This window comes from Sorghum bicolor, chromosome 1 (assembly GCF_000003195.3).
Source record: "Sorghum bicolor cultivar BTx623 chromosome 1, Sorghum_bicolor_NCBIv3, whole genome shotgun sequence".
NCBI classification, from domain to species: Eukaryota; Viridiplantae; Streptophyta; class Magnoliopsida; order Poales; family Poaceae; genus Sorghum; species Sorghum bicolor.
This window is the reverse complement of record NC_012870.2, coordinates 13,678,683-13,745,755: the sequence shown is the minus strand read 5'-3', so window position 1 is coordinate 13,745,755 and position 67,073 is coordinate 13,678,683. Positions and strand designations below refer to the sequence as shown.

The window sequence follows — 67,073 nt, the reverse complement described above, 5'->3', positions numbered from 1 at the left end:
CATTAAATTAATCTTGTGAAGGTCTATCTCAGTAGAAAACAGTTACAAAAAAAGTTTCATGATCATAGGATATATATATATTATCCTACAAAAATCATAGAACATGTATTTATTAATTAAAATAGCTAATTTTTTAGCATCTAAAAAATACTTACTTTCATAGTTTCACATTTTTTCTATATAGAGAACATCATGACAAGGCTACCAAAAAATTTGATGAATTTACCATGCTCAAACAATTCACTATGAAATTCACAGGTTTAACCATAGAAAAAAAAGGAAAAACCGCTCAAAGTGGCTCAAAACCGCCCTGTCCTCTCTCCGAGTGCTAAAAGTGACCGGTTTTAATAGTTGAGGGTGAAAAACAGACGGTTTTGTAGTTGAGGGCTAAAATTAAACTCGGCCAATAGTTGAGGGGCTAAAAGTGGACTTAATCTTATATATTATCCTAAAAAATCATAGAACATGTATTTATTAATTAAAAGAGCTAATTTTTTAGCATCTAAAAATATTTACTTTCATAGTTTCACGTTTTTTTTCTGCATAGAAAACATCATGACAAGGCTACCCAAAAAATTTGATGAATTTATCATGCTCAAACAATTCACTATGAAATTCACAGGTTTAACCATAGAAAAGAAAAAGGAAAAACCGCTCAAAGTGGCTCAAAACCGCCCTGTTCTCACTCCGGGTGCTAAAAGTGATTTGAGGGTGAAAACAGACGGTTTTGTTGTTGAGGGCTAAAATTAAACTCGGCCAATAGTTGAGGGGTTAAAAGTGGACTTAATCCAATAATATATATTAGATATGATAAATGCTAGTGTATCTTTATATATATTTGATCAAACTTAGGCCTTGTTTAGTTTCTAAAAATTTTCAAGATTCCTCATCACATTGAATCTTTGCGGCACATGCATAGTGCATTAAATATATATGAAAACAAAAACTAATTGCACAGTTCATATGTAAATCGCGAGATGAATCTTTTAAGCCTAGTTAGATTGGACGATGTTTGTCATATAAAAATGAAAGTGCTACGGTATCAAAATCCAGAAAATTTTGCGAAAGTTCCAATTTTTTTTTGGAAAATGGACACTGGCACTTTCGTTTGTATGTGATAAATATTGTCCAATTATAAACTAACTAGGCTTAAAAGATTCGCCTCGCAAATTTCGGGCAAACTGTGTAATTAGTTTTATTTTTTATTTATATTTAAAGCTCCATACATATGTCCAAAAATTCGATATGACAGGAAGTCTTGAAAAATTTTAGGTTTTGAATAAGAACTAAACAAGCCTTAAACAAGTTTGACTCGTTAGAAAACGAGACGTGCATTTAAAAAAGTTTGACTCTTTGGGAACGAGATGTGCATCTAGGGCCTTGTTTAGTTCCGAAAACTTTTTGGTTTTCGGAACTGTAGCACTTTCGTTTTTATTTGACAAACATTGTCCAATCATAGAGTGGCTAGGCTCAAAAGATTCATCTCGCGATTTTACAGATAAACTGTGTAATTAGTTTTTATTTTTATCTACATTTAGTGTTTATGCATGCGTCGCAAGATTCGATATGATAGGGAATCTTGAAAAGTTTTTGGATTTTGGGGTGAACTAAACAAGACCTAGGGAATAGCCATTGGTGAACGCATTGCCTGTTCGCTCCATTTGCCTGTTCCTTGGTCACCAGGCAGAGACGGGACAGAGCGCGCGGTTGCTTGCTTCAGACGGGACAGAGCGCGCGGCCGCCGCCTCCTCTCTTCGCTGTCGTCAGTTGGGGTCTCTCGCGCGAGCGGGGCCGCGGAGGCGGAGCGCTCAGTCACAGCCCTACAGGTGAGATTGTTCGCGCGACTTTTGCGGTTCTATTACTAGCCTTTGTACTGCTATGATCATCTTGTTTTAGGCCTGTTTTGATGTGGTGGAAAAAGTTTTGAGGATTCATAGGATCTGAAATCAGTTGGAAAAAAAATTTCCTAGGCAGTCCCTTGCAGGAAAGGATCGAGGTCTAGAAATCCCTCGAAAATTAGTATCAAGTGGCTTCTTTCATACTGTAGAAATTTTCAGTGTATTTCTAACAAGAAGTTGGATCTCTGAGGAAAATTACACTGTGGTTTTCTCTCCCTTTGTTTTCTTTTGACCTATAAAGATCATTCTTTTATATGTTACAATATTTCATAGTATGATGCGAGTTGCTAGGACACTCTGCTCCTGAGTTTTGTCTGTCCCTCTATTTTAGGAATCATAGGCCCTTACCGTACCAAAAACATACCTGTGCTATTGTATTTTTATAATCACATTTCAGTATTTCATCCACTGCTAGGTGAATCTGGACCATATATATACATGAGCAGAGAGTGGGACTTCTGTGATATGGATGATGGACGTAACTATTTCTTCAAGGTTATGTCGGGTGATTTTCAGAGTCGAATGGTAAGCCACTCTCAAATTTAACTGCCACGTTGTAATAAAAAGATTACATGAAGTGATTTTTATTTATTCCTCTAGCCAGTTGCGTTGCTCCCAATTTGGCATGCCTGAGATTAAGATTCAGCGTTTATGCTTTGTTCAGCATCTCCAAAGGCTTTGGCAAATTGACTTGGCATTTGTTGCTATTTGCAAACTCCCATAACAAAATGCAAAGGATAAAAATAGATCATCTCCAAGAGAATTGGCATTTAGACTTGGCAAAGGATAAAAATAGAAGGTCTCCAAACGCGCGCGCTTTTCTCGTGCGTGACTTTGCTCGCGCGATCGGATTTGCAAAGTCGTCCACAACTTGGCATTTTTGCCAAGTTTACTTCCTCATTTGCCAAGTTACCCAAATTGCAAACTCCAAATGCAAAACCGTTGGATACCTCTTTTAGAGCTTTTTAGCAAATTACTCAGATGCAAACCTCAAATGCAAAACCCTTGGAGATGCTCTGCTCCTTTACTTGTAGGTGCAGCAGTCAATTCTGACAAAACGTTCTTAAAAGCTGCAAAGCAATAATCCACGTTCTTAAAAGCTGCAAAGCAATAATCCTTTGCATGGTAGTTGCACTTTACAATTTCCTGACACTATGAGTTTACCCCCCCCCCCCCCCCCCCCTATTTTTGCAGACCATACCAAACAAATTTGCACGGCGTTTTGGGGACAAGATCCCAGGAAAGATAAAACTGAAAGCATGTAATGGATGCTCTTGCACGGTTGTGGTTACCAGATATCCGGATAAGTTAGTCCTCGAAGCAGGTTGGGAGGCATTTGTCAGCACTCATGATATACGGCTGTGTGACTTCCTCGTATTCAGATACAATGGAAACTTTCAGTTTGAGGTTTTAATCTTCGATCCAAGTTGCTGCGTAAAAGAATCCTCAAATGTTTCTGAGAACATTTGCGATCATGTCCCGCGAAGGCACAAAGATCTTATTGACAATTCAAGCGACTTTGATACTGACCACAAGCCAATGCAATCACCAGGAAGTGAAGAGCCAACTGTAAACAAAATGAAGGACTCAAACCAATGCACCAAGATCAATATAAGTTCATCAACCTGTGACCTCAATGCATCTGGTAATAACATATAAACTAATACTATTATGTGTAACTTTGTATAACTCATGTGCAGTTATGGTTAATTCCTACATCCTGCTTACTCTTTTTATATGTGCACAGAAACAGGGTGTGCAGATATTTCTTCCTCAGAGGACGATCAAGAAATATCATCTGCCACTAAGTACATCTTTTCACCTAGTACACATCTCACACAAATGCAAAGGATGAAGGTAGAAAACAGAGTCCAAGGTGTATGTTCTAGCATCCCCATCTTTGGGTCTGTCATGACCAAATGCAACATTACTCGAAGCCCTTGCTATCTGGTGAGTTTGACTTTTTCCATTCTTGAATGTGTTGTGATTATTAGTAGTGTAAGATATTACGTTCATGACCATCATGAACCTTACCATTATCATATGGAAGCAGAGGCCATCTTAATTTTCTGCCATATTTTCCATAGGCAGAATCTGCTATAACATTGTTTTGCTGTAGCTTTGCCTATACAGGGTATCCTTATATCTGATTGATCCGAAAAACTTTGTAATGAAATCATGGTTTCATCTGGAAGACCACTGTAGGGGAAAGGACCATTAGGCTCTCAGCTCAGTTCTGCAAAATTTGGAAAAAAAATCGCACCTTTAAGGAATGCAGCATTGTATCATTTGCAAGAAATTAGGATAAATTGCTACCGATGTCTTCAAAAGAATGTAACTCTAGCACAGTGCTAATTAAGTCAAACTATTTCAAATTTAACCAAATGTATATAAAACTTAAAATATTTATCATACCGAATAAGTATTATTAGATTAGTCATGAAATATGTTTTTCATAGTACATCTATTTCGAGGCATAAATGTTGATAATGTTTTATATAAACTTAGTCAATCTTAAGATGGTTTCACTTAGACTAAACATAAAGTTGCGTCCTTTTTGGGTCTGAGTTAGTATATACAATCTATGCATGGAGGGAAAGTTTTAAGATAAGTGAAGATGAGGGCACAAAGGTCTTTCCCCCTTCTCCTCTGTCCTATGAACAAAACCATAACTTTGCAGTGCCTTGAGACCACTGTTGAGCATTAGGGTGGTCCATGAGCAAATCCTCATTAAATTTTTTTCTTGAAGACAACATTCCTTTTTGTTAACTATTGGCTTAACATTTCTCAAACTCTGTTACCAGAGCTTCTATCGAAAATATGCCCATCAGTATCTTCCAAGTGAGAACCAAATTCTAAGGCTTCAGCGACATGGCAAGGTGTGGAAAGTGCTGCTTCGTATTACCAAGAGAAATTCAATGTGGCTTTCTCATGGATGGAAACAATTTGTAGGTGACAACAAGTTAGAGATAGGTGATATATGCCTCTTTGAACTCCTGAAGAACCAAAAGATTCTCACGATAAACATCCATATTATTCGGAAATAGAACTTTCCCTTTTAGGCGTATTTGTTCTGTTACTGGGAGGTTTTTGCAATAGCAGTGTGTTCGTGCTTACTTGGCAGTCCTGTTTTACTCTATGGAATGTACCAATCTTTATGTGTAAGTAAAATACAGGTTAGAACCAATCTTTGCTATTATGGTATTTTTTTCATCTATGTGATGCAGAGTTTGGTCGCAATATTTTGGAATATCGAATATTTTGGAAGATAGCTTTTCTTTCCAGGCATCGTGAATTTAGTCATTCCAGACATGTTTGTGGCACTTGCGTATTTTACTTGAGTTGTGCAAAAAGGTGACGATGCAGATAACAAAAAATTTAATGACTCGAGTAGTTTGAAAGCACTCAAACAACAAGTCGTGGTCCTGATGAACACTTACTTTGGATTAGAAATCAATTACCAGAGATGTTAGGCTCGAGCAGAACCTAAATCCGCCAAGGTACAAGTCAAAGAGAGAACCGACGAACCTGATACTTTCTCCAAACTCTTCCCTCATTCTCAACTCTTCCCTCATTCTCTATCTCTCTATTTTCTATGTAAAATAAAAAGAATAAATCCTACTATAGAGGACTATTCTTCTCTTCAATTGTGATCCCTTCTGAATGGGGGTCTGGGAGTCCTTTTATAGGGGCACCGTCACCTATGGGCCTATGACAAATCTATGGCAAAACTCCATCTTGACTCTCCATTTTGAACGGACTTGAATTATGATGGAGATTGATCCTTAAGGTCGGTGGAGGATCTTTGTCTCACGAGAGGCTGAGTGATGGACATAGGGGTCAGGCAACCCCCCTGGCCTCCTCTGTTGTCCATGTTCATCAGTGACTCTTGGACAGTGGATTCAAGTTTAGTGGAGTCAGTTTCGTTGCGGATAAACTTGATTTGTGGAGATATAGCATGGCCCACTTGATTTGTTTTTGGATATATAAATCCTCCTACATTCACAAAATCACCAAAACTTATAGAAATACTTAGCTTAAACCAACACCTATGTTGGTGAATGATTTTAAGGATAAATGCAGGTCATATTGACAGTTTATGATTGACGTTAATGACCATCAAGGATAGATAGACCATACAATACGTCTGTGTTGAAGTCAATATCAGATACGGGTGTAAACTATGGCTGTCGTTGATATATCATAGACAACTACTTTGTCGACATGTGTGGTGTAGTAGTACACCACAGGTGGCTCTTGTTCACAACCGCCTGTGCTACCATCATAAACGGGTTGTAGTTACAACCCATCTTTGATTACTGGTGACCATGACCCCGAACCTGTGGAGCAAATATCATGGATGAGTACTGTTGACACGCATATGTGATGTCACATTTGATACGCGCATTGTTGGTCCATCTCTAATATAGAGTCTTCTTTGTGCCAACAGACGGGTCATGCAGAGGTCCTCAGAGTCACTACTCACAAGATGTAGGATTTCACTCCACGAACCAACCATCAAGATTCACGTAGCTCAACAATGATACATCATAATTAATTAAAGAGCATTGACATTACCATTGTAGTGACATGAGATAAAATTAGTATTTCAGATTACAAGGTAGGTATGCAACCAAGTATGTCTATTATCCCATCGTTCTAATTTCATTCTTACGCATAATCACTTAATCATCAGAGTAGCCACAACTTGGGGGGACACCCATCCTATCGTTTGCTCAACCATTGACTTCACCCAAGCTTGGCTCAGGTGGTCACCGAGTTTGAGGTACCTATAAAGCTTAACGACAACACCATGAGTACGATGTACTGGACATATTCCAACATAAACATTTGGTAGATGCAAGGGGATCTTAATAGGAATTTGTAATGTTTGTAAAAAGCATGGCGTTTATTAAGATGACATGTTATGAACTTTTAGTTAGTTTAACAATTCTTAAGCCACTAAATTATACATGAAAATCCTGTGATAAACATATATGTTTATCTCTTGAATAAGTACATCACACTCTCACTACTCTAAATCTAGAAGAGAGAACAACAAAAAAATCCATCCAAAAACTTTTGGCATTCGAAAAACTCTACAGGTGTATAATTGCACCCACACAAAGGCCAAGGATGAACCTCCATACTCGTGCCTGAGTAAGTGTTCCCTCAAGGTTCCAATATTTCCTTAATGTGGCTCTCTAGCTTGTGAACAGTACAACAATGAGCTAAGGTACTTTTTTGTGAACTACCCCGCACTACATGCCGTGCCAAATCTATAGGGGTTACTCAAAGTTATTATCTTAGAGGATAGTCCTTAACTAATGCATGAGCTACATCACTCGAGACCCAACACTCGTAGTGACCTCACCATCATTGAGTTGAAGCTCACATCAAGTTCACAATTAAGTCAAGGGTTGATCCTTAAGGAAGTTACTAGACTGAACCAAGTTAAACCCTTTTTTATGTTTTAGTGTTGGTTTTGCACAGTGATCTAGCTACACACACGAGAATGAGTTCCCACTCACACTCCATTTCTACTACTTCTAGCCATCTATGCATATTAAACATCTCTCGAACCCAATTGGTAGAAAAGGCCAACTTTACTTAAATGATTTGGACTACCTTTAGTTAAGTCATACTTAGTTGGGTAAGCAACATTGAAATGAAATGTAGTGCTTGATAAACATATATCACATGAGTATCCAAAGTAGGGGCTATTAGTAGTGGTGTATCATGACAACTCATACTCGTACCTCACATCAGTGCCTAACCTACATGGGATCATTGGAAGAATTGGGGTTGAGATTGCTCATGAAAATCGATGGACTTGAGAGATAGGATATATAAACTTGTGATCTATTTAAGGATCTCATTGGATGAATCAATGGGTGAATTTGTGTTATGCTAGGAGGTACATAAACATGTGCTAGGGTGGTTGAGTTCATGGGTCAAGGGTTTGTAGAAATAAATATTCAAAAATATTTCTTGAACAGTCCAGTGTGCTCTTGTAGTGTCTCCTCCTTTCTCTCTCTTGTTCTAGCTTTCTTAACTATGATGAGAGAGGGAGAGGGGATGGGAGTGAGTGAGTGGAGATGGGGAGGGATCTGAAGTTCTGAACCAGACAGTTGGAGACTCCACTTTGAACTGATAGGTGGGGCCAAAGGGATGGAGGGGATGATAGCTCACCTAAACTGGTTCTGCTGTATACGTGATCTAGCGGACAGTCCATCTAATCACCGGACGGTCTAGCAAAACATTGAAATAAGGAATTTCTTTATTTGGAGATGAGTTATTGGAATTAAGGCCTTTAATACATCTCATATGGATTGCAGAAATCATTTGAGGTCTAGAGATCACTTCTTGGGTGATAACCTTGGGAATATTAGATAAGTCAAACATTAGGTTGACTAAGGTTGACCAGAGTTGACTTTGTTTCACTAGAGACAATTATGATGTTTAGGAGTTGAATTTGGGTCGTTGTCCTTCAAGAGCTAGATTCAAAGTTTTATTTTGAGTTGATAATGGTGTTCTTTTCCAAAAAGGAGTTAAAAGGAGATAATCTCGTGCCACGATTGATGAAGACTCGTGATCCAAGCACATTGTGAAGTGTAGCAGGGTTTCAGGTCAAGGTCCAATGAGAAGTTGGTTAGGTTCTCGAGCTTCTAAGGGTATTTTTTGAAAATAAGTTGGAATGGCCTTTGGGTTGAGACATTATTTGCAAACAGCACTATGAAACTCTCCATTAATGTAACATCCCCGATGTTACGATTACTAAAAGTGGATCATGTCATCATAAGCATTGCATAGTATATTTGTTAAGCACACACTGATGCACTAACTTAAAATAAGTTTAAATTTGGTTGAATGTGCTTAGGAATTTAAGTGTGTTTATATTGTGTATGGATGTTTGTGTTGGTGATTAAATCCCTTGGGTGAAAGTTTTCCGAGAGCTAAAAAGGGAAAAACCCTAATTTTAAACCCTGGATTTGCCCCCTTTTGTGCAATTCAAAAACCAAGCAAAATTTGAAGTTGAGTTCAAAAGAAAAGTTGTAGATCTTGTCAAGATGTACAACTTTGGTGTTTTGAGTTTTTGAAGTTTCAATGCAAAATTCAAAGTAATTTTGAAAATACAGATTTCCGGAAAGTGTCCCCTTTTCCAATTTGTATCTCCAATTCAAAATCTATTTGGAATTTTGAAAAATGACCAACATGAAAGTTGTAGAGCTCAAAAAGTTGAACAACTTTCATGTTGAGAGTTTTTCAGGTTGTTATGTAAAATCAAAAGTAATTTTGGAAACCCTGTCTTGTCCCCAATTCAAAAATTTGAATTTCTTTGAATTAAGTTTGAACTTCAAAACTGTTTTGGCAAATTCACTAGTTTCTACTCAAAATTGGCTTTGGTCGCCAAAACATGTTTTGTAGCTCACAAATTTTTGCTCAACTTTTGTTTTGGTGAAAATTTGGCTTTAGTTCAAACTTTGGCCGATTTTTTTGCAAAGGGACAGAATGGGGAGGATATGGACGTCTACAGTAGCCCGGTGTGCATCTCGGCGCCCTGTCCAGCGCGGCCGCCGCCCGCGCAGCGCCGCCTGCGTGCGTGAGGGCACGCAGCTGCTTGGCTGCCAGAGTCGCCAGGCGACGTGGACGCCCTGGGCTCGCTCCTCCCTCCACTTGAGCACCAACGTGGACGACGCCGCTCGTTTTCACCGTCCACGGCCGAAGGAACCCGACGCCTTTCTCCTTGAAATTCATCGTGCTCATTTCCTCTCAAACCATATTGAGCTGTCCACGATGTTCGTCACCTCTTTGCGAACCCAGCACACCCCCAAGCTCACTCCATAACCCACTCAAGCGCCGGAACTTCCCTGTTCTTCTCCAACTCCGACCGAGACCGCCGCCGTGAGCCCTCTCCGTGGCCAAGCCGTTCTCGAAGGTTTCACGCCATTCTAGCTGGTGTTCCTACCTCTCCTTGTCACTCTGATGCTCATGCGCTTGCTACTTTTCCTTGGACACGAGCAGGTTCACCGGAATAACGCCGCCGAGCCAGAGCGCCCGCCCAACGACACCGCCTCCGTCGCCAACAACCTCGGTTACCTCCTCGGGCCTTGCAACGTGAGCACCGTACTTATCAACCTTCCCCGAACCTCCCTGTCCCACTTGTTCACGCTCTACCGAGCCCTAGTGGCCGGTCCGTGGCTGGTCATGGCGGCCGTCCGCCATTGATTCGGTTGAGGTAGAAAGAAGGAGGTAGAGCGCGATTGAGTGGTAGGAATCGGTTCGCGAAGGTGAGGCGGTACTGGTGCGCATGCGCGCGTGGGCCAAGACCCTTGCCAACGGTGGCCGGAGTCATGGCCGAGCCGCCGTGCGCGGCAGAGAAGGAGCTGACGGGTAGGGTCGCCCCGTCAGCGTCCTGCAGAGAGGAGGCCTGACGAGCGGGACCCGCTCGTCAGTGACCACGCTGAGAGGAGGGGAGGCGCGCGCAGTGCCCGTGTGGGCCGAACACGGACGGGCCGGCCTGCGGGCCGAGTTACTGGGCCGCTCGCGGCACAGTGTTTATTTTCTTTTTCTTTTATGCAAAAGTGTGGTATATGTTTGATTTTGTATAATAAATTATGTACTAATTCAAAAATGATGAAAATTTTTGTGTAGGTTACATAAATTTATTAGAACACCAAAAAAATATTAGATTTTATTTCCTGATAGTTTGTAGGTATATATAATTTGCCTCTGTTTAATAATAAATAAATCTTCCATGATTTTTAATAATTTATGGGTATATCCAAAAATCATGAAATTTGACATGTGAACTTATGTTACTGTTATCTAGCTTCAGGAATATTTTCAGCTCTTTTTGATAAAATATGCTCTGTTTCTTAATAAAGCTATTTAAAATAATTATAAAAGAAATAGAAATAATTAATCCTTTTAGGATTTGAATGGTATTTTGGATTGGTTGACAACCAGTGGTCACTTAGCATGATATGCTCCCTGGTTATGAATTATTTTATATAAATGATCTTTGTTGTTTGATAGCTACACAACATTGCTTAATAAAGATGATAAAATTTGTTTAGTAGTAATCTATGCTTTGATAGCTAGATTAGTTTGTTTCTTTACCATGAAGGTAAATTGTACTCGAGGTAGTCATGTTTGTTGTTATCATCCAAGAACATGTACCCTGTCTTTATCCTGTCATGAACATCTCATTGATCATGCATATGCACCTCTACGTGTAGACTACGCTCCGGAGGAATCTAATCCTCAGTGGGTTGCTTCCGAGTTTGTGGATCCATCTGGAGTTGCTGAGTTGTCGGACTTCCCTTCCGACCAAGGCAAGCCCCGGACATTAAACCCTATCCTTGTATTTTCATAAAGTTATTTATATCACTTGAGTTAATATGATGCATTAGGTGAATAGGAGTTGAGTGAATCCTATTTGCTGCATTACCTACCTTGGTGATTCTTATATTAACCTTGATACCTGTTTATGAAAATGCTTAGTCTGCTTAGTCCTGCTTATTAGATAGGTTTTCAAATGAGAAAGTTTGAAGGGTTGTTGTGGAATACTTTTATGGTCAATAATGTTTCAACTTGAGACCGGTCGGTGGACTTGCTTTAAGAATGGAGTCTTAAAGTAGTGTCTCCAACTGTGTCGATTAAGGACCGTTCCGTTGATGGCCTGCTGTGTTTGAGACCTTTGAGTACAGCCCACATGCGATGGTAAGCCTTACCTATAGCTATTCCGATACTTGAGAACGGCTAACCGCGTACTGGGAGTGGAGAGATGGCGAGAGTAGCGTGTACCCACCTTACGGATCTAAGATGACCGGGAAACATCTAGATTGGCTGTAGGATGGTGGTGTACTGTACTCTCGGGTGACGCTGGACCCGTTCTTGTATGGGAGGATCTATAGAAAAGGTTGACATATGCAAGATTAAGTTCTACATATGTCGTGTGGTACTGAATCCCCAGCTGGGTTTAATCGATTCGAATCGCCGTGTTTCCTCGGATATGGAGCCTCAATCCTCACACCATCATCGTAGTAATAAGTGAATCTTTGGTATAAGAAAGAGGTGATATGTTTATGAAAGTTTGATAATAATTTGGTTAGTCATAATTGTTAACCTTGAGTTAAAACTTGAAAGTAGGTTTTAATCTTAGTAAGCTTCTATGCAAAAGAAATGCTTTGATCTTGCTAAAGCTTTACCTTGAATCCCTATAGCCTGCATACCTGAGTCTTCACCTCTTTTATAGTCGGTTAAGTCTTGTTGAGTACTTTTGTACTCAGGGTTTATTGACCCATGTTGCAGGTGAACCTTTTGATAATCCTTTTGATGGTCGTTGTTACTTCACTCTTGTGGAGGAAAGTGATGATGCTGAGTCTGATGTGTGACCTTGGGCAAGTAAAACTTGTTGTGTGGCTTATGGTTTATGTAATATAAAGTTCCGAACCTTTTATGTACTAAATACTTATGGTTTGTAACCGTTGAACTTAAGTTTCAATCTATGTTATGTAAACTTTCCGTTTTTACTCTGATTTATCTTATCTATGAAATGTTGTAATACTGTAATGCTTAATGAGGGAATTCCTGGAAAGAATGTAACGTGGATGATTCGGGTTTCCCGAGGACACCCGACAGACTTCTTGAGTCATTTGGAACTCGTGCACGCCGATCAGAAGTCTTTGTGACAATGATGGGTGCATGTGGGCCACTTAATTCAGGAGGTTCTGCCACAATTAAGAATGACTTTAGGTGCTCCTATTCCAGAAACCCGTCAAAAAGTGATTGAAAAATTCAACCAGAAATAAAGGATAGATGAAAAAGAATCCATCTCCATGCAAAGTTTGAGGAGGAACAAAAAATCTACAAGAAGAAACAAAAAAGAGATGTCATGTATGTGTAAAGTCACAAACTCCTATGTGGAGTTGAAAAATTTAGGTTACATTGCATAACCTAATATTCTTAAGTATACATTAAACTCACACAACAATATACACGTATGGAGATCGATCTAAAATTCACTTGAGTATTATCAATTTTAACGCGCTAATATTCATAATTAATGGTTAGTAGGTGTATAAGATAACACAAGAACGTGTAGTTGTCGCACGTATATTCGTATATATTGAAACTCAGAATAAATTCAAATTATGAATGAAAATAGGATCCTATGAAAATAGAAGGAAAGCCCTCTCTTATGAAAACAGATCAAACAAAAGTAGAAAATAAAACTGGCGAAACAAAAGTAGAAAATGGGACAGATTTTTGTCCGTTCATTTTCATCCGTAGTTGAGGCCTCATATAGCTGGGTTGTAGTAGCAGTACTCCCTCTGTCTTAGAAACAATGCAATTCTAGCACAATCATGTTTTACTATCTTGTAAATTTGACTAACTATATAAATAAAGACTATAAATATTTATGGTATCAAATAAATACCCCCTCAATCCCTAAATAAACCAATTTCTTATAATCCGTGCCAGTTAATCTTTTTTAAGTTTGACTAATTTCATAAAAAAGAGTAACAACATCTATATCATAAAATATACACCTTATGAAAAATATATTCTATGCTAAATCTAATGATACTAATTTGATACCGTAAGTTATTTTTTTAAATAAATTTGGTTAAAGTTTAAAAATTTTATTTTAAAGACAACTCTAGAAGTCTATTTATTCAGAGTATGAGGAAGTAGCATTATATTAATTATGAAATGTATTTTTATTATAAATTGATTTGAATCCACAAATGTGAATACCATTTTTATTTACTAGCTAGAAACTTGTTCACCAAAAACTTGGTCAATCGACAATCACTTTAGGCCTTGTTTAGTTGGCAAAAAATTTTGTTTTTGGCTACTGTAGCATTTCGTTTTTATTTGACAAACATTGTCCAATCACGGAGTAACTAGAATCAAAAGATTCATCTCACAAATTACATGTAAACTGTGCTGTTAGTTTTTATTTTCGTCTGTATTTAATGCTCCATGCATGCGACCAAAGATTCGATGTGACGGAAAATCTTGAAAATTTTTGCGAACTAAACAAGGCCTTAAATGGGCACGCACAACACATCTGGTTCCGTTCGGCTGGCATTCTGCCAGCGACTGTTGATGCGTTTTTTCACTGTGTATAAACAGTACAGTATTTTGTGTCATACGGCTGGCATACGGCCAGTGGCTGTTCAGCTGATATAGTAACTGCAGACGTGCCCGGCTTTGGTAACTGGTAGTAATAAGTCTCATCTGACATATATAATCCACCAAAAAAAAGCTCTTGGCGTCTTCCATTCTTCCGCCTCTGTCTCCTAAGAGGCGCAAGGTCATTGCATCCTGTTCTCCTCTCCCGTAGAAAACATTTCTGCGGCAAATCAATGTAAGCTCTCCTGTCCTTTGGTGACTTCTATCGATTTCTTTTATTTAGATGAGGATCATTAGAGTTTCGTACTCTCTGTTTCTTCCGTACCCTAGCTGTCCCCTTTGTTATTAGTTCCATTTTTTTTTCCTAATCTCTCTCTCCCTCTCAGTGAGATGATCGTTCATGTAGTTTGTTTCTTCCTCTATAATACACTTAAATTTTTAAGAATAGAACGTCGAGTTGTTAAAAGGGAGAGGATTGGAGGAAATTTGACAGGCCATAGCTAACAAAGTTGTTTTTTTTTATATATATATGCAGGTATGGTACCAAGATGAGAAAACCTTCCAAGGGATGCAATAAGGGGAATGCGAACTGCCAATGGAGTGATCGCACAGATGACCATGGCAAGCATTTCTTCAAGATTCTGATTGGTGATTTCCATAAAAGATTGGTGAGCTATTTTCTAGCACACTGTTTACGGGTATTCAGCTTGTGGAATACTGGAATGTGGTCATTACCTTCTCAGAAGTGGAGTAACTTTTGCTACTAATTCAATACCGTGGACTGTGGTAGTGTTTCCGATTTATATTAGCATGGGCTAGTCTCAGTGGGAGTTTTATGGCTCAATTTCTAAAACACTTGTATTTTGAAAACAGTGTACAAGAATTTTATTCTCATAAAACTATCTCTACTCTCACGAAACTCTCATCATCTCTCTCTTCATCAATATAGTGCCACATCAGCATATTTAATGCGCATGAAACTTCCATGAAACCTCCATTGAGACTGGCCTAAGACTATTGATCAAAGATCTATTTTGTTAGCCATGAATGGAATAGCATCATTTACAAGACTATTTTGGCAATGTTATTTTACAGCAACCCTGCACCATGGGATAGGGACAAAGTATTTACTGATTTTACAAGATATTGGCAGCATTAATATCAAACAGCTTCAAGTAATGAAATTGAATTAATCAAGCTATAGCAACTCTTTGATTCTTTGGTTGCTATTTATATTGCATCTGCATCAATTTAGTGTTTGATTATATGATCGTGCGCATCACTTGTTTAAAGATAATTAGCTGTGATTATATCAACCAAACTTGCAATATAGTGATGTACATTTTATACAGCTCCATTACCTCATCTGAACTTTCTTCTGCGTTAATGTTGCTGCCGCAGGTCATACCGGGTAAATTTGCTGAACATTTCAGAGACAAAATAGAAGGAAGTATTACGCTTGAATCACTTGGTGGTTATACTTTTGAGGTTCAAGTTGCAAAGAATTTTGGCAGAATAGTGCTTCAGTCTGGCTGGAAGTCATTTGTTAGTGCCCATGACCTGAAAAAGATGGACTTCCTGGTATTCAAGTACAATGGGATGTCTCGAATGAAGGTTCTGATATTTGATCCTAGTGGTTGCGAGAAAGTACCACCCTGTTTTGTCACGAAAAATGCTATTAATGGTGGAAAGAAGAGAGAAGAAGCCATTGTAATTGCAAGTGGCGATGCTAATAATCATCCCATGAGAGCACCAGAAACTAAAAAGAAAGCATTGAAGCAAAGGGACAGGAGTAGGATCATTATCAGTTCATCAAGATCCCTATCCAAGTCATCAGGTTGAGTTACAATGTCACCACACCTAGGAGCATCTATGTATATATACAAGATCATGACATCATTGTTTTGTTTGGTAATAGGAGGAATGACATCTTCAGAGGACGACGAAGCATGTTCTGCTCCGAGTTACATGCTCCCACAAGGTGCCAGCCTTGATAATATCCAACAGAAGAAAGTGAAAGAGAGAGGCCGAGCTATTTGTTCTGAAATCCCCATCTATGTGTGTGTCGTGAAGAAGTCAAACATTTCTGGAAGATCTCAAGCTATGGTGAGTTAGTTTTTTCTCTTTTTTTTGGTTCCAGGATTGATACTAATATTGCATTTCAATTGCACATTCTTCAGCGAGCAGGTTGTTTAGCTTCCTACATTTCTTGAAGAAATTTACAAGCTAAGTTCGATGGAAAACTTCAACTGTTTTGACTTTCGAACACTGAAAACCCTTTCCTCCTATAACCAGGACTTCTCCAGAAAATATTCTGATGTATGTCTTCCATTCAAGAGCAAAAGGTGGATTCTTCAGTGTCATGGCAAGAGCTGGGAAGTGACATGCCGCATTAAGGCTGGGAAATGTCAAGGCAAGTTCAAAATGCTTTGCAACGGGTGGGCACAGTTTGCAGGTGACAACTATTTGCAGCTGGGAGATATACTCCTCTTTGAACAACTGAAGACCAAGAAGTACAGGATGAATGTGCATATCATTCGCAATGAGTGAGATTTGGAATGCTTTCTGCTTTCGTTTTCGACTTTCACAGCGGTGGGAGTAGTGTTTTTGGGTTTGATAAGAGTCGATCTTATGGTCATATCAGCCATTGGTGCCAACTTTTGTAGTACTGATATTAATGCTTTTTATGCTTGCCTTGGAAATGCTTACTCTGTTTGAGTGCTGAACAATATAATCTATAATATGTCCATTCCCTGTTCGAGTGCTGTAGTTGAGGATGCTTCGCTTGTAATCCATCTGTGTTTTTGCTTCTGCTATAATGGAATTAGCAACAGCAACTATGATATATTGGTTGGATGCCTATGCTCCGTGATGTCAACTGATGCAGCCATGAACTGATGAACTTGCTTGTGTAAATGATCTGCAGCTAATCGCTGTAAGGTTCACTTGAGCCATCAGGCGTTCCCATAGTCCCATATTCCCATGATATTTTCTTGATACGCAGAGTCTGTTCCTTAAAAGCTTAAAACTTAATACTACCTCAGTCTCGCAAGGGTGTCCTTTTACTTTTGTTTTAAGTATAATAATTGTTAGTTTGATTAAATTTGTAAAACAATATTGATATTTATGATACAAAATAAATATCATTACAGATTTGTCATAAAATACATTTAATAGTAAATCTATTTAGTGTCATAAATATGAATGATCTTTTCTATAAATAAACTTTATCAAATATAAGATATTTTTATTTAAGATAAAGCCATAAACGTTTAGGTAGAGCCATAGAGGTACTAGTGTTGTTGAAAGACTGATATGTGAGAAAGGTCTTATAAGATGCAGAGTTAATCGGATGTGTGCCCATCGGCTCAACAAATCTGCCTACACCACCTGTGGCCGCTATCGCTAGGCATATCCACACATGACCTAGTAAGAGCAACTCCACCAAATTGATAAAAAATAGTCTCATTTCCCTATAATCGGACTGAAGAGCAAAAATCAAGCTCCAACAGATCTTTTTTTTGTTTTTTTTTCTCAACTAAGAAATCACCTCCTCAATCCCTCAAGAAAGAGGAAGAACCAAATATTTTTCCCAATCTCCTTTTCTTCTTCCCCTCTCCCTGACATCTAGGCCCCATGCCAAGAGAATAACCACACTTCCTGCGAAGAAGTACTTAGCTCTCATTTCTATATGGCTAGAGCAATTCAGCTCATCTTCTTCCTCTCTTTTTATGTCTCTTAATTTTCCTCTGTTCTATTTGTTAGCTGTTTGTTTTTTCTCTGAACTTCTCCTGTACTCTTTTCTTTTCTTTTTAATAAATTTCAGTAGGGGTGCAAGCCCCTCCTATTTTCTCAAAAGAAAAAAGTGAGAGCTGGCAGGCTGCCGTGCCGCCACATGGATGAGCATGTAGTCGCCGAGCATCAAGGAGGATAACTTTGGGATAAAATTATAAATTTTATGTTCAGTAGTTCACAAGTGTTGGGGTTATAACCCCGGAGAATTTCAAGGCACCGATTAATTAGCTGGTCACGCAGCCTGCAACATATCAGCCGTTTGGGATTGATAACGAGATCCTTAACTCAGAGGCCATCTAGACCGGTGGGAGCCACGACCCCAACCATTGGGATCGTGGACCCTGGATCCTCAAGCCAACAAGGTGAACGACGATCCAAGGACGGCTACACCTCAGCACATCGCACAAGACGCCCAGCGAACCACCACCAATGCCTACAGTACAGCCACAGTTAGCACATGTTGAAGACAATAACATTCTACTTGGGTCATGGTTTTTTTTTTGTTCAATGCTACTGTACTGCAGTAGAGGTAATAACTCACATAAATTCGTGCCATTATTTGTTTAACTTTTTAAAATAAATATAATTTGAGAAAAGACAAAATATATCCCCAATCATGTAATCATCGAAGTGGACGGCTTTCCTTCTTGGTTGGTACACACGAAATTTTTTACGCATGTGGAAAAAGAAATTCTAACGGCGTGCAAGAGGTGCTGATGTGCATCACACATGCATATAATTTTTTTTTCCATTGGTACATACAAACTGGGGCACGGGATAGGAATCGTGGTCGAGTGCACTAAGAAAAACCATTAACAATCATAGAAACAAAAATGTTACATGCATGCACGATTTAGAGAATTGTGTAACATGCATAAGTGCTCTAAAGTTTAGTCGGCTAAAATCAAGGACTAAACTTTAGGCTACTTTAATTCACTTGTGTGATCTTAAAATATTTTTAAAATTAGCTAAACCTTAGATAATACTATGATCTTTTGTTTAGACTCTTAAGGTTAAAGTGATCTACTCCCTCTATCTAGAATAGAGTGTATTTTGGCATTTGAGATGTGTCCTTAAATATAGCGCACTTAGAGAACAAGAAGATAATATTTACTTAAATAAAAATACGGAAGATAAAAGTAATTGAGTGTTTACCATATTTTCTATAAGTAAACTTAGATCGCACCTTCTAATTAATCATGTGGAATAGAGTCAAATTTCAATAAATCAGGAAGTTAAGTGAGGAGTACATGAGTCTATTGTTCTCTCTCTTATTTTTCTGTGAAATAACCATAATGCATTGTATTCTAGAACGGAGGGAGTACGGTTCAATAGCAAAATTTTTAATAGTAGGTAACCTGAAAATTATAGGTTGCAAAACAGTCACCTTTAACGTCAGGGGTAAAAGAGCCTTTTCACGTATAACTCAATGTTGTTGACTCATCATACTAATGGAAGGGCCAGTAAACCAAAGAAAATTCCTTTTAGGATCAAATAAGTAAGTTTGAGAGAAAAAGTGCCAAGAAACTAAGGGCCTGTTTATCCTAAATCTTTACATCTCAAAACTTTTGGCTATAAACTTTACATTCCAAATAGGTGTTTAGATGCTTCCCAAATTTTTTGATCTACAACACACAAGACACGGGCCCCTAAGCAAGTTTACACAGTTTTGGGGCTCCAAGGTCCCAAATTCCAAATCTTTACAGCCCAAGTTTTACAGACTCCTGTTTAGATCCATTCTTCCAAAAAGTGCTCATTTCTCCAAAAGTTTTGGCTGTTTGGCTGCATCTAAACAAAGCCTAAGGGCCTATTTGATCTGTAACACTTTTTTTAGGCTAAGGGCACTCACGATGCAAGTCTCTATCACAGAGTCCAAGACAATTAATTATATATAATTTATGGTATTTTGCTGATGTGGCAGCATATTTATTGAAGAAAGAGGTAGAAAAAATAAGACTCTATATTGTTTGAGGTAATAAATAACTTTAGACTCTACGATAGAGGTGAGTGCCCGGAAGCCCATTGTCATCCATCGTGTTCATAAAAAGTTAGAAGCGTGAGTTGTCGAGCAATATTTGAGCCTGAAATTAGAGGCTTGGTTAGTTGGCTTTAGTAAGGCCTTGTTTAGTTCCAAAATTTTTGGCAAAATGAATACTGTAGCAATTTCGTTTGTATTTGACAAATATTATCCAATCATAGACTAACTAGGCTCAAAAGATTCGTCTCGTCAATTCTGACCAAACTGTGCAATTAGTTTTTATTTTTATCTATATTTAATACTCCATGCATACGTCTAAAGATTCGATGTGACGGGGAATCTGAAAAATTTTGCAAAATTTTTGGGAACTAAACAAGGCCTAAGAGCAAGTTTAATAATACATGACATTTGTTGGCTGTAAGGTTTCTTGCAGCCTTCTCTCAGCTCATCCATACAATAGTTAGCTATTCACTATTAATACATGACCCACTTATCTCTTCCACAAGGTTTTTTTGGTTCTTGTGCCTAAGCTGGCTGTAAGCTTACAGCCTGCTTCTCCTTTCTCTTCTCTCTTCTCTACTCCATCTCAGCATTTAGCCAGCTTAGCCCACTATAATACTTGTCTAATGGCACTGAAAGTCAGAATGAGCAGCTCCCGGCCCACACGGTGCACCTCGACCGGAGTGAGGAGGCACACGGGACGGGAACCTAGGCGGCGCCGGTGCATCGTGGTAATTTCCAATGAACGTAACTGCAGCGAGCAGTAATAAATGGCAATGCATGCAGGGGCAGTGGATGATCGCAGCTCACATCATCTCATCACCTGCCTGCTGACTCTCTACTCTCTTGGCCACCACACCACCCCTGCTCTGCTCTCTTGGCCTGCCACAGCACAGCACAGCACCAAACAGACAGAAACATCGAGGTGTCGATGGAGGCCATGGCGCAGGGCTGTCTCTGAAGAGGAACGAGGGGCGCACAAGGTGATCCTGTTGTTCTTCTCCCCCGGTAGAAAAACGTTTCTGCACTGCGCTTGGAGCCTTGGACTTGGAAAAAATCACTGTAAGCTCTCTTCCAGCGATTTCCTTTGGTGATGTCTAGCGATTTCCTTCAGATAGTCTTGACTCATGAGCAAATTCCTTTGACCTATACTTCATTAGAGTTTCGTCTTTTCTGTTTTTTTCCGTTGCCTAATCTCTCTATTAAAGACACTTGAGCAAACTAGACCATGTGCATTAGTCTCCACCTATACTTCCTTGTTAATTCAATGTTTTCCTAATCTCTCTCAGATTGATCGTTCGCCTAGTTTGTGGGTTGGAGTGGATTAGGTACAAATTAGTTATTTTTTCATCTTAATCCACGCCAATATACATGAATTAAGGTGGATACAAATGTATTTAAATTTCTTAACGAATGGAACGTCATGTTATTAGACCCATAAAAATGAAATGATTTCCATGAAATTTTGGTAATTCTTTTTTTTTTATGTAAACTGGAGGGGTTTACACCTGATCTGGGCTAGAAGGGTATGGCATACAGAATTACCCTGATCTGGGCTAGAAAAAACTTTGTTTTTTTTTTTACCCTTTCTTTGTTAGCTATGACCTGTCCAATTTCCTCCTTTTTTCTGTCTCAAAAAGTTACTTCTCCATCTCTAATGTTTACTACTGTAAACTTTTATGCAGGTACGCTACCATGATGAGAAAACCTTCAAAGGGATGCAAGGAGACGGATGCAAATTACCACCGGAATTATCACACATATGACCATGGCAAACATTTTTTCAAGGTTTTGATTGGTGATTTCCATAAAAGATTGGTGAGCAATTTTCTTTCACACTGTGTTTCTGGGTATTCAGCTTGTGGAATACTTTTTGAAAGAATAATTTTTTTTGAAAGATAGCTTGTGGAATACTGGAATGTGTTCATTACATTCTTAGAAGTCGAGTAACTTTTGTTACTAATTCAATACTGTGGTAGTGTTTCCAATTTATATTAGCATGCTGTCCCTAGGAATACTGATCAAAGATGTAGCCATAAATGTAATAACATCACGTAAAAGACTATTTTGGCAATGTTATTCTAAGGCAATGCTTCTGCTCCTTGGGACAGGGACAAAATATTTACTGATTTTACAAGCTATTGGCAGCATTAATATCAAACAGCTTCAAGTACTGAAATTGAATTAATCAAGCTATACCAACTCTTTGCTTCTTAAGTTGCTACCTTTTTTGCATTTGGAATCAATTTAGTGTTTCAGACTTTCAGTATATGCTGGTGTGCATCACTTGTTTAATTATAATTAGTTGTGATATATCCAACAAACTTGCAATACAGCGATGTAGATTTTATAGAGTTCCCTTACCAAATCTGAACTTTCTTCTGCGTTAATCTTGCTGCTTCAGGTCATACCGGGTAAATTTGCCAAACATTTCAGAGACAAAATAGAAAGAAATATTACTCTTGAATCATTTGGAGGTTTAACCTTTGATGTTCAAGTTGCAAAGAATTTGGGCAGAATAGTGCTTCAGTCTGGCTGGAAGTCATTTGTTAGTGCCCATGACCTGAAAAAGATGGACTTCCTGGTATTCAAGTACAATGGGATGTCTCGGATGAAGGTTCTGATATTTGATCCTAGTGGTTGCGAGAAAGTACCACCATGTTTTGTCGCAAAAAATGCTATTAGTGGTGAGTTAGTGAAAACACCAGTAACTAAAAAGAAAGCATGGAAGCAAAGGGACAGGAGTAGGATCAGTATCACTTCATCAAGATCCCTATTCAACTCATCAGGTAGAGTCTCAATGTCGTCAAACCTAGTGGCATCTATGTATATCTACAAGATCATGACATCATTGTTTTGTTTGGTTATAGGAGGAATGACATCTTCAGAAGATGATGAAGCACATTCTGTTCCGAGTTACATGCTCCCACAAGGCACCAGCCTTGATAGTATGCAAAAGAAGAAACTGAAAGAGAGACTCCGATCTATGTGTTCTGAAATCCCCATCTATGTGTGTGTCATGAAGAAGTATAACATTTCTGGAAGTTCTAAATCTATGGTGAGTTGGTTTTTTGTCTTCTTCTTTTTTTGTTCCAGAATTGATATAAATATTGCATTTCAATTGCACGTCCTTCAGCAAGCAGGTTGTTTAGCTTCCTAGACTCAATTTACAAGCTAAGTTCGATGGAAATCTTCAACTATTTTGACTTTCGAACACTGAAAACCCTTTCCCTCTATAACCAGGTCTTCTCCAAAAAATATTCTGATGTATGTCTTCCAATCAAGAGCACAAGGTGGATTCTTCAGTGTCATGGCAAGAGCTGGGAAATGACGTGCCGCATTCTGGTTCGGAAGGATCAAGGCGAAATGAAAAGGCTTCGAAATGGGTGGGCGCGGTTTGCAGGTGACAACAATTTGCAGCTGGGAGATATCTGCGTCTTTGAGCAACTGAAGACCAAGAAGTACATGATGAATGTCCATATCATTCGCAAAGATTGAGATTTGGGAAATGTTTTCTGCTTTTGTTCTCAACTTTTGCAGCGGTGGCAGTAAGGTAGTGTTTTTGGGTTTGATAAGAGTTGCTTAGGGCACTCACAATACAGACTCTATCATGGAGTCTAAAGTTATTTATTACCTCGAACAATGTGGACTTAGAGTCTAAATAAGACTTGGAGTCTTATTTTTTCTACTTCTTTCTTCAATAAATATGCTGCCATATCAGCAAAATATCATAAATAATATGTAATTAATTGTCTTGGACTCTATGATAGAGTCTTACATTGGGAGTGCTCTTATGGTCATGTCAGCCATAGTACTGATATTAATGCTTTTACGCATGCCTTAGAAATGCTTACTCTGTTTGAGTGCTGAACAATATAATTTATGGTCTATCCATCTGCTGTTTGACAGTTTGAGTGCTTTGAGGATGCTTCGCTTATAACCCATCTGTGTTTTTGCTTCTGCTATAATGGAATTAGCAACAGCATCCGTGATACATTGGTTGGATACCAATGCTCGATGTCAATTGGTGCAGCCACGAACTGATGAACTTGCTTGCCTAAATGTTCTGTTGCAAATAATCGCTGTAAGGTTCAATTGAGCCATCAGCAGTTCCCACAGTCCCATATTCCCATCATATTTTGTCGATATGCTCAAGAGTCAGTTCCTTAAAAGCTTAAAACTTAATACTACCTCAGTCTCGCAAGGGTGTCATTTTATTTTAATCCTAAGTTTTACTAAATTTATAAAAAAAAATGTTACTCATGATACAAAATAAATATCATTAGATTCATCATAAAATATATTTTATAGTAAATCTATCTAGTGTTGCAAATATGGATGATCTTTTCTATAAATAAACTTTATCGAACATAAGATATTTTTTTGAAGAGTAAATATAAGATATTTTGATTTAAGACGATAAAGCCAAAAATGTTTAGGATAGACCCAAAAAGGGATTCCCTCCATACCTATAAAGAAAGTCATTTTAGATAAGGTTTATGTCAAATATTGGGAATATAAGTCATGAATAACTTTTAAGTTGTTTGAGTTTAAAAATATTAAAACCATATGAATAGATTTATCTCGAAAAATACTTTCATAAATATATATATATACCATTTTTTGATAAATATTTTTATAAAAACAAGGAGTCAAAGTTAAATTTTGAAGACTGTGTCGCTGTTGTTAACGACTTTCTTTATAGGTATAGGAGAGTAATAGTTTTGTTAAAAGGTTTGTTACGTGATATGTGAGAAAGGGCTTACAAGATGCAGAATTAATTGAATGTTTGGCCAGCCCATCGGCTCAACAAGTTGGCCTACACTACTTGTAGCTGCTATGTACATCCACACATGAGCGAGAAAGAGCAACTCCACTAGGTTAAACAAAAAGTGATCTCATTTTTCTATAATGAAATCAAAGGAGATTGAAAGCAAAAAATTAAGCTCCAGCACATTTTTTTCCTAATTTTTTTCTCTTAAGAAAACTAACTCCTCGGTCCCTCAAAGAAAGGAAGAACCAAAGATTTTTCTCAATCCCCTTTTCTTCTTCTCCTCTCACTGACATCTAGGCCCTGTGCCAAGAGGATGACCGCAACAAGTGAGAGCAGGTGGACCGGCCATGCCGCCACACGCGGATGACCATGTAGTCAGACAGTGTCACCGAGCATCAAGGAGGATGACTTGGAGATAGCCTGTTCGCTTACCTTATAAATCGTATTTTTTTATCAGTCAATAGTGTTTTTTTCTCATAATAAATCGACGAACAATATTTTCAACCATAATTTTTTAGACCAGCGATCAGAAAGCTACGAATTTCATGTTCAAATAATAATGTGCACACGAGTTATCAGATAAAAAAAGTCTGCATCAAGGAGGGAGATTTTTTTTAGGAATTACTTGGAGATGGATCACGCTTAATACGGATGGATGCACTTTTTTTGAACTTTGAACAGCGGAGGATGACGATTTTTTTAATAGATCTTAGAGACAAAGAATAAAAGAAAAATCTACATAGAGATAGTACGAATTAAACTTAAATTTAATTAATCTGACAAAATAAATTTCCTAAGTATACTATCAAGTTCAGACTAAGTTGATAATATGGTTATAAATGGTGCTCACAGATTTAGCCCTGTAAAAGCAACTCCAGAAATTTGGTATAATTTACTTGGTAAACTAATAAATCTAACAAGTTAATAAAAGGGTAGGTAATCTTTATATCTTGTCTTCTCCAACAGTTTTATATAATAGCTTGGTAAAATGTAAAGTAAGGCCTTGTTTAGAGCAACTCCAACCATTATGCAAATGGACTTGGCATTTACCAAAATGCATAAAACTCTAAAAAAAACCCTTCCAATCGTTATGCATTTGGACTTTGCATTTTACATAGCTATGCATTTGGAGGGGGAAACTTGGCATATATGCCAAAGGAGTCCGGCTATGCAAATAGAGATCACGGGATTCTCGGTTCCACCTCGCGGGCTTTTTTCTTCCCTTCGCGCGGTTTCCCTTCGCGCCGCCACCACTTCGCGCGATTGGAGAAGCATCGCGCGTCCTCCTTCGCCAGCTTCGCGCGCGCGTTTGGACGAAGCAGCGCACAATAGGACGACGTAGCGCGCGATAGGACGAATCTACAACGCCTTCCTCATCAACGCCGGCCAGGTACGCCTTCTTCATCAATGCGATATCTAGGGTTCTGCTGCTCGCGAGCTGCAACGACTTGACTGATGGCGGCGACCTGCCTTGACGACGAACTGATGGCGGCGACCGGAAACTGATGGGGAACAGGACCTGATGGAGATCGGTACTTGAGCCAAGGGGCGGGAATTGGTGAACGGGAGACGACGGCGGGCTGTTTGGCGCAGGATCGATTGGCTGCGCGGGAAGGAGTGCCGCGAAACAAAATTTCTAGGAAAAAAAAGATGATGGACTTGGCATTTTGCATAACGGTTGGAGATTATCCGATTTTAGCCTTGCCATTTTCATTTGAGGGTTTACAATTTGCGTAAAATGCATAACTTCAAATGCATAATGGTTGGAGATGCTCTTAGATACACCTAAAAACCCAAAACTTTACAAGATTTTCCATCACATCGAATCTTTCGACACATGCATGGAACATTAAATGTAGATAAAAAAGATAACTAATTACACAGTTTACTTATAAATCACGAGACGGATCTTTTAAGCCTAGTTGCTTCATAATTGAATAATGCTTGTCAAATAAAAACAAAAGTACTACAGTGTCAAAATCCAAAAAAAAAAATTTGAATCTAAACAAGGCCTAAGCCTCACATCTGATTTATTTTTGGCCCATCCGTAGGCACCGCCGCCGTATTTTCGTCCGGCGTGGGGGTGCTCCACCTCCACTACCGCCGGGCACCGGAGAGCAGCCCGCAGGGCGTGCAGGGCAGCGTGCAGGCGCCAGGTGCAGGGCCGCATGCCAGGGGAAGTCGCTGCGCTGGTGCACCTGGCATGTAGGGCCTTGTTTAGTTCACCCCGAAATTTAAAAAGTTTTCAAGATTTTCCGTCATATCAAATCTTGCGGCACATGCATGAAGCATTAAATATAGACGAAAGCAAAAACTAATTACACAACTTGTCTATAAATCGCGAGACGAATCTTTTGATCCTAGTTAGTTCATGATTGGACAATATTTGTCAAATAAAAACGAAAGTGCTACAGTAGCGAAATCCGAAATTTTTTCGGAACTAAACAAGGCCTAGGGCGCCTTGTTTAGATGCATCCAAAAACTCAAAACTTTACAAGATTCCCCATCACATCGAATCTTACGGCACATGCATGAAACATGAAATATAGATAAAAAAGATAACTAATTGCACAGTTTACCTGTAAATCATGAGACGAATCTTTTAATCCTAGTTATTTTATGATTGGACAATGTTTGTCAAATAAATACGAAAGTGCTACAGTGTCAAAGTCTAAAAAGTTTTTGGATCTAAACAAGGCCTTAGCTCACCCAAAAACCAAAAAAATTTCAAGATTTCTCGTCATATTGAATCTTTCGGCACATACATGAAGCATTAAATATAGACGAAAATAAAAACTAATTGCACAGTTTAACTGTAAATCGCGAGACAAATCTTTTGATCCTAGTTAGTCCATAATTGGATAATATTTGCCACAAACAAACGAAAGTGCTACAGTAGCGAAATCCAAAATCTTTTTGCATCTAAATAAGGCCTAGTATGGCTGCAGCTTTTAAGGCGTTGTTTAACAAAAAAAGATTCAAAACTTTAAAAGATTCTCCATCATATCGAATCTTGCAGCACATGCATAGAGCATTAAATATAGATGAAAATAAAAACTAATTACATAGTTTATCTGTAAATCGCAAGATGAATCTTTTAAGCCTAGTTACTCTATAATTGGACAATGTTTATCAAATAAAAACAAAAATGTTACGGTGTCAAAATCTAAAAAAAAAATTGGATCTAAACAAACCCTAACTATTTTCTGTCGTCATTTTTTATATAAAAAGATTCTATCGTCATGGTTCTGTAGCCATCGCCAGTATGAGCAATCTCGCGCCAAAAACAACCTTCGCGTCCGTGGAAACTGTACGACGGAGGGAACAGGCTTGAGTCTGGGTTTGTGTGGTACCCAATGTTTTCATTATACTATATGTAGTATGTATAGGCTTTGTTTACTTCTAAAAAATTTTACAAAATAGAGTAGTAGTTCGTTTGTATTTGACAAATATTGTCCAATTATAGACTAACTAGGCTCAAAAAATTCATCTCGTCAATTCCGATCAAACTGTGCAATTAATTTTAATTTTTATCTATATTTAATACTCCATGCATACGTCTAAAGATTTGATGTGAAGGGGAATCTGAAAAAATTTTACAAAATTTTTCAGAAACTAAACAAGGCCATAGTGAGTATATGACAATTATGAATATGTACTATTAGGCTCCGTTTAGTTTACCTGTTAAAGTTTATCGTTCGTCACATCGAATGTTTGTACACATATATGGAGTACTAAATATAGATTATTTATAAAACAAAAACCAAGCTGAAAAGTAATTTGAGAGACGAATCTTTTAAAACTAATTAGTCCATAATTAGATAATAATTGACGAAACTACTATAGTACCTACTCCCTCTGTCCCAAAATAAGTGTCGTTTGCGCTTTCCAAGAAATAACTTTAACTAAATACATAGTAAAAATATTAATATTTATAGTACATAATTAGTATCATTGAAAAGATTTTTAAGTCTAGTTTTTTAACAAATTTATTTCGAGACACAAATATTGCACATATTTTCTACAAATCGAGTCAAACTTGTGGCACGAAAACCTAAAACGACACTTTTTGAGATGGATGGAGTATTTAATACCCTAAACCCAACACCCAGGTGGTGACATGGTGTGCGCGTGCTAGTGCGAGCACAGCTTGTTACGTGAGTTTTTTTTAATAAAATATTATCATGCTCTCAAGCCAGCAACTAGACCCTAGCAAAATAAGCTCGCCTAGAGCAAAATGGACCCGGCCCGCATGCCTTATTATCAGACAAGGCCCAGTGTAGTTAGTAAACATAGAGATAAAAAAACATCCTCAGTCAAAAATATTTTTCATTTTTTCTTCTGAATAATAGTGGCCAACCTACCTACCCCTGCCCAAAAGCCCAAGCCCAAGGCCTATGACGCTATTGCACAGAGATTTCATAGCCGAAATAAATCGGGCTTCTTGCTGGCCTAGCCTTCAAAATGCCAAGATCTACCATTGGCATCTAGATTAGGTGGGATTTTTTTAGGATGGCTCTTAGAGCAAGGCTAATAATATAGCTAACTGCTGGTTGTAAAATTTCTTTACAGCTTTTTTGCAGCCTACTCATATAATGGTTAGCTCATTATTATTAATATATGGCTCACTTGTCTCTCTCACATATTTTCTTGGTTCTTATGTCTGAGCCGGCTGTAACCTTACAGCCCGCTTTTATTCTCTCTCTTCCGCATCATCATTTAACCGGCTTACAGCATACTATAATACTTGCTCTTATGTGAGGATATCATGAAGAACCGTGCACCTAGTAGCCTTTATTAAAGATGTGTTTGGTACCGCTCTATGTACAACTTCTACAGAAATTTCTCCACCTCGCTAGCCAAACTTTTTTTTAGAAATCGTGCTTATTGGAGCTGAATGGAGGAAGTGAATAGAAAATAAGCTTCGCCTCGCTCCAACCTTCGCCTTTGGGCCCGTCTTCGAATGCTCTTTCCTACGCGCGCGGGTGGCTCGTGATGTAGACGGTCAACAATAGTTAGGCCTGGTTTATTTCTAAAATATTTTTAAGATTCTCCGTCACATTAAATTTTTAGATACATGCATAAAGCATTAAATATAGGCCTTGTTTAGTTCCGAAAAGTGAAAAATTTTCGGTACTGTGGCACTTTCGTTTGTTTGTCACAAATATTATCCGATCATGGACTAACTAGGATCAAAAGATTCGTCTCGTGATTTCCAGCTAAACTGTGTAATTAGTTTTTGTTTTCGTCTATATTTAATGTTTCATGCATGTGCCACAAGATTCGATATGACGGGGAATCTTGAAAACTTTTTGGTTTTCAGGGTGAACTAAACAATGCTATAGATATAAATAAAAACTAATTACATAGTTTGCTTGTAATTTGCGGAACAAATCTTTTAAGCCTAGTTAGTCCATGATTAAATAATAATTATCAAATACAAACGAAAGTACTATAGCAAATGCTATAAAATTTTGCGAACTAAACAAGTTCTCAATGGCGACACATGTGAATTGCAACCGGTTGCCGACATAGGTGAGGCGGACGGAGCAAAATGCCGAGTGGGCGGGCGTGATGCGAGTGGGGCATGGTAATGGCATCGGAGTGGCGGAGCACAGGGGTGCTGGAGGTGGAAGCGAGTGAGGTGAGTCAGAGGAAGGAGCCAAACTGAGAGAGATGAGTGCATGAGAGAGTTGAGAAAGGAGAATTAGAAAAAAAGATAAATAAATATACACAAGAAAAAAGTGAAGATATCGTGAATATTTCATACATTTAAATTTTTATCGAATTGTTTTACCAAATATTTTCTAATAATAAAGATGAAGCTAGAAAAGATTTTATTTTATTATAAAAATATCAAGAAATATATTTTTAACTAGAGTTAGAGACTTAGAGCTATGCCAAACACACTCTATAAAAATATAATAGGCGTGGGAGATTTGGTAGGTCTAATCTATAACCTAATAATAATAAAGAATATTTTTACAATGGTTGGGGAGACGATGAGAAGTGATTGGTGTGTCTATAATCGGTGGACCCAGAACATGAAAAGCGATGAAAGACGATGGGAGCAAGGCGATGGGAGGCGATAGGTGTGTCTATGGTCGGTGGACCATAGACGCCACCTCGCCTCCCATCACCTCTAAAATTATGAGGATTAGGACCCTAAATAGAGGGGTGGTAATTCTTTTTTCGTATTTATCTTTATAATGAAGTGTAAAAAGGTAAATTCGTAATTGTAGAAATAATATTTTAAGTAGCGTAGCTAGGGTATATGATTTAAGTACTATAGTTAGTTAGATAAAAATCTTGTTCTTAAGTTTTTTTTTAAAATCTTTTTAGGTTCTATCCGCCGGTGTTTGCCAGTGCGTGTTCAAGGAACCCGTCGCCGCCGATGATAGGGGTTGGGTTTGAGAGGACTTATACGATGACGTTATTACCCTTCCACAAAATAAATTAAGAAAAAAATTTTAGCAAAAACGATTGGAGGCGATTCCAACTATTGTAAAATGTGTCAATAATAAAAGGTCTTGGTGTCTCCCATTCTACCGTCTCTCTCCGAAGAGGAACGGCCGCAAGGTCATCCTGTTCTTCTCGTGTAGAAAAACGTTTCTGCGCTTGGACTTGGCAAAAATCACAGTAAGCTCTCCTTTTCCTTTGGTGTATTGTAGCGGTGACTGCTGCTAGTAGCAATTTCCTCTAGCAAATAGATTGAACGTGCACATATATTATGCCATTTTGTGTGAGAAAAAACTCGTCTCACACTGAAATATAGGTGCGGCCTTTGCCGCGCCATAGTGGAGGATCGGGCTAGTTCATTTTTCGTGGTGCCCCATTATGTCTTTGATGAAACAATGAGTATGGGTTATACCTTGTGAAGATTAGGTGCCTTATAGTTTTTGTTATATTTTCATAGTGAACATGCTCTTGTCCTTCATCCGGTCCTTTTTTCGAGAAAGCAAATATTGTAGTATATAAAATATGATATATCGGTAAAATATGTGTAGATTATGAACACATGGCCATATAAAGTGTTCATATGACATAATAACATTATACAAAGATAGTGGAAGCATCATTTACATACTTATATTGATTGTAACTTTTAGTAAGCACAAATCTAGGTAAATCAGTAATTCAGTTAGATAGGCATAGATGGAGCTAAAATGTTTACCACAGATCAAGAACCACATGAATAGACTACCATAAAATGTTCATAATAATTAAAGCAAGATAACTACAAATATCAATTTTTACACTAAAAAGCATAGGCAGGCATCTACATCACAAAATTTGTACTAAAGTATATGATGTTTTGTGTTTACTACATGTATCTATATATGTGAAGCTGAACAAAATTTAATTTTGTCATTTTTTGGATTTTTCTATGAATTACTACGTTTTCTTATTCTCAACGTGTTGTGATGTATTGTTAACAACGGTTAATAATTTGAGTCAAGAGCTTTTGCATTAGGAACCCTACAAAAGCTTCTATTCTCTTTTTTTCTTTTCCACGGGTGTTGAGCAGAGCAGGGGACGGGCTGGGCTGATTGCGGTTGCGGACGATTCGGTCCGCGTGGTCGCCGACGACAACAATGGAGGGCCATGTGTGGGCGCAGGTGAGCCTAACCTTGCCGTGGGCGGCTCTTGGCCATCGGGCAACGTGCGGATGATGTGGCTCAGTAGAGCAGAGCACGCACGCAGGATGCGGACTGCGGACGCCGGGGACGGTTGGCCGGCCGGCGAGCCTGCGCGGTCCTGAGGCCGGCCCTCCCACCGAGCTGTGGCCTGTTGCTGTTGCCCAGCGCGGGCACCGGCCGGGATGGCCGCGCGGGACCAGGGCCGGCTGCGGCGGGCGCCTGCCCGGCTCCGGCTGGAGTCGCGACGGCCGAGGGGCGATGGGAGTTGCGCGGGACACGTGGCAGGAGAATAAGCCAGAGCCCATGGTGCAGATTCCGTATAGTAGATAGAAGAAGATTACAGATTTGTGGTCATAAGATTCAATTACTACGGAAGAAGAGAAAAATAGTGAAAAAAAATGGTGCAGAACATTATATTATACGTATAGTATATGAATCATATGCAAAAATAGATAGATTAATGTAAAAAAACGCAAAGAAAAAAAAAAGTAGAACTAGAACATAAAAGGAAAAACTATAACTCTTAGTTGTTGGAAAATTAAAGTTATACAAATAAATTGTCTGCACAACGTTTTATACAGAACAACTTGTCATCACAATTTGTACTCACAACTTTGTACATAACTTTTAAGTGACAAATTATCATCATAAATTTCTCATTATAATTTTTGTAAATTTGTGATCTTAGATTAGATCGGAAGAAGAGAACAAGTGAAAGAGACAAAAAAATAGTGAAAAAGAAAAAAAATGTAAATGAAAAACTAGAAAATAAAAAAAATAAGAAAAAGATGGACGCACACATTCCTAAAATATTTTGTAAAATTTTTCACATTCCTCATCCCATCGAATCTTTAGATACATACATAGAGCATTAAATATAGACGAAAATAAAAACTAATTACACAGTTCACTTGTAATTTACGAGACAAATTTTTTGAGCTTAGTTAGTCTATGATTGGACAATATTTGTCAAATACAAACGAAAATACTATAGTGTTCATTTTACAAAAAAAAAATAGAACTAAACAAGGCCTAAGTTCTGAGTCGGGCCGCTCGGCCGCTCAACGTGTGTGTGGGACTGGCTACGTTACACGAGTACGGGTACGAGTATTGGATACAATACATATCGGATACGCACTTTCTAAAAACAAAACCCACTAAAATGGTGTATCCGAGTATCCGTATCTGCGTATCCGACGAGTATCGGATACGGATACGTCACCCCCCTTGGAGTATCCGTGTAACATAGGGGACTGGTGGACTCGTTCAGGTGTCTTGTTTAGTTCCAACAAGTTTTACAAAAAAAAAATTAGATTTCTCGTCATATCGAATCTTACGGCATATGCATGGAGTATTAAATATAGACGAAAATAAAAACTAATTATACAGTTTATCTGTAATTTGTGAGATGAAACTTTTAAACCTAGTTAGTTCATAATTGGACAATATTTGATAAATAAAAATAAAAGTACTACAGTACCCAAAATCCTAAAATTTTGCCATCGGTTGAACGATCGTCGAAATGGAATTGGAGCGTTTACTACAACATGTTTGGTCTCTGAAAAGAGAGAGATCCTGCCACTCTAAGGCCTTGTTTAGGCTTTGTTTAGTTCCAAAAAAGTATCTAAAAATTGTCAAGATTCTCCGTCACAGCAAATCTTGCGGCACATGCATGGTGTATTAAATATAGATAAAAACAAAAACTAATTGCACAGTTTGTCTGAAAATCACGAGACGAATCTTTTAAGCCTAGTTGCTCCATGATTGGACAATATTTGTCAAATAAAAACAAAAATTCTATAGTGTCGAAACTCAAAAAATTTTGGAAACTGAACAAGGCCTTAGTTCACCCTAAAAACCAAAAACTTTTCAAGATTTCTTGTCACATCGAATCTTACGGCACATGCATATAGCATTAAATATAGATGAAAACAAAAACTAGTTTACCTGTAAATCGCGAGACGAATCTTTTAAACCTAGTTACTCTATGATTAGACAATGTTTGTTAAATAAAAACGAAAGTGCTATAGTGTTAAAATCCTAAAACTTTTTGATCTAAAGAAGGCCTAAAAATTAGAGAATACACGTACTAAGAACATTGTGAATATGGTCTTCGAAAATGCCAGTATACGAGCAACAATACCGGCCGGTGATCAATACATCCTCATGCAAAAGATGCAGTACTGTTACCGTCCATCAATGTGCTTAAATGCTATCTCCATAAATGTTGTTAGAATGGCGACGCTTGAATTGTCAATATATAGGTCCCGATATTTAGTGGAGCATATAATTCTAGTAATGACAACGCTTGAATTGTTTGCCACTAGCTCATGCGCCAAGACTTAAAGGCTGTACCTATAATGCACCCCTTGAGAGTTGAGACGATGTGTAAACACCGGTTGGCGTCTCCATTCTTCCATCGGGTTGATTCAAGGCTGGTCTCTTTTACTACGGTTGACAGACGCGTATTATCATCAAGCTTGGGCTTTGGCATGCAGGTATGTAGTCTCCATATATTTCTTACGAAGCTTGGGCTTCCCAAAACGATCAAAGATCACTCGATCATGAACTTTTATCTCTCGTTTTTACTTATTGCGATTAGTATTAAGTGCCCTCGGAATGCAACTGTCTTTGATGTAGGCGTGGTAAAGATGAGAAAGCCGGGTAAGAGAAGCAGGGAGAGGCATGCATGTTTCTGTTCGAATCACAAGGATGAGAAGGACAAGTATTTCTTCAAGGTTCTGGTCGGTGATTTTCGTGAACGATTGGTAGGTTTACAGGTCCACTATGTTCTTGGAAAGTGTTCTTTTTTTAAAAAAAACTTTTGCTGTCACCGCCATCTCTGCCTGCTCAGAGGTGGGGATATTGTGCTAGCAGTTATATGTGCCACCAAAACTCTTAAGTCCCCCAAGGAACCTGAATGGAAAGATTTGGCCAGTTGTAGATGCAGATTGAAACCCAAGATATATGTGCCGTATTATTGTTCTGAACTTCTGAAGCTAGACATGTTAGAATATTGTTCAGTTGTAACTTTTTTTTTTGAAACGAGTTCAGTTGTAACTTGTAACCAATGCTAGATTTTGACAGGAATACTTGTGCAACCTGAGAATGTTTTTTGGTTCTTTAACATGTTGAACGTATAGTTAGAATCAGTTTGTGTAAAACTTAGTCCTTAGATGTGGGCAACTACTATGTACTACTCTATCTGTGTCTGGAATGATATATATGCTATTGCTGCAGGCCATACCTGATAAATTCGTGCAACGTATCAGAGGGCTAATAGCAAACAGTGTCAAGCTAGAATCACGCTGTGGACACACTTTTGATGTTGAAGTGGCTAACAGTTTGGGCAAACTACTACTCCAAACGGGATGGAAGGAGTTTGTTACTGCCCATGACTTGAGCATGGGGGACTTCTTGGTTTTCAAGTACGACGGGACTTCTAGATTGAAGGTTTTCATATTTGATCTTAGTTGTTGCGAGAAAGTGCCGCAATGCCGTGTCAAGAGAAATCATATCTGTGGCAGAGAAACAAGGGAAATGCAAACTGAAATTTCAAGCAGTTGTGGAGATCTTCCCATGAATGTCACCGCTAGTTCATCGACCTCCCTATCTGACTCATCAGGTTGAGTCACCGAGTTGAACCAACTTAAGTAGGATTTACTTTACAGATCACCATTACCTCAAATTTCTTCTCTTTGTCTCTGTGCAGGAGATTCTATATGTCCAGAAGACCAGAAATCACAATGTGTTCCAGGTTACATCCTCCAACGGGGAACCTGTCTCACCTGTGTGCAGATGAAGAAACTGAAAGAGAGAGTTCGAGCTAGTACTTCTACAATCCCCATCTACGGATGCATCATAAAGAAGGGCAATGTTCAAGGACGTTCTCAGACTATGGTGAGCTTGGAAATTTTGTTCTTGGATTGATATTCTATTGCATTATGCTTCAGTTTGAAAGTATGTAGTTGAGAACAGGAATTTCCATGCTTTTTGAGGGAGCGAGCTACAACTTCAGAAACAGGGATAGGGGAACTGAAGTACCAATGGGAATAGAACTGGACTTTTTACCAATCACCATCACCATCTTTTTTCTACTAAGCCATAGCCCAGCAAATTCCTTACAAACAAAATCAAGCCACATAATCCTTCTCGCCTTTTTTCTTGCCCAGGTCAATAGAATAAAATCAGGAAACCTAGAAGAGAATTTTAGATTTTTTCCGAAAGATCAAATTTTGAATCATTGAAGTACTACTAGTTCTAAACAAAATGCCTTGAAGAAATTTGCAATCTACAAGCATCTTTAGCTATTTTCAGTTAACTTTGAACACTTCCCTGCTGCAATCAGGACATGCCAAGAGTATATGCTGAGGTATATCTACCATTTGAGGACGAAATACTGATGCTTCAATGCTGTGGCAAGAGTTGGGAAGTGCGGTGTCGAATTCAGAAGGGAAACCCCGGAACAAAAAGGTTTATGAAAGGGTGGAAACGGTTTGCTTGTGACAACAAGTTGCAGCTGGGAGATCTCTGCCTCTTTGAGCTACTTGAAAACACCAAGTACACGATGAATGTGCATGTCGTTCGCGCAAAATGAAATTTGGAGAGCAGTTGACGCCAGCTTTATCTTTTGCAATATGGTGGCAGAAGAAGTGATTTTTGGTTAAAGTGTCTAGCTTACCCTGCTGCTGGTATCCATCCATGGCTTGTCCATCCCCTGTTCTGTTCTGTCTAAGTCCAAACTTGTTTCACTTGTAATCCATCTATGCTTATGTCGCTGCTGTGATGCGATTAGCCACTGCAACATCAAGCCATGATTTTTCTTGTGAAAAGTAGATATGAAATTTGCCAAATCGCTAGAAGAACTTGGGCGCGTTCATTTCCAGTCCTATAATCTTTTCTCTGCTAGCAAAAAGAGATTGATGTTCGCCCGAATCCCCGAGTGGATATTCTGAACGTCGTTTCCCTGGACCCTCTTGGTCGTGGGGCTCAACCGTACGTGCCGACTGATTTTGGGAGGCTTCGAAGATGGAGCTGCAACGCCATGCCATGCCATGCCACGCCGCGTGCCGCCAACGACGTGCCTCACGCCTGCCCGCGCACCGCTCGCCCTGCCTGCCACGACACACCGCATCGCGCTCTGCTCTTGCGCACGCAGCACGCCTCGCCTGTACTGAGTCTCGAGCCGCCTCGCTGTGCGCCACACCACTAGGAGGGGTCGGGGGTCTGTGTGCCCTCGCCGTCGCCCCCGCCGCCCCTACCCTCGCCCTCGCACGCCACCGCAGCCGCGGTCCAGCAGATTGTACACTCCATCCATGATGCAGTGCAGAACTGCATAACTGCAGGGAACAAAGGCCTAGTGCAGCTCATTCAACATCGGTCGACAACGAAGGCTCCCGCTTAGAAAACTTGTTTTTACTTGTTGTCTTATTTTACTAATCTAAATCAATATTAGAGATTCAGGAGTGGCTTGGGACCATTCTTTGGTTCCTGAACAATTTGTATTAGCGGCGCGCCTTGTGCCGCTAACTCATACTGTAACTTGCCCTTTTCTAGATCAATGAAAGCCGATAACGGATCTTTCGAAAAAAAAAGAAGTTATCGCCGTGAGCGGGGAAAACTCCGGGCTAGGTGTGGGCGGTGTGTTGATCGGATAGCAACGTATAATGTCTGACATCATAAATATACAATTTAATTGTTCGGATATGGATATAGTATCGAATGTTGAATATTTGAACTCGGATACGAATAACTCTAAATCTCTCTAAACGAATTCAGTATCAAATACGGTCGGAAAATATCCGTTCCATTTTCATCATTGTCCATGAGGCATGACTATTTAGTGCCGGAGTTGGAATGAACTATAAGATACTTGATTTATTCCAAATTACAAGACGTTTGACTTTTTTGACATCAAGTTTGATCATTCGTCTTATTCAAATATTTATACAAAATATCACTTCTTTTACCGTGACTTGGTTTATTAATAAACATTCTACAATAATGATTTAAATTTACTCTCTCTCTTCTTCTCTCTCCTTCATCTTAGCATTTAGCTGGCTTACAGCCTGCTATAATACTTGCTCTAAGAACTTCGCTCGGGGCTATCCAAACTAAAAGGACATCAAGTAAGTTGTGCGACAGTGGTTTTCGTGTTTCTTGCGGAGCATGAGGCCATGTTTAGTTCGCAAAATTTTTGGTTTTTGGCTGCCGTAACATTTTCGTTTTTATTTGACAAACATTGTTCAATTATAGAGTAATTAGGCTCAAAAGATTCATCTCACAAATTACAGGTAAACTATGAAATTAGTTTTTATTTTTATTTATATTTAATGCTTCATATATACGACCAAAGATTTGATGTAACAGAGAATCTTGAATATTTTTGCGAACTAAACAAGACCTGAGTGCATGACAACAAGATTCAGGTTCTAGGGAAAATTGAGAGTTGAGACAATGTACTATATAGGGATGAAATGGTACAAATATTTTTTGACCGTATTCGAAATCGAATCCGTTTAGTTAAATTTAAATCTGTCCAACACCCTATACTATTTGTATTTGAATACTCAAATCGCATATTTATAGTGTCGATATTCTATCCTATCTTATCTAACGTCACTGATACTGTCCGAATTCACATTCGATAAAAAATATAAAAATAAATATAATAGCAATGGTATCTTTTCGAATCCGACATGTATAGTACTGTACGTTTGTACCCTTTGAGAGTTGAGACCTTGTTTAGCTCTAAAAAATTTTCAAGATTCCCGTTACATCGAATCTTTGTACACATACATGAAACATTAAATATAGATAAAAATAAAAACTAATTGTACAGTTTGTCTGTAATTTGCGAGACGAATCTTTTGAACCTAGTTACTCCGTAATTAAATAATAATTGTCACAAATAAACGAAAGTGCTACACTAGTTAAAGCCAAAATTTTTCACGAACTGAACAAGGGCTGAAATTAAACAACTAGCAGAGTACAGGTCTAGTAGAGCAGGAGAATAAATGCACACACTAAAGTAGAGGCCTAGAGCAGGAGCAGCCATAAACCCCCCTTGGAGTCTCCGTTCTCGGTTCTTCCATCAGGTGATTTGGTCTCTTTTACAGCTGAAAGGCGCATGTTCGTAATCATCAAAGGTTGGGGCTTGGCGTCAGAGGAAGGTGCAGGTACTCCCTATTTCTTCCTTCCATAGCTTGGGTTTCCCAAGATGATCATTCATCAGTTTTATCTTCCGTAGCTTGCGATTCAGTAGTACTTCTCCAACTTTTCCATCTCTGGCTTCGGTGTGGTAGAGATGAGCAAGCCTGGTAAGAGAAGCAAGGAGAGCAATGCATATTTCTATCCGGATGACAAGGATGGGAAGGACAAGTATTTCTTCAAGGTTCTGGTTGGTGAATTTCGTGAACGATTGGTAAGTTTTCAAGTCCGTCCACTGTGTTCAGTCTTATGTTGTGTTAGCAATTATATGAACCCCCGTCTCTGTTCATTTGCCCCAAAAGTTTTGGCCTCCTGTTTTACCAAAACCAACCCAGAAACCTGAATGGAAAGATCTCGCCTCTTGTAGATGCAAATGGAAACCCAAGATATATGTGCCGTGTTATTGTTCTGAAGATATGCTAGAATATTGTTCATTTGTAATCAATGCTAGATTTTGACAGAAATGCTTGTGCAACCTGAGAATATTTATTGGTTCTTTAACATGCTAGACGTATTTAATAATAAATTATTAAACAGTTTCCTAGGAATAAACTTAGTCCTTATCTAGTTTGATGTCTGGAATGAAATCGTTGCACTATAAGAGCTTGTTCCGTGTTATTGCTGCAGGCCGTACCTGATAAATTCGAGCAGCATTTCAGAGGGCTAATAGGAAACAGAGTTAAGCTAGAATCACGCTGTGGACACACTTTTGATGCCGAAGTAGCTAAGAATCTGGGCAAAGTAGTCCTTCAAACGGGATGGAAGGAGTTTGTTACTGCCCATGACTTGAACATGGGGGACTTCTTGGTTTTCAAGTGCGACGGGACTTCTCGATTGAAGGTTTTCATATTTGATCTTAGTTGTTGCGAGAAAGTGCCGCCATGCCGTGTCAAGAGAAATCATATCTGTGGCAGAGAAACAAGGGAAATAAACACTGAAACTTCAAGCACTTGTGGAGATCTTCCCTTGAATGTCACCGCTAGTTCATCAACCTCCCCATCCGACTCATCAGGTTTGAGTCACCATGTTGAATTGAACCAACTTGAGTAGGATTTACTTTACAGATCATGACCTCACATCTCTTTCTCTTTGTTTCTGTGTAGGAGATTCTATATCTCCAGAAGATCAGAAATCACATTATGTTCCAGGTTACATCCTCCCACGGAGAACCTATCTCACCTGTGTGCAGATGAAGAAACTGAAAGAGAGAGTCCGAGCTAGTACTTCTACTATCCCCATCTACGGATGCATCGTGAAGAAGAGCAATCTTCGAAGGGGATCTCAGGCTATGGTGAGCTTGGAAAATTTATTCTTGGATTGATATTCTACTGCAATTATGCTTCATTTTGAAAGCATGTTGTTGTAGAACAGGGGTTTCCCAGCTTTACGAGGGAGCGAGCTACGATTTCAGAAACAGGATAGGGGAACTGAAGTACCAGTGGGAGGCGAACTGGAGTTCTTAGCAATCACCATCTTTTTCCTACAAAGCCATATCCCAGCAAATCCCTTGCAAGCAAAATTAAACCACATAATCCTTCTCCCCATTTTTCTTGGCCAGGTCAATATGACATTGAATAAACTCAGAAAACCAAGTAGAAAGAATATATAATTTTACAAATCGTTTTTTGAATCTTTAATATGAAGTACTACTAGCTCTAAACAAATTGCCTTGAAGAAATTTACAATATTGATGCAAGTACTTCCAGCTTGAGCTATTTTTCAGTTGACTTTTACACTTCCTATTGCAATCAGGACATACCAAGAGTATATGCTGATGTACATCTACCATTTGAGAACCAAACACTGATGCTTCAATGCTGTGGCCAGAGTTGGGACGTGCGGTGTATAACTCATAAGGGCAGACCCAACAGAGGCAAAAGTCTTTCGCAAGGGTGGAAACAGTTTGCTCGTGACAACAAGTTGCAGGTGGGAGATCTCTGCCTCTTTGAGCTACTTGAAAACACCAAGTACACGATGAATGTGCATATCATTCGTGCAAAATGAAAATTGGCAAGTAGTTGATGATGTTGGTGCCAGCTTAGCTTTTGCAGTATGGTGGTAGAAGTTATTTTAGTTTAGAGCGACTAGCTTGATATCCATGGCTTGTCCATCCCCTGTTCGGGCAATTGGTTAACTCATGTTCTGCCTAAGTCCAGACTGTTTCGCTTGTAATCCATCTATGTTTATGTTGCTGCAGTCATGCAATTAGCTACTGCAACGTCAAGCCGTGACTTTGCTTGCTGTGGAAGATATGAAATTTACCAAATCACTAAAAGAAGGGCGTGTTCATTTCCGGTCCTATAATCTTCTCTGCTAGCACAAGAGATTTGCGGCTTCAAATTTTATGTTTTGCAGAAAGATTGAATGTTCACAATAAAGCCACTTTGTGTGAGAAAGGGCTCATGATGCACACCTTACACGCAAAGATGCGAATGTCTTAATAGATTTTTATAAAAATACAATAATACTACCGCCCTCTCAAAATAAATCAATTCCTAGAGTCACCTAAGTCAAACTATTTTAAGTTTGACCCACTTTATACAAAAGGATAATAACATATATGATAACAAATAAGTATATTATAAAAATATATTTTATGATATATCTAGTAAAACTAATTTAGTATTGAAAATATTGGTGTTGTTTTCTATAAAGTGGGTCAAATTTAAAGTTGTTTGACTTAGGACAACTCTAGAAGTTGATTTAATTTGAGATAACCCTTGATTTCATTTATAATATGTAGTCAATTGCTAAAAAAAATATCATCTCAGAGGTAATTTAAATGCAAATCTATTGATGCACGTTTCATGCTCTAAACTTGTATATAATTTGATAGATTGTTAGTCAAAAATTATAAACCTAGACTTTTCTTCAAGTCAAATATGACATCATTTCTAGATAGAGGGAGTAGTTTAGTACATTACAAGAAATACCATCTCCAAAAAAAAAGGGAAGGAAAGAAAAGAAAGTCGTTGTTTCATGATGGTTACTAATACTGGTGCTTATTGAAATTTTGCTCTAAAATGCAAATTTTCACTACAAAATTATTACAGCCTAGTAATATTAAATTCCATGTAATCCACAAACTAGCAATTAGTTTCAAGTAAGTTCCGGCACAGGCTGAAAGGATACAGTCTCCTAAATTAAACTTTAACCATTCATTTATTTTATATTATATTATTTATGTTTATAAATTTATGATATTGGATAGTACATACTTACAAATCTAATCGTGACACATTATATTATAAAAGTTAATTAAAAATTATGAGCCAAATAATTGATCATAGTTTTTTAAAAATTAACTCTTGATATGCGGATGTGCCTGGTAAAAAGGAAACGAAGATGGTAGTATTCATCACGTATGACAACGTCGCCTTGTTCGCTTGAGCTTATCAGTCAAATATGCCAGACATTTAGCAATATTTTTATCTCATAATAAATCAGTCAACAATACTTTTTGTAATGACTTATCAGTCAAACTAGTACCCTAGAGCTTCTGATCTGCTAGTTTCGTTGGGAGGAAACGTACAAAGGTAACAATCTACTCAACTACATGAAACCAATCAAACCATCAGTCACTTAATTATTTCATTTCTACCTTCTAAACATATTGCATTGCTTAGGTAATAAGGTCATATATAAGAGATATGTCCAATACTGATGACAGTAAGTAACAATTAAATCACTGAGGTAATGAAGGAACATGTAGCCAAATCTTTTTTTTTTTGAAACGAAACCGGCAGGAGAGCTGCCTATTGTATTAAAAAGGAAGAGCCTAGACAGGCACTGTACAGCCATGTACAAAAAGATCTTAAGATCTTAAAAAAAACAGCTACAACTCCAAAACCTCACGTTAGGAACAAATTACATCAAGCGCGCAAAAATAAGTTAGAAACGTGCTTTGCACCCGCCATTACCCACACTCTTGCCTCATCCTTGATTTTCTGAAGGAGTTGCGCTGTCGCAGATTCCTTGTGCTCAAAGATTCGTGCATTTCTTTCTTTCCAAATCTCCCAACAAACGAGCATGATGATCGAACGAAGGCCTCGCCTCGCCATCGAAGGTGTGTGATCCATGTTGTCCCACCAACTTTGTACAGAGTCTGCTGGCACCCAGGCGGAAGGGCGCAGCTGTTCATTACTTAGCCATGTTGCAATGCCCTCCCAGATACGCCTAGTGTAGCGGCAGTCTTGGAATAAGTGGACGCCAGATTCTGGGCTATGCCTGCATAAGGCGCACACTCCATTGTTCGGCCATCTGCGCGCTTGAAGCCTATCCGCCGTCCATATCCTATTTTGGATGGCTAGCCATGCAAAAAATTTGCACTTTGGTGGTGCCCAAACTTTCCAGATGAGGCAATTGAAATTTGTCACCGTTGCTCCAATGAATTGCGCACGGTAGGCCGATCCCGTTGTGAATTTTACATTCGGGTTAAATTTCCAAATAATGTTGTCCTCCCGGTCTTGATGTAGCTCGACGTTGCTGAGGGCGTTCCAAAGTTGGACATATTCCATGAAGTGTTGGGGGCTGAAGTTTCTATGCCGCAAATCTATGTCCCTAATCCACGCTTTATGTTGTATGCCCTCGTGGATTGATTTGTTTTTGTTTTTTGAGATCTGAAAAATATTTGGTGCTATATCTTGTGGCCTCTGGCCTTGAAGCCATGCGCTGCTCCAGAAGGAAGCTCTCATGCCATCACCAATTATGATTGAAGTTGCTGCGGCGAACAGTAGCCTATCGGTAGTGTCGCATGGCGAGTCTGGGTTGTTCAGGATTGTTCCTTCCCCCTCCCAATCTTTCCAGAGCCATCGAAGACGTAGCGCTCTTGCAAATTTTCCAATTTTCCAAGATGAAGAATGCCTAGACCCCCAGATTCACTTGGCCTTGTGGAACGTGGCCAATTCACTTTGCATTTCGCTCCAGTTAGTTTCTCGGACCCAGCCCAAAGGAATCTCTTTCTGACGTTATCAATTTCCTCCAGAGTGGATTTAGGAGCTCTTAGTGATGTGAGGCAATACACCGATTGTGAGGTGAGTACCGCTTTGACCAAGGTGGACCTTCCTGCATAATTAATATTTTTGCCATTCCACACAGTGAGCTTACTCACAGCTTTATCAACAAGAGGCTGAAAATCGATCCTCCGTAGTCTGGTGTTTGATAAGGGTAGACCTAGGTATTTAGTTGGGAAGTGCGCTCGCTTAGCAGGGAAAGCACATAGCACCTCATCAAGATCAACACCCTGACATCTTATGGGGATGACAGACGACTTCCCAAATTTTGTTTTGAAACCTGTTACTTCACCAAACTTGGTGAGAATATCGGCGATTGCAGTGACATCCTTTTTATTTGGCTTGACGAAGATTGCCGTGTCATCTGCATACATGGATGTCCGCATTACAGAATGTTTCCCCTTGAATTTTTTCAGAAGTCCTTCTTCTGTTGCAAGGTCAAGGAGCCTCTGCAGAGGGTCTATCGCAATGACAAAAAGCAATGGTGACAGAGGGTCCCCTTGGCGAACTCCCCTACCGTGTTTAATAGGCGCATTGGGGACACCATTTAGAAGGATTCGGGAAGATGACGTTGATAATAGGACAGCCACCCACTCCCTCCATTTTGGTGGGAAGCCGAGCTTACTCATTAGAGTGAGTAGGTACTCCCAGCGGACCGAGTCAAAAGCTTTTGAAATGTCAAGCTTCAAAAACAGGGCAGGGGTCTTCGCTCTATGGAATCGACGCACAGCACATCGAACTGACATGAAGTTGTCGTGGATGCTTCTTTTTTTAATGAAGGCGCTCTGACTCTTGGAGATCAATCTGTTCATGTGAGGCGCTAGACGCATTGCCATGACCTTTGCGATGATCTTTGCGAAGGAGTGAATTAAGCTTATGGGCCTAAAATCTGCGATCGCCTCAGCCCCATCCTTTTTTGAATGAGCACGACATTCGCTGTGTTGAGAATGGCTAAATTGGAGGTGCGCAGCTGATGAAAAGCATTGGCTGCGTTCATGACATCTATAAGATATCTGGTTCACAGGCTTATAGATGGCCATAATGTCGTTTGTGAGATTTTGGGAAGGCTTCGAAGACGTTCCTAGCCACTAGCCAGTCTAGATATGGACCGGACCTGCCATATATGCCACCCCGCGCTGCCACCAACGACGTGCCGAGGGGCGCTCGACGCACTGCATCGTGCTCTGCTCGCGTCTCGAGCCGCCTGGGTTCCTGTTAGCACGGTGATCAAATTGAATATCTACGATTCTTCTCTAATTTAAATTTAATCTTAATGAAATAACCATGGATACTAATTTAAAGCACCATCCCTGTTCGTAGTTCTTGCTGTGCGCCACACCAGCGCACAGAGAGAAGAAGATGCTAGGAGATCAAGTGAAGAATGTTTGAGAGAGAAGCGCTTGTTGATTAGTACTACTGTACCACTAAGTAAGGGAAAATAAAATCATATTTAATTCCATCTATCAATTAGCTGCAGTTGTCTTCCAGTCTGGCAGTACACTACCGGCATAAAGGTTATTACAAGAAAAGTTTAACAATCGTATATGTTAGGCACGACGTCCAAACGACCTGTACGTATATAGTATGATGCAATGCCCTGCCTTTCGGCCCCTAGTATCGGCACAAGCACGGTGTAGACCCACGATAAAGGGGCAGTTTCATGAATGAAAGCAAATAAAATACACTTCTCTTTCAATGCCTCATCATTTTTGGATGGTTAATAGTGTTGGCACATGGATTTTGGCTCAACAATAGTATGTGCAATATTTGCTTCAAATCAAATAATATAAATGGCCAGATCACATTTAAATGTTAAGTGAACAATGAAAAGCAATATTCATGAAAAAGAAAGATATCCATATGAAATTAATTAGGCTCAAATATATACATAAATTAAGGTATAGTCGTACTGCATGCGCTACATGTCAACGTAGCGTATTTGTGTGAATGCGCAGCGCAGCTAGCCATCCGAAGATTATACATTGAAAATAAACTATTCTTATTGATTAATGAAATAATCAATCAATTCGATATATTTATCTGTCATAAAAAGACGAAAAGGGGATTAATGATGAAAAAAAAGAGGGAAAGAAAGATGGAACAAGAAAGAAAAAGGGGGACATATACGTGCCTATGCCTTGTAAACTGACAAAATATATATGCATGGCGCAAATCATGTACCAAGTGGAAATATAGGAACCAATTCAAAAACATACTTTGGTTCCTTTTTTTTTTGGAAATTTAGTATATCCATAGTGCATACTAATGTGTACTCACATTCAAAAAACTGAGATGTAAACTCAAACTAGATAAATTCACACAAAAATTTATATGTACTCCCTCTGTCCTGTAGTATAGTGTATTCTATGAATTTTAAGACAAATTAAGAGAGAACATAAAAGATATATGTACTCTCATTTTATTTTCTAATTAGATGCTATCATCAATGTGCTTAATGGTGATCGGTTGATAAATGGAAAATATTTAATGTAAAATTATTTTTTTATTCTCTAGAATGCATTATATTTGAGAACAAATTTTAAATGCTAGAATGCACTCTGTTACTCTACAAGGCAGAGGAGTATATGCACTAGAAGACAATTGTCTTCTAATGCACGTGCATATGAAATTTGCCTTTTTCATTCGCAGCAATGATATCAGTCAATGGTGTTTCATCAAAGTTTCATGAACATTAAATTTATTGATATGATACTGTATTAATGAAAAGAGAGGTGATAAGTGTTTTAGGGAGTAAAGAGAGTTTTATGAAAATAAAATTCTTCTATACTATTTTTAAAATATGGATACTTTACAAATTGGGTCATGAAACCTCAAGATGGCGAATCAAATTGGAGAGCGCCAAATTGAGTCTTTAGACAACCTATGTCCGCTCGGGTTGGTCCTTAAATGGGGCCTTGTTTACTTCCAAAAGATTTTGCAAAATCCACACTGTAGCACTTTCGTTTGTATTTGACAAATATTGTCCAATTATAGACTTGCTAGGCTCAAAAGATTCGTCTCGTCAATTTCGACCAAACTGTGCAATTAGTTTTTATTTTTATCTATATTTAATACTCTATGCACACGTCTAAAGATTCGATGTGACGGGGAATCTGAAAAATTTTACAAAATTTTTTGGGAACTAAACAAGGCCCGGGTGCATTCAGGATAGGTGGGCACGAACAACGGACGTCTGCTTGTTGTCTCTATGATGTGAAAATTGCAGAAAACACCTTGGTTTATACAGCATTAATTAAATGAAGAAAGAGATTGAAACCGTCTCTTCACGAGAGGACGGCAAGGGCTCGTGCTCCAGACGCTGTGGCCGACGCACGGATCAGTTGTGTACGCGGGCGAGAAACAGACCCCACGCGCGGGCATCGCCTGGCCTCCAGCCGCGAGTGCAGCCAAGCCTGTCGCGAGCAGCAACAGCAGGCCTGCCCTGCAACTTCTGATTTGGACCGGCAACGGCTCCATGGCTGGAGCTAAATCTTACGATTCAACATCAATCGTACTCCCTCATTGTCATGGTTAATTTTGATATTTGTCGGTGTTTTTTCCCTCGGGGGTCACACCAACGAGTAAATTTGTATGCGTGCTCCCCTTTCCGGATGGTGATGCAAGAAGACACAGAGATTTATCCTGGTTCGGGCAAGAGAAGGCCCTACGTCCAGCGGGGGGGAGAGAGTTCGTATTATCTTGCACCTAAGTGCTTGTACAGGGGCGAATACAAGCGTGGTATGAAAGGTGTCGCTCTACTACGTGTGTGTGGGTTTTTGCGTTGTGATCTGTCTCTCTTCTATTCCTGAGTCCCTCCTTTTATAGCTCCAAGGAGAGACACAGGGTACATGCATAGATGTTAGAGTAGGGATCGATAGCCGCATGGAGCGCTGACCTACTCGAGGCTTCCGTACGGCATGGCCTCGAGCCGTCCCATCTTGATAGCTTGGTGATGATTACGCGTGCTCCTGCGTGCTGCCCTGCCAGCCGCCTTGTGCTGGTTCTGAGGTCGCATGCTCGTATGGTATGGTGGCGGATCCGGCGGAGCAGCTGTGGTGTTGTCAGTCGACGCCCGACTTGTCCCTGGGAAGGGACCTTGTTCGGTCGAGGGTCGGGCGCCGCGTAATATGCTGATATCTGGAGCGCTGACCTTGGGTGTCTCGAGGGGTCCCGATTAGACGTTCCATCCTTGTTTCCTGTGTCCTGACTCGCCCTGGGTCGTTCGGTGGGAAGGCTGCAAAAAGAACGATGGGACAGAAGCTTGCTCACTATCACGCCTTCCGTGACCTGTGTGTTAGGTGGGGAAGCGTCAGGTGCATTTAATGCTTCGGCTCGCGTGCGCGCGTCGGGCGGCGGACAGTGTCCTCACGCCCGACACCTCTCGGTTCGCTCGAGCCCGCTTCCGTCATCGAGGGCAGCCGTCGTTCGAGTCCTGAACCGATTCGCTCGAGACTATTTCCGTCTTCGAGGCTGCGACTGTCGATGGCGGCGCATACGTAAGATTAGAGCGTCGAATTAAGGGTCTCGACCTTCGTACGGGCAATCTCATAATGTGCATTGCTGAGGGTACCCCTTACCGATACCCTCGACAGTAGCCCCCGAGCCTTCATTTGAGCGCTAGCGCTCGAATGGAGGTTTTGATTTACGGTCGAATTTTCGTGGGGGCGCGCGAGCGACCCCGCGGGGTAGCCCCCGAGCCCTCGGAGGAGTTTTTGACTCCTTCGAGGGTTATGTTGTCTAATTCGCAGAAACGCTTTCGACACCAGTGGTGGAAGATTCTGACTGGCTCGTTTTTGCCCGTGGGTTTCGACGTACTCTCGATAGAGCGAGCGTCTTTCATCCCAAATTGAGTTCCTAGGGGGTAGTCCAAGTGAGAACCTGTGCCCCTTTCGAGGGGGTCAGCTGTAGCCCGGAGGCGTCCTCATAAAGCAGGGTCGACGTGGTCGGGGATACTGGTCTCGTTCGATAGAGTCCAGCGGCTCGATGCCTCCCTTCGGGGGGATTCCTCTCGACTGTCTCGACCCTACCTTGAACATCACCAGTGAGTCCTCGAGGCGGGCTTCGATCTTCGACCGCTCGCTGGGGATCCCTGACTCTGGCGCTCGAGATCGGCTGTCGAACCCTTTCAGCGGGCCAGCCATCGACCTCTCGAGACTTTTGCGGTTATGTCCCTTGGCTTACGAGGGAAGGAAATGGTCGTGGCGGTTCGCCTTTCTGCCCGTTGGGCGCGTCTTTTTAGGCGGATGACGTTACGATACCGTATCGGCGAGGAATTCGGAGAGTCCGGCCTGTGAGGAGAGAGAGAGAGAGAGCTGTCAGGCGGCGCATTTATGGGGGGAGTTACCTTACTTCTCGGATCTGTCCGTTGGCGGACAGCTGCCTATAAATATGTCGTCGCGTCACCGCCGTTCCTCTCCCTTCCGCCTTCTCGCTCTCGTTCCTTTGCTGCCTTTGCTTTCTCGTCATCTCACGCGCACACGCCCCCTCGAGCCGTAGCGAACCCACCGCCCCGTTAGCCGAGATGCCTGTAAGACTCGTCGCCGCCGATGACTGGCGCCCGTCGTCGATGACGGAGCGCCGGCTGTTAGAGCTCGAGAAGGAGGGACTGCTGCGCCGCCGCACCTCGCTGTCGTCGCCAGAGTGGATCGCGCCGCCAGCGAGCCACAGGGCGCCTCAGCCACCCGAGGGCTACGTGGTGTCGTTCGCCAAGTTTCACCGCCACGGTCTGGGCGCGCCTCCAATCCGCTTCATGCGGGCCCTCTGCTTCCATTATGGGGTGGAGCTGCAGCACTTCTCTCCGAACGCCATCACCGTGGCGGCGGTCTTCGCCGCCGTGTGTGAGGGCTTCCTAGGGATGATGCCGCACTGGGAGCTGTGGCTCCACCTCTACAGGGGCGAGCTGTTTCACGCCTCCACCGGAACCACGGGCGTGAGGAAACCCGTACGGGCGGGTTGCCTCAATCTGGTGCAGAAGACGGGGAAGACGGACCGGCCGCGGGAGTACATCCCGGTAGGGTTGTCGACCAACCACGCCGGTTGGGACTCCCAATGGTTCTACCTGCGGAACGACGACAACCTCCTTCCTTCCTACTCGGGCCGTCTGATCTTGGAGCGCCCGGCGGACTGGACTTACGGCGTCGTCCAAGCTCATCAGCCTCGGCTCGACCCTCTCCTCGACGCCCTGAAGAAGCTTCGCCAGGAAGGTTTGACCGCCGCCCTTGTCCTCTCGGCCGTCCATCATCGGAGAGTTCTCCCTCTGATGTCACGACCGCTGAGGATGGACGAGATGGGCCCTGGCGTCTCGTCTCGGGACCTCGAGGCATGTCGGATGTCCAGCGAGCCTCCGGCGGACGATGAAGTCGCGGCCCGAGTCAGGGCCGCAATTGCCGGTGATTTTAAGCCGGAGCATGTCAACGGCTTCCCCATGAGGCCTGACGCAGGCTCGATCGATCTGGTACGCTTTCTTCTTACGCGCATCCTCGATTCTGGGTTTCTCTTATTCCCTCTCTTTCTTCTAAGTCTACCTTAGTTTTGGCAGGGTCGAATTGATGTCCGGTCCTCGAGGCCTCCGGTAAAGGAGGACGAGGTCGATCGCGACAAGCGGCGCCAATCCGCCGAGAAGCTGAAGTCTGCCAAGGACTCCGCAAAGAAGGGGGAGAAGAAGAAGAACCTCGACCGCCAAGCATTAGAGGCGCGTCGAGCCAAATCCAGGCAGAGGGGGGAACCTGAGGAAGAATCCCCCAACGATGACGATGACGACGACGAGAGTAGCGACGACTCCGAGGGGATGGCGTCGCGCCTTGATCGGATCCTCGAGGGCCCGCCTCGAGGTGACGTCGACGCCCCCGGACGGAGGCGCCGGAGGAGGGTCCGAGCGGATCTCGTCGTCCCCGGCCCGACGCTCCTTCCGCGCTCAAGGCGGGCCAAGACGCACCGCGCCCTCCCCTGGCGCCCAGGGAGAGCGGTCCGGCTAGGTCCCAGGCGTCGGGGCCGCTAACTCGCGGTCGCGCTGCGGCCTCTGAGAAAGGGGACGCCGGTCGTAGGAGCGCGAGTCCCGGCGCCCGCCAGGCGGGGACCGACGTGCCTAGGCCAGTTTCTGCCCCCGAGGGGCCTAGCGCCCCGACGCGGGGTGGTTCGAGGCCCGCTGGTCGGGTAGGCGGAAGGCGAGCCGTTCTGCCCGTGGGGTAAGCTCTTTTGTTGTTGCGGCCTTTGTCCCCCCATTCTTTCACCCTTCCTCACATGCCGACTTTTTCTCAGGCTGAAACGGACCCTCGAGCAGGCCCAACCATCGATGGCCAAGAGGCTCAGAACGGGTGCCGCCTCCACGGAACCAGGTTCGTAGTTAATTCCTGGGTGTCGCGATATTCTTACGTCGGTCATCATAACGTCTGACCCTCACCCTTTGTTTTGTAGGCCCGTCAAGCACCCAACCTTAAGCCGGCGTCGAGATGGCTTCGCCTCGTCCCGCGCCTACTCCGCTGCCACCGACTCATGATGCGGCCCCCCAGACGCGAGCGTCAGAGGGAGCCCCCGAGCCCTCTCGATTGGGGGTCGAGGGGGAACCCATCACCATCAGCGATACGTCTGATGGCAACGAAGCGTCTGGGGGCGCTCGACCCATGGAGGAAGAGGCGTCGACTCCCAACGTTGCAGGACGGACTCCCTGGCCCGCAGGCCTTCGAGCCCTCGAGGCGCAAAGGAAGATGGTGGAGGAGGAGGGGCGGGAACGCGAGGCGACGCAGCCGTCACTGGAGCAGCAGCAGCAGCGACCCCAGCTGGAGGAGCAGCTGCAGCATCAGCAGGAGGAGCAGCAGCAGCAGCTGGGGGGCCAAGAGAACGAGCCACTCGAGCCTCCGCCTCAAATTTTGGCCGAACCGGCGCCACTGGCGTCGCAAGAACCCGGCGATCAAGAGGAAGATTTGCCGGTGTACGGGCCTCCCACCCCAGCATGGCTTCTCCCGGGGGCGCCTGCCGCGATCCGGGCAGAGTCGGGGCGAGCGGACGGAGTGGTGGCGCTCGCCTGCATGATGCGCACCCCCACCGACCCCGAGTCCGAGATCAAGAGGACACTCTACGGCATGGACGGGATCGCCCCAGGGTTCCTCCGGGAGCGTCGAGCGTGGGAGGACCGCTTTCCCTCAGAGGAGGACGAGATCGGGACGTCTGGGAGCAAGGACGGTACATGGAAGACGGTGGATGACGACGGGCGGTTCCCTTGCCTCGCCGACCTGTTCTTGCGCCACGGGGGTTCCCTCGAGACCGTCGAGAACTTTCTCCGCGGCGTCAAGGTGCGGGCCGATCGGGAGATGGAGAACTGGTGTCCCGATCGGATTCGTATCCGAGCTTCCAGCGACCCGTCCGAGCCCAATATCTTCCTCGACGACAAGAAGGAGGTCGAGAAGTGGGAGCACGTCGAGGAGCTCCGCCTTTGGATGAAACACGTGGTGGGGCTCCTATCGGACGTCATCAACAACGGGCTTGGGCCAGCTTATTTTGTAAGTGTTTCTCGAGCTCCAATCTTGGTGGTGCTTTTGGGTTTCTGTGTTCTAATCCCCCTGACCCCTGATTCGCAGGATATGAAAGAGACCTCTCGCATCAAGTCTAGCTTCATACATGCCACGAGGGGCGGATGGGAGCAGCTTCCCCTCCTCAAGGATCAACTCCTCGAGTCGCAGGAAAAGCTGCTTAAAGCTTACAAAGATCTTATAGCACTCGAGGAGGAGAAGAAAGTGAGGGAGGCTGCTTTGGCCGAGGCCCGAGAGGTCTCGAAGAAGGCGGAGGAGGAGGCGGTGCGGCTACGGGAGCGGGCTCTTACGGTCGAGGAGGTCGCGTCTAGCGCCCGGGAGGAGGTCCTGTCCCACAAGAGCATCATCGCGGACCTGGACAAGGAGAAGGGCCTTCTCCAAACCGACCTGGACTCCCTCCGCGATACCTTCCAGAAGATGAAGGTGGCGTACATGGACAATGAGGTCGCCAGGGGTGCCGCCGAGGACGCAAAGAAGAAAGCCCTCGAAGACCTCGAGATGGAGCGAGCTCGATCCCGCAGTCTCTCTGACGACCTTGAGCGTCTGAAGGGAGAACTGCTGGAGAAGAGTGGAGCCGTCGCTCAGGCTGGCAGGGTGATCGAAGATCTCCGCGTCGCCAATACTGAGCTGGCGCGCTCCAACAGAGAGATCGAGCGTGCCAACACCAGATTGGTTGGCGAGAACACGGCTCTAGAGGAGAGCATCAAAGGTATGTTCCCTTCGTCGAATTTCCTTTTCGAGGTGGGCTTGAGCTTTTCCTAAAGCTTCTTTGTGTTGGCATTTGTAGGGCTCAAGGACGAACTCCTGGCCGCCCAAGCCGAGGCTCGCAACGCCAAGGCTCAACTCGAGGCTGAGGTTGCTTTGAACCGTCGAGTGCGGACGGCGATAAGCGATCTCTCGACCTCTTGGGAGGTCGAGCCTATGGATGAGTCGAGGGAGGACGCCCGAGGCGACGCCCTGATCGACCAGTTGTGCTACATAGGCGCAGCGCTGCGAGATCGGGTGCGGGATGCCCTCCACATCGGGGTGAAGCGGGCGATGGCGGTTGTCTGCTCGGGCTTCTCCTACGACATGGAGGTGGTGTCTCATGGCTTCGTCACCGACATCTCCAAGACCAACGCGGAGAACGAGGAGAGGCTCCATGCCTTGATCGACGACGCGGAGGCTCCTGGAGAAAGGTTGGCCAAGCTCTTCGAGCCTGAGGTGCTCCCTCCTGAGGCTAGCTCGGGCGGAGGTGAGGGTGGCGAGGATCGTACCATGGACTGAGGCCTGCGAGCCTGCTCAGGGTGCCTGGGGCCCCTTGTATAAAACCTTGTTAATCCTGTTTTTAAGCGATACAGTATTTTTGTGGTTGTTAAATGTTTGTTTATCTTTCCACTCGAGGTTCTTTTATTTCTTTTTGCGCCTACACATGTGTTCCTTGTTCGATTTTTCGTAAAAGACAGCTTCGATCGCCTCGAGGGTGAGGGAGTGAGTAGAGTTTCCATAGCCCGGGGGCGTAGGTGTTCTCAGGCTCGCTATCCTTCGGTCCTCGAGGGGCTTGAGGCGCCTCGACTACTCGATCGTTCAAGGTTTACTAAGTAGGAAAGAGAGAAACTTTTTGGCCTTTTCGAGGCTTGGGGAGGGGTCGTCCCTCTGGTAGCCCCCGAGGGGGTGCGGATTATGATGGGTCATGGTCGGCATCCCCTTTTGACGTCGAGACTATAACTCGTAACTATTTTTGGTACAGAAAGAAACTGCTCAAGGGAAAGACTTTATTTATTCACGCGTTCATCTACAATGTCTTCGTACAAAAAGTAGGATCGTAAATCTAGGACTTCTAGGGGTAGAACCGACGTAGCTGTTCGATGTTCCACGCGTTGGTGAAGACTGCCCCCTTTTCGTCCGCCAATTTGTACGTTCCTGGCTTAAGGACCTCGGCCACCACATACGGGCCTTCCCAGGGTGGGGTTAGCTTGTGGCGTCCTTGGTTGCTTTGCCGGCGTCGTAGGACAAGGTCGCCTACGTTGAGGTCCCTCTTGCGCACGTGCTTGTCGTGGTAGCGTCGGAGTCTCTGCTGATATCTAGCAGAGTTGAGGAGGGCCATGTCTCGAGCCTCCTCGAGTTGGTCGACCGCGTTTTCTTGAGCCTCTTTGTTCGATTGCTCGTTGTAAGCCTTGAGTCGAGGTGACCCATACTCGAGGTCTGTGGGGAGGATAGCCTCAGAGCCGTAGACCATGAAGAACGGGGTGTATTTGGTGGCCCTGCTCGGCGTTGTCCTTAGGCTCCATAGGACCGAGGGAAGCTCCTCGACCCATCTCTTGCCGAATTTCTTCAATCGATTGTAGATCCTTGGCTTGAGTCCTTGCAAAATCATGCCGTTGGCACGCTCGACCTGGCCGTTAGTTCGAGGGTGGGCTACTGCGGACCAGTTCACACGGATGTGATGCTGATCGCAGAAATCCAAGAACTTTCTGCCAGTGAACTGGGTGCCGTTGTCGGTGATGATGACATTGGGGATCCCAAACCGATGGATGATGTCGGAGAAGAAAAGGACGGCCTGCTCGGAGCGGATGTTGGTGATGGGTCGAGCCTCGATCCATTTGGAGAACTTGTCGATAGCCACCAGCAAATGGGTATAACCTCCTTTCGCCTTTTGTAGAGGTCCTACTAAATCGAGCCCCCACACCGCAAACGGCCAGGTGATGGGGATCATCTGAAGAGCGTGGGCGGGCAGGTGCGTCTGTTTGGCGTAGAATTGGCACCCATGACACGAGCGTACGAGCTCGATGGCATCCGCCACGGCCGTTGGCCAGTAAAAGCCTTGCCGAAAAGCATTTCCTACAAGGGTCCGCGGGGCGGCGTGGTGGCCACAAGCCCCCGAGTGTAGGTCGTCGAGGAGTTTTCGGCCTTCCTCTACGGTGATGCAACGTTGTAAGACCCCCGTCGAGCTCCGTCGATATAGCTCGTTGTCTTCGCCATAGATCACATATGATTTGGCCCGTCGAGCGATACGACGAGCCTCTGTCCTGTCTTCTGGCAACTCACCGCGGATAAGGCAATCGAGGAATGGTGTGCGCCAATCGAATGGTCTAACCGGTCGTCGTTCTATTTCCATCACCTCTTCCTCCATCAAGAGCGCATCGACAGCATTGGTCGGTTGGGCGATGGTGGTGTCGACGCCAGCCCCCGTGCCTAGGTCGACGGATGGCTCGTGAAGATCCTTTGAGAATGTATCAGGCGGCACTGTGCCTCTGGTAGATGCAATCTTGGCGAGTTCGTCGGCTGCCTCGTTGTAGCGTCGAGCGACATGGACAAGCTCGAGGCCGTGGAATTTGTCTTCGAGTCGACGCACCTCCTTGCAGTATGCTTCCATTTTTGGGTCATGGCAACTCGAGGCTTTCATTACCTGGTCGATGACGAGTTGGGAGTCGCCTCGGACGTCGAGGCGTCGGACTCCTAACTCGATAGCAATCTTGAGACCGTTGACGAGGGCCTCATATTCTGCGACATTGTTAGATGCGGCGAAATGAATCCTGATTATGTACCTCATGTGGACGCCCAAGGGTGAGATGAATAGTAGGCCGGCCCCGGCCCCAGTTTTCATGAGTGACCCGTCGAAATACATTGTCCACAGCTCCGCCTGGACCTGAGTTGGGGGTAGCTGGGAGTCCGTCCATTCCGCGACGAAGTCTACTAGGGCTTGCGATTTGATGGCCTTTCGAGGCGCGTAAGTGAGAGTCTCGCTCATGAGCTCGACCGACCACTTAGCTATTCTTCCCGTGGCCTCCTTGCTCTGGATTATCTCGCCCAAGGGGAAAGAAGAGACCACCGTGATAGGATGACCAAGGAAGTAATGTTGCAGTTTGCGGCGGGCAAGGATCACGGCGTAGATCAGCTTCTGGATTTGGGGGTAACGCGCCTTGGTCTCCGAGAGCACCTCACTGACGAAATAGACTGGCCTTTGGACCGGCAGCGCGTGACCCTCCTCTTGTCTTTCGACCACCACCGCCGCGCTGACGACCTGGGTCGTCGACGCGACGTAGAGGAGTAGCGGCTCCGCAGGTTGAGGTGGAACCAGGACTGGTGCCGAGGTCAGCGTCTTTTTCAGTTTTTCGAGTGCTTCCTCGGCCTCGGGGGTCCAAGAAAAGCGCTCGACCTTCTTCAGGAGTCGATATAATGGTAATGCCTTTTCTCCTAGTCTCGAGATGAAACGGCTCAGAGCCGCCAGGCACCCCGTGACTCTCTGGACACCCTTGATGTCTCGGATTGGCCCCATTTTCGTGATGGCCGAGACTTTCTCGGGGTTGGCCTCGATACCGCGCTGTGAAACAATGTATCCTAAGAGCATGCCTCGAGGCACGCCGAAAACGCACTTCTCGGGATTAAGCTTGATCCGGCTGGTGCGTAAGCAGCTGAAGGCAACCTCGAGGTCCTGGATCAGGTCTCCTCGTTGCTTTGACTTGACGACAATGTCGTCGACGTAGGCCTCGACCGTTGAGCCTATGTGTTTGCCGAAAACGTGGAGCATGCAACGTTGATACGTGGCTCCCGCGTTTCGAAGTCCAAATGGCATGGTCACGTAGCAATACATCCCGAAAGGCGTGATGAAAGAGGTCGCGAGCTGGTCGGACTCCTTCATTTTTATTTGATGGTAACCGGAATAAGCATCAAGGAAAGAAAGGGTTTCACATCCCGCGGTAGAATCGACAATCTGATCAATGCGTGGCAATGGAAAGGGAACTTTCGGACATGCTTTATTCAAACTAGTGTAATCGACACACATCCTCATTTTCCCATTCTTTTTCTTAACTAATACAGGGTTTGCTAACCAGTCAGGATGATGAACCTCCTTGATGAATCCGGCCGTCAAAAGCTTGTGGACTTCCTCGCCAATGATCTTGCGCTTTTCCTCGTCGAATCGGCGCAACCGCTGCTTCACTGGCTTGGAACCGGCTCGAATCTCCAAGGAGTGCTCGGCGACTTCCCTTGGTATGCCCGGCATATCCGAGGGACTCCATGAAAACATATCAGCATTCGCACGGAGAAAGTCGACGAGCACGGCTTCCTATTTGGGGTCGAGGTCGGTGCTGATCGTCAGCACCTTGCCGTCGGAGTTGTTGGGGTCGAGCGGGATCTTCTTAGTTCCTTCCGCCGCCTCGAAGCTGCCCGCATGACGTTTAGGTTCTGGAGCCTCAGCGGCCATGGCTTCGAGCTTCGCAACGAGCTCGGTGGAGCTCTCGACCGCCTCCCCGTACTCGACGCACTCGACGTCGCACTCGTACACGTGCTCGAAGGAGGAACTGACGGTGATGACGCCTTTGGGACCAGGCATCTTCAGCTTCAAGTATGTGTAGTTGGGTATAGCCATGAACTTGGCGTAGCCCGGGCGCCCGATGATGGCGTGGTACGTGCCTCGGAACCCAACCACCTCAAAAGTAAGGGTCTCCTTCCTGAAGTTGGCCGCCGTGCCGAAGCAAACCGGTAGGTCGATTCGACCTACTGGCAGTGCCTTTTTCCCGGGTACGACGCCGTGGAAACCGCCGGCGCTTGGCTGGAGGCGTCCTCTATCGATGCCGAGGAGGTCGAGGGTCTCGAGGTAGATGATGTTGAGGCTGCTGCCACCATCCATCAGCACTTTCGAGAGTCGGGTGTTGATGATGATGGGGTCGACGACGAGCGGGTAGACGCCTGGGGCGACCACCTTGTCAGGGTGGTCTTCTCGGTCGAAAGTGATGGGAGTGCTCGACCAGCTAAGGTACTGGGGCACCGCCATTCTTGCTGTAAAGACTTCGCGACGCTCCCTTTTGCGCTGCCTCGCGGTCAACTGAGTCGAAGGCCCGCCATAGATCATGTAGCAATCGTGGACAGCGGGGAAGCCGTCGTCATCTTTGTTGTCCTCCTTGCCGCCAGCCTTCTCCTTCTTGGAGTCATCACGCGCATCTTTTTTGACCCCCTGACCGTCGAAATGCTTTCTCAGCATACGACAGTCCTTGAGTTTGTGGTTGGCGCCTCCCTTATGGTAAGGGCACGGCTCCTCCAACATCTTATCGAAGATGCCTCCCTCCGGAGGGCCTCGCGGCTTCTTTCGATCCATCGTGGCGACGAGGTCGTCACCCGAATCTCCCTGGTGGAACTGCCGCACTTTCTGCTTCTTTTTATTTTTCTTGAGGCCTCGACTGGAAGTCCCATCTTCATCGACGGGCTGCTTGCCTTTTCTTCCTTCTGAGCTGAAGAAGGCGCCGACTGCCTCCTCCCCTGCCGCGTAGTTAGCTACTACATCCATCAGCTCGTCGACGGTCTGAGGTCGATTGCGGCCTAATTCCCGCACCAAGTCTCGACTGGTGGTGCCCGAGACAAATGCCAAGATGACGTCGTGGTCGGGGATGTGTGGCAACTCAGTGCGTTGCTTCGAGAAGCGTCGAGCGTACTCCCGAAGAGTCTCTCCTGACTTCTGCTTGCATTTGCTGAGGTCCCACGAGTTCCCTGGCCGTATATAGGTCCCTTTGAAGTTACCCTCGAAGACTCTGACCAGGTCAACCCAGTTGTGAATCTGATTGGCTGGGAGTTCCTCGAGCCATCGACGGGCGGTGTCGGAGAGGAAAAGAGGTAGCTGTCTGATGATGGCTCGATCATCCCCCCGAGCGCCACCTAGCTGACAAGCCAGCCTGAAATCGGCCAGCCATAGCTCTGGCTTGGTTTCTCCATTGTACTTCGCGATGCTGGTTGGGGGTCGGAATGGACTAGGCAGGGGCGTGCTGCGAATCGCCCTGCTGAACACCCGCGGGCCAGGTGGCTCGGGGGCCACCCGGTCCTCGTCGCTGTCGTACCTCCCACCGCGATGCGCGCTATAACCACGTTCTTCCGCGTCTCCATGCCGGCGGCGTCTGTTTTCTTTGACGTCGTGTCGCGCGTCGTGTCGACGTTGATTGTCGGCAGGGAGGATGAGAGCGGTTTTTCTACCTCGAGGGGGAGGTTGTTGCTGGACAGACACCTCCTCTTCGATTAGAGGCTGTTCATCGCGCTTTTCTGTGGCAGCTCCTCGTCGTCGAGATGCCGAACTTTCGGCTTGTTGAACTGCTGCCACCTGGAGCAATGTCTGAACTTCATCTCGAATTCGTCGGGCCTGGGAATTTGATGGTTCTGGCATGTTACGTAGCAGCATTGTTGCTGCCACTACATTCTGGCCTGCTCGAGGGAAACGGCTGACAGGTTGCTCCGCCTCTGTGTCGCCGACGATCTGTCGATGTACCTCTCGAGCGCGTCTGCGGACACTTCCGCCCGGCGGGTAGGGCAGGTCTTGTTCGAGGATTTGCTCGAGTAGGACGAGGCGCTCGCGGTCTTCGTCGAGCTTCATCTTGAGCTCCCGCAGCTGTGCGAGCTGCGCAGTTCTATCTTCATGAGGAAGAGGGTCGAGCCGTCCGTCGTTCCCAGGCGTCCTGGGGTCTTCTTGCGCCGCGGGGGCTCGACCGCCCGCAGCAGCATCCCGTGTCTCGTCGGTGGTTTCTGCTGCCCCGTCGAGGTGATAGCATTCCCTCGTAGGGTCATAGCTGTCTGTCTCGGAGTCGGAGTCCGGTTCGACAGCGTAGAAGCACCCACGTCCTTCCCCCAACCATCGTTGCCTGAGGGAGGTGATCGAGTATCGTCCGGGGCCTAGACGGCGGAGGCCTCGTACTTGGGAAAGGTCCGGCAGTTCGGACGTCGGCCGCCGCGCTTCAGAGCTACGTGGGATGACCATTGGTCTTTCCACGTACGTCCGAGCGTTTGGGCATATCGTCTTGGCGAGCGATGCCGCGGCGTTGTCCAACCCAAACGGCAGTGCCGCCCTTGGAGAGAACAACCCGTGTGGAAGTAGCCTAGCTGTGGTGGGGGAGGGCGCGCGAGACGCGTCTCCCCCCGTCGTCGCGTGGTGCTGAGTCGTCGCGCTCGTTGCTCGATCACACGGTGTTGCCGACCCGTGGCCCACATCCTGCCTTGCACGAGTTGTTGGTCGTGCCGAAGCAGAGGGGCCGCGGTGGTGTTGCCCGCGCCTCTTCTTAGGCGGGGAGGCGTGGTGGTGAGGGCGTCTTGGAGCCTTCAACCGTGCTGGCGTAACGCGGACTCCTCCTGGTCCTTTGACCGAGAGCAAGATCATGTCGTAGCCGGAGCCCGTAGACATGAACTCGAGACTCCCAAACCAAATCATCGTGGAGTGCGGAAGCGGCGAGGCAGGATTAGCCATCCGGAAAGTGGTGGGAAATCGGTGAAAAACACGCAGGATCCCCTACCTGGCGCGCCAACTGTCGGTGTTTTTTCCCCCGAGGGGTCACACCAACGAGTAAATTTGTATGCGTGCTCCCCTTTCCGGATGGTGATGCAAGAAGACACAGAGATTTATCCTGGTTCGGGCAAGAGAAGGCCCTACGTCCAGCGGGGGGAGAGAGTTCGTATTATCTTGCACCTAAGTGCTTGTACAGGGGCGAATACAAGCGTGGTATGAAAGGTGTCGCTCTACTACGTGTGTGTGGGTTTTTGCGTTGTGATCTGTCTCTCTTCTATTCCTGAGTCCCTCCTTTTATAGCTCCAAGGAGAGACACAGGGTACATGCATAGATGTTAGAGTAGGGATCGATAGCCGCATGGAGCGCTGACCTACTCGAGGCTTCCGTACGGCATGGCCTCGAGCCGTCCCATCTTGATAGCTTGGTGATGATTACGCGTGCTCCTGCGTGCTGCCCTGCCAGCCGCCTTGTGCTGGTTCTGAGGTCGCATGCTCGTATGGTATGGTGGCGGATCCGGCGGAGCAGCTGTGGTGTTGTCAGTCGACGCCCGACTTGTCCCTGGGAAGGGACCTTGTTCGGTCGAGGGTCGGGCGCCGCGTAATATGCTGATATCTGGAGCGCTGACCTTGGGTGTCTCGAGGGGTCCCGATTAGACGTTCCATCCTTGTTTCCTGTGTCCTGACTCGCCCTGGGTCGTTCGGTGGGAAGGCTGCAAAAAGAACGATGGGACAGAAGCTTGCTCCCTATCACGCCTTCCGTGACCTGTGTGTTAGGTGGGGAAGCGTCAGGTGCATTTAATGCTTCGGCTCGCGTGCGCGCGTCGGGCGGCGGACAGTGTCCTCACGCCCGACACCTCTCGGTTCGCTCGAGCCCGCTTCCGTCATCGAGGGCAGCCGTCGTTCGAGTCCTGAACCGATTCGCTCGAGACTATTTCCGTCTTCGAGGCTGCGACTGTCGATGGCGGCGCATACGTAAGATTAGAGCGTCGAATTAAGGGTCTCGACCTTCGTACGGGCAATCTCATAATGTGCATTGCTGAGGGTACCCCTTACCGATACCCTCGACAATATTGTTTTCAAATAATTATAATTCTAATTTCTCTTATTTGTAACAATTAATTAATGCTTAAATATGTTATTTTATACCAACAAGCAACACAATAGGACACATGAATCATATTCATATTTGATCATAGCTACGTGCAAATATTAAATAATTTATAGACAGTGAAAAATACAACCATTGTACAAGCTGTCTGTTAAGTTGTCTGTAAAGAACTTGCAGACAGCGAGCCGTCTGTGGGTTGTACATGCCCTTATAGCAGTTTGGGTTGGGTTTAGAAAGGAAAATTACCTTCCTCAACTTTTATAAAGATCTGCTTTTTCTCCACTATAAAACGGATAAACCATCTCCATAAACTTTTAAAACTATTCATTTTACCTTCATGATCGGTTATAAGAGGTTTTCAAAGATAATTTTGCATTTTTTTTAATTTATTTTAATTGAATCTTTGTAAAATCATAGTAAATTAAAAAAATTATAAAATTGAAAAATTATTTTTAATTCGTTGAACTCCACATAAGTAGATCTACACAATAAACATATAATGCTTTAGTACAAATTTTTTGTTATAGCTTTAGATATATGCTTTTCTATAATTAGTTCATAGCTGCAGTTTCTATGGTTTAATTATTCACCTGACTAATTGTAGTGAAATTTTTATGATGAGCTAATTATTGTATGATTGAACTGTAGTAAAAAATCCTTATTTACAAATAGCTATCCTGTTTAAAAAAGTTTAGTCAATTTTGTTAAAATTTCTAAACTGTGAACACAAACTTTTATTTCTATGACCCAGCTTTGATGTGGGACCCACATGTTGCCCTGACAATGCTAATTGGCATGAAATAGCTGCTTGTTTCGTTAAATCATTTGCAATAAATTCTAGTTAATTTTGATAAAATTTTATAATCTGAATGCAAAATCTTAAATCTAGGGTCAGACTTCTAATATAAACTTCTATGTACTATACAAATATATATATATGGTAAATTTTTACTAATCCCTAGGAGTAGTTACTCCCTCCTCTTAACCACGTATAGGTGCGCCATGGGAACCTTCCCAGGTTATTTAGCGGGTTAAAAGCAGACCCGTTAATCAAATGGATATATATGTGTATAAGAAAATTTAACTGAGGCCTTGTTTAGTTCCGAAAAGTGAAAACTTTTCGGAACTGTAGCATTTTTGTTTGTTTGTGACAAATATTATCCAATCATAGACTAACTAGGATCAAAAGATTCGTCTCGTGATTTACAGCTAAACTGTGTAATTAGTTTTTGTTTTCGTCTATATTTAATATTTCATGCATGTGCCACGAGATTCGATGTGACGGGAAATCTTGAAAACTTTTTGGTTTTCAGAGTGAACTAAACAGGGCCTCAGAACCCCTTCCAGCTCCTCCTCGCTACCGCCGCCGCCACCCTACCACCTTCGGGCATCACGGGAGTTGCGAGCGCTAGCGGACCCCACGGCGGCACGGCCAGGGCAGCGCGCTCGGTGCCCCCAACGGCGGCGCAAACCCCGAATACTGCAATGGTGCGACCGGTCGAGACCCTCCACCACCCCCGGCGCGACGGATCTGGATCGAGCGGACATGCCTGTGAAGCTACGCCTCCTTTCTCCTCGCATCAACGGCAGATCCTGCTCGCCTGCCCCGCCCTAGCAAGGTGGTTCCGTCCAAGATCCGCTCGGTGGATCTCTGTTTCGACGTCTGCGGAGAGCCCTCCCCATTTCCGATAGCAGCGGCGGCGGCGGACTCTCCCCACCTCCCGGTGACATTGATAGCTGCGGCGCGGGGCTTCCACTACGGGCGAGCGTCGGGCATTCGGTGGTCGATCTGTGGAGCACTAGATGGGATCCGGTCGATCGTGGTTGTTGATTCGCAGGGGCTGGTGGCCGATCCACGTTTGGAGACGGTGTATCGATGTTGAATCTCGTGGATCGGTTGCTAAGCTTCTCGGTTGGTTTTGATTCAGGGTATTTTTTTTTCCTTCATCTTGCATGTGCAGGGAAAGTCTGTTCTTCTCGGTTGTCATGCTGTTTCCATTTGTAAATAATTAATATACTTTGTTCTCGCGAGTTCCATAGACACGTATGGATGCATATTTTGCTAAACATGTATATTCTTGCTTTTAACCATGTATGTATATGTACTCCAGGAAAACATGTATGCAGTATGTCTGCATACTCTTTCCACCATGAATCAGTTGATACTTAACTGATTAGAGTATCAGTTGATACTTTGCTAAACATGTATACTCTTGCCTTTTAACCATGTATGTAGAGTCTAGACATGTATGAAGTATGTCTGCATACTCATCTTGCCACCATGTATTAGTTGATACTTCACTGGTTAGAATAACAGTTGATACTTCCTACCATTAAAATAACGGTTTTTCGATATGCTCCGATAGTGCCATTTAAGTATATACTTATATTATCTAAATCTTGGTGTATGTAATGAACTTTCCACTTCAAAGATGTATAAGTACTCTATTCAAAAAGTATATCTCTCCTACTTAAAACATCTATCCAGAACCCGTCTACCGACTCCCATGGTGAAGCCTCCGCAGCCTGCGCCTCACTCCTTGCCACCAATCAGAGGCACTGTCCCCCACTCGTGCCCACGCATCCAGACCCATCCCCTCCTCTCCCAACGCACCTCGACCCAATTCTGCTGAGCGCTCGCTTGTGCCCTCCGCTTGCTTGCGTGTGCCGTATGTAATGAACTTTCCACTTCAAAGATGTATAAGTACTCTATATATATATTTCTTATACAGATTCATAAGTTTTTTTTATTATAAACTCGTGGGTTTAATTAGGTTGTGAGTTGAAATGGGTTGAGTGAAACTAAAAATATAGGATGGGAAGAAAAAGAAAATTAATTTGTTATAGGTTGGATTTTGAAATTTTAACCAATTAATTGGCCTACTCTAAATACAAGAAGGCCACAGCAAACGTACAAGCATCGGTGATCTTTTTTTTTTTAAACTCAAAGCATCGGTGAATCGGTGATCGTAGCACACCGCTAGGCTGCAAGTTCAGAGTGACAGAGCTGCCGTTGTGCCGCTCCGTTGTCGCTCCCCATTCCAATTTCCAAGCGAGCTGCATGAAATCAGCATCAATCATCAATGACGGCACTGCGCGAGATGCGTCATCATGACGCTTCATCATCTCTTCACTCTGTCACTTCGTGTTCGTCATGACACGGCGTCCTTCGTTCTTCGTCAAGGCCGGCGCTTCCGCTTCCGCTTTCGCTGCTGAGACCGTCCCAATAATTTCTAAATACCTAGGAACTTCTAAATAGTTTTCGCTTCTAAAAAAGTATTTGAACGAATTTCTAAATACCTAATGACTCTTAAATAGCTTTTGCTTCTGAAAGAGTATTTGGGCGTTGTGGAGTATTTAGTCTAGCACGGTCTTCCAAGAACATCTCTTTCACACCTCACATAACTCTTCACCATAGTGTTTATTTTTTATAGCTTATCTAGTTAGCTATTTGTAAATTGCTATTGTGAATGTCCTAAGTGGCTAAGTTTGATTTATGGTAAAAGGTGATGGGGGACAATGGGAGCAAAGTATAATCTAAAATGTTTTATAATTTGAAATAGAGTAAAAAATAGGACTAGCAGAGATAACGCATGTGGCCTTTGTAAATCTCAAATCTGTAGCACTTTCGTTTTTATTTGACAAATATTATCCAATCATAGAGTAACTAGCCTTAAAAGATTTGTCTCGTGATTTACAGGTAAACTATGTAATTAATTATTTTTTTTATCTATATTTAATATTTCATGCGTGCCGCAAGATTCAATGTAATGAAAAATCTTATAAAGTTTTGGGTTTTTAGACGCATCTAAACAACGCCTAAAGAAGGCCGTCCAAGGTCTCGCTGCCCACACCCACCCAATACGCTATAAATGCACACGCTAGAGCAGAGGAAGCTCCACAAGTTCAGAGGGCTAAAAGAGACAGAAAACCCCCTTGGCGTCTCCGTTCTCGGTTCTTCCATCAGGTGATTCAAGGCGCGTTTGTGATCATCAAAAGCTTGAGCTTGGTATCAGGAAGCTGCAGGTACTCCATATCTCTCTTCCGTAGCTTGGCTGCTTGGGTGTCCTAAGATCATAAAATATTATCATATCATTCATGCAGTTGGATCTGTTTAGTCTGCAACCAAAACTTGCGATATCACAAATTAGTTATGTCACTGTTTTTTTTTAAAAAAAATGTTTGATTCCCTGTCATAACCATGATGTACCGCACTTTCTGCCATACTTAGCACCATATGTTTCTTTTCGTGCTAATTTTTTATCATTAGTATGAATTTGATTTTGCTCGGTTGGTTGGCGGGTGGGTGGAGGGACGCTCGGGCGAAATAGGCGACTCCGGGAACGCTGACTCCGGTGAGCCTCGCCGGTGATTCCAGGGCCAATCCGCGTCGCGAAGGAGGAGATCTGACTCGGGAGGAGACGCTGCATCTTCTCATCGGAGTATTTTCCCGCCTCTCCTCCTTGTTTGAGCTCTCGTGTTCTCTGTAGTTCTGGAAGCTTCCAGACCTTTCTGTGGGTTTTCTGTACAGCCGATTTGTTTCGTTCCTCGTTTCTGTTGTTGAGGTCTGTCCTAGAGTTCTGGCTACAGCTTTGTTTGAGATCTGGTAGTGGTTGCCGAGTATGGGGAATCGGAGATTTACGCTAGCTGTTCCCCCGTTCTCGATTTCTAATGATGATACAGAGATTCATGTGACCAATTCTAAGCAGCTGAGTAAGAACTCACCGTCTCCTATGAGATCTTCTCCAA

At 43.2% G+C, this 67,073-nt stretch overlaps 5 protein-coding genes across 10 annotated transcripts in view; all 5 read left to right on the top strand.

Annotated features, from left to right (window-relative positions):
* Positions 1,689-5,115, top strand: LOC8062500 (putative B3 domain-containing protein Os03g0621600). The gene is made up of 6 exons (XM_021451639.1): positions 1,689-1,826; positions 2,314-2,423; positions 3,093-3,543; positions 3,646-3,848; positions 4,703-4,777; positions 4,851-5,115. Exons 2-6 carry the CDS (start codon positions 2,337-2,339, stop codon positions 4,863-4,865), a joined length of 831 nt encoding a protein of 276 aa, XP_021307314.1. The 5' UTR covers positions 1,689-1,826; positions 2,314-2,336; the 3' UTR covers positions 4,866-5,115.
* LOC8062498 (putative B3 domain-containing protein Os03g0621600) lies at positions 15,432-23,316 on the top strand. The gene is made up of 7 exons (XM_021465851.1): positions 15,432-15,837; positions 16,186-16,232; positions 16,341-16,591; positions 21,504-21,636; positions 22,223-22,505; positions 22,689-22,876; positions 23,062-23,316. The coding sequence occupies exons 1-7, from the start codon at positions 15,432-15,434 to the stop codon at positions 23,314-23,316; spliced, it is 1,563 nt and encodes a 520-aa protein (XP_021321526.1).
* On the top strand, positions 34,613-36,356 carry LOC8062497 (putative B3 domain-containing protein Os03g0621600). The gene is made up of 4 exons (XM_021463959.1): positions 34,613-34,730; positions 34,873-35,000; positions 35,473-35,857; positions 35,945-36,356. The coding sequence occupies exons 2-4, from the start codon at positions 34,884-34,886 to the stop codon at positions 36,160-36,162; spliced, it is 720 nt and encodes a 239-aa protein (XP_021319634.1). The 5' UTR covers positions 34,613-34,730; positions 34,873-34,883; the 3' UTR covers positions 36,163-36,356.
* LOC8062496 (putative B3 domain-containing protein Os03g0621600) lies at positions 39,266-41,665 on the top strand. Of its 5 annotated transcripts, none has more exons than XM_021451625.1 (5): positions 39,266-39,410; positions 39,537-39,655; positions 40,069-40,453; positions 40,545-40,732; positions 41,269-41,665. In XM_021451625.1, the coding sequence occupies exons 1-5, from the start codon at positions 39,362-39,364 to the stop codon at positions 41,443-41,445; spliced, it is 918 nt and encodes a 305-aa protein (XP_021307300.1). In that variant the 5' UTR covers positions 39,266-39,361; the 3' UTR covers positions 41,446-41,665. The 5 variants fall into 5 exon arrangements, with proteins under 5 accessions (XP_021307300.1, XP_021307296.1, XP_021307297.1 ...); XM_021451621.1 differs by having other exon boundaries at positions 41,194-41,665; XM_021451622.1 differs by lacking the exon at positions 41,269-41,665 and adding an exon at positions 40,808-41,169.
* LOC8062495 overlaps positions 66,773-67,073 on the top strand; it is a 9,522-nt gene continuing 9,221 nt past the window's right edge. For both annotated transcript variants that reach the window (XM_021449042.1, XM_021449038.1), the window contains exon 1: positions 66,773-67,073. This exon is cut by the window's right edge and continues 2,469 nt beyond it. In XM_021449042.1, the coding sequence (XP_021304717.1) occupies positions 66,947-67,073 (127 nt within the window). In that variant the 5' untranslated portion in view covers positions 66,773-66,946.

What these genes read in the sequence shown, in the direction of transcription:
- LOC8062496 (XM_021451621.1), top strand. Translation starts at nt 39,362, where the DNA reads ATGTTCGTAATCATCAAAGGTTGGGGCTTGGCGTCAGAGGAAGGTGCA. An exon ending in GTGAATTTCGTGAACGATTG is followed by an intron (nt 39,656 to 40,068) that starts GTAAGTTTTCAA and finishes TTATTGCTGCAG; the next exon opens with GCCGTACCTGATAAATTCGA. An exon ending in CTCCCCATCCGACTCATCAG is followed by an intron (nt 40,454 to 40,544) that starts GTTTGAGTCACC and finishes GTTTCTGTGTAG; the next exon opens with GAGATTCTATATCTCCAGAA.
- LOC8062498 (XM_021465851.1), top strand. Translation starts at nt 15,432, where the DNA reads ATGTTGCTGCCGCAGGTCATACCGGGTAAATTTGCTGAACATTTCAGA. An exon ending in GCACATTCTTCAGCGAGCAG is followed by an intron (nt 16,233 to 16,340) that starts GTTGTTTAGCTT and finishes TCCTATAACCAG; the next exon opens with GACTTCTCCAGAAAATATTC. An exon ending in CGCAAAAAATGCTATTAGTG is followed by an intron (nt 22,506 to 22,688) that starts GTGAGTTAGTGA and finishes GTTTGGTTATAG; the next exon opens with GAGGAATGACATCTTCAGAA.
- LOC8062497 (XM_021463959.1), top strand. Translation starts at nt 34,884, where the DNA reads ATGAGAAAGCCGGGTAAGAGAAGCAGGGAGAGGCATGCATGTTTCTGT. An exon ending in GTGATTTTCGTGAACGATTG is followed by an intron (nt 35,001 to 35,472) that starts GTAGGTTTACAG and finishes CTATTGCTGCAG; the next exon opens with GCCATACCTGATAAATTCGT. An exon ending in CTCCCTATCTGACTCATCAG is followed by an intron (nt 35,858 to 35,944) that starts GTTGAGTCACCG and finishes GTCTCTGTGCAG; the next exon opens with GAGATTCTATATGTCCAGAA.
- LOC8062500 (XM_021451639.1), top strand. Translation starts at nt 2,337, where the DNA reads ATGAGCAGAGAGTGGGACTTCTGTGATATGGATGATGGACGTAACTAT. An exon ending in GTGATTTTCAGAGTCGAATG is followed by an intron (nt 2,424 to 3,092) that starts GTAAGCCACTCT and finishes CTATTTTTGCAG; the next exon opens with ACCATACCAAACAAATTTGC. An exon ending in CTCGAAGCCCTTGCTATCTG is followed by an intron (nt 3,849 to 4,702) that starts GTGAGTTTGACT and finishes CTCTGTTACCAG; the next exon opens with AGCTTCTATCGAAAATATGC.